Below are 72,089 nucleotides of genomic sequence, written 5' to 3'. Positions count from 1 at the left end.
TAGACTTCCTTTCCACGACTGCTTAATGAAGCATATGAAAGAGGTCACTATAAAGATACGAATAGAATCACATTAATCGTTCTTTCTGACATAAGATAAGAAAAGAAATGGAGATCACATTCAGTATTCAAGACTTCCTTTCCATAATTGCTTAATGAAGCATATGAAAGAAGTCGCTATAAAGATACGAATAGAATCACATTAGTCGTTCTTTCTGACATACCCCTTTGGAGATTGCTGGCACTGTTAAGCATAAACACCAACCCATTAAATATTAAGTAGTATGCCCTTCCCACTCTATCCTCCTCAAACCATTGTTCATTGGTTGATGATTAAACTACTCAGTAGACATCGCCTTTTACCTTTGGTGGTCGAGGGTTATGTCCGACATATCAAACCAAATAGAGTGAGGTTACTTACCGATGATTTCCAAAACAGTTTTGGGCTCGGGGCAAAGTCTTCGTTAAATACACGTGATGTTTTAACGAAACCAAGAATCACAAAGAGATGTGATTAGCAAGTTTGCTTACCTAAGATAACTAATAGCCATGATATGCATACACTGCCTTGGTTATTAGTGAAAATTTGGATCTTGGTCCTACTGCAAACGGGAATAGAACAAATTTGCAGTGGGAGTTTTATTATTGGAATAAAACATTACATGAACAAAGCAAAAATCTTTACTTTAAACGTTGTAGAAATATGGCTAAAGAAACGTCTTTCTCTTTACGCTCTCTATTCGAAAGGTAGACATACGTGAGAAAAAAGAATATATCCTAAATACACCGGTCCCTGCTGAAATAGTAGAGAGCAGCTTTGTCAGTACTCACACGCTTCGTATGACAAGCGATGATGAGAAACTGTAAAAGCTTAACTGTCTGTGGAGCCACGAGTTGGCCACATAAGTTATCCTGAACTTATTTCCTCCCAGCTATTCGGAGTTCATTGTGAACTCCCATAAGCAAGAGTTGGATAAAAGTTTGCAGGAGCCCCAAGGGATGCTGAGGATCACTGATAAAGACATCGAGAATAGCTCTCATGTCCTCATGATCCAAGAAGGTGGGAGTAAGATCAAGAAAGCAAAAGGGAAAAATGGCGATTAAGTACAAAGGCAAAGGGAAGTTGGTTCCAGGAACGAACTCTCCCAAGATAAATGTTTCTGCTAACTCTGACTGCTATTTTAGCAATAGCAAAGGTCACTGGAAGAGAAACTGCCCGGAGTATCTTGGAGATATGAAGTTTGAGAATGTCTCAAAAGTCTCAGTCTCAAGTATTTATGTTATTGAAATTAATGTTGCGACCTCTCTTAATGATTGGGTACTGGATACCGGATCATGTGCTCATATTTGCACGAATATGCACGCACTAAGAGGAAGTTACGCAATAAGGAAGTACAACTCCGAGTTGGAAACGGAGCACAAGTTGCAGCCGTTACAGTCGGTAGGATAGAATTGTACTTGCCTAGCGGGTTTATTCTGGAACTAGAAAATGTCTATTTTGTTCCTACCATTTCTAGAAATATCATATCAATCTCGTGTTTAGAGATGAATGGTTTCTCATTTGTTATAAAGGACAATAGATGTTCTATTTATAAAAATGAGACATATTATGGATCATCTTACTTGTTAAATGATCTTTATATGCTAGAAATGGAAAACCCCGTGTTTAACATCAATAACAAAAGACTCAAAACGTTTCATGAAAGTATTGACTTACATGAGACATAAGTCTGAATCCTTTGACGAGTTCAAGGAATTTAAGACTAAAGTAGAAAATCAATTGAATAAAAGTATTAAGGCATTACGGTAGGACCGTGGAGGCAAATACTTGAGTTATGGTTTTCAAAACGTACTTAAAGGAATGTGAGATAGTCTCACAACTCACACCTCTAGGAACACCGCAATGTTACAGTGTTGCCAAGAAAATGAAACAAACCGTGCTGGACATGATTCGTTCCATGATGAGTAGCGCCACCCTTCCCAAAATCATTTTGGGGACACGCACTAGATACTGCCGCACTAACGATAAATATGGTTCCATCAAAGTCAGTTGAAAAAACTTCATACGAGTTATGGTTTGGGAAATCCCAAATATGTCTTATCTTAAAAATGGGGTTGCGAAGTATTTGTCAAACGCTAGACGTCTAACAAACTTGATCCCAAATCTGACAAGTGCTTTTTCGTAGAATATCCTAAGGAAACAAAAGGATATTACTTCTATTATCAGTCCGAGAACAAATTAGTTGTTACTCGTCATGGTATACTTTTGGAGAACGAGTTTCTTGCAAAAGGAAGTAGTGGGAGTAATGTAATACTTGAAGAAATTCAAGATACATCACACAATAATACATCTGAACTAGATCAGATATACCCACCACTTGATACTTCGGCTGATGAGCATCTGGAAGAACCAAATCCACAAGTAGCTGTGGAAGAGGTTCTAGTCCCGAGCTCAAGTGCTTCAACGCAAGTTGAAGAAGAACTAAATTCGCACACTGTTGTGGATGAAGTTCGACAGCCAGAAGAACAAGTGCTACGTAGGTCAACAAGAACAGTCCATGCACCTGAGAGGTACTTGGGACTACACGAGATCTCAGTCTATGATACTGAAGATCCTTTGACCTATGCGGAAGCAATGGATAGACCCGACTCTGATAAATGGCTAAAGGCCATGAGATCCGAAATACAGTCCATGTATGACAACACGGTCTGGAACCTAGTTGTACCACTTGATGGGGTGAAGCCCATAGCTAACAAGTGGGTTTTCAAAGGAAAACAGACATGGATGACAATATGACTATTTACAAAGCACGGCTAGTAGCGAAAAGGTTTCAAACAAATTCTGGGAATTGATGAAACTTTTTCACCCGTGGCTATATTTAAGTCAATTCGGATACTCCTAGCAATTGCCGCATTTCATGATGATGAAATATGGCAAATGGATGTCAAAACCGCCTTCTTAAATGAAAATTTAAGAAGAGGATGTGTACATGACACAGCCTACGGGTTTTGAAGATCCAAAGAATGCTGGGAAGGTATGCAAGCTTCTTGAATCCATTTATGGATTGAAGCATGCATCACGGAGTTGGAATCTTCGATTTGGCAAAAAAGTCAAAAAGCTTGACTTCGTCAGATGCGAAGAAGAATCTTATGTGTACAGAAAAACTAGTGGGAGTGCCATCGTCTTTCTTAATCTTATATGTAGATAACATACTCTTAATAGGAAACGATATTCCTCTATTTGCAATTAGCCAAGTCTTCATTAAAGAAAAGTTTTCTCGATGAAAGACTTGGGCGAGGATGTCTATATACTAGGCATAAAGATCTACCGAGGTAGATCAGGTAGATCAAAGAGACTTATAGGATTAAGTCAAAGCACGTACATTGACAAAGTGCTGAATCGGTTCAGCATGCAGGATTCTAAGAGAGGATTCCTGCCAATGAATCATGGTACACAGCTTAGCAAGACTCAGTGTCTTTCGACAACTGATGAGCAAAGCACTATGAGTAGAGTACTATACGCTTCGGCTATTGGCTCTATCATATGCGCCATGTTGTGCACTCGCCCAGATGTCTCGTATGCTTTGAGTATGACGAGTAGATATTAGGCTAATCCAGGCATAAGGCACTGGAATGCTGTAAAGAATATCCTTAAGTTCTTGAGGAGAACTAAGGATATGTTTCTCGTCTACAACGTTATCACCTAATACGAGAGATCGTAAACATCATAAGATGCTTATAATTAATTATAAAAGATATAATTAATATAAAGGTGATGTAAAGATAAGTAGAGTTGACACAGTCAGCAACACAGCTGATCCACTCACAAAATCTCTTTCTCAAGCCAAGCACGAGATGCTTAATGCTTCTATGGGTCTGGAACACATAGAAGATTGGCTGTGAGATTTTCTCAGGATCTACGAGATCTTAGAGAATAAAGAGTTTTGTATATAAGTAGGGTCTACGATGATTGACTCCTAGCTTAAGTGGGAGATTGTTAGTTTGTAATAATCTAGAAGTCAATAATACGATAATTTATCATAAAGCTTTGTTCATGAATTGAATGTTTATTTATATAGCATTTTGTTGCCTTGAGTATTATTGAATTTATGGATCATTTCGAGTTCATGACTGAAATTGTGAAACTCCATAATATAGATGATATATACTCTTAAAAGGTCACTGACCAAGGTAATTAGCAGGAACACTAATTACCGCGATAAGGTTAGTATGTGGATTAAAAGATGGTTAAGTTTTACAAACCACCTGACACGAGATGTCATTTTAATCACATAGATACATGTTTTAGAAACATGGTATTTGACAGACCCCGAATGAAACATTAAATAGAATTGTGTTCGTGTCATTTATGTTTTCATTCAGTGTCACGTTCTACAGTATGAGGTATTTATCGTTCCCACTGAGAAATATGTATGTGTGATTGTTATCCACCGCTGTCCGTAAAAAGCAGTCATAACGGTAGCTTTTCCATATGTATAGCTTAGCTGAGGAAGTGATAGTTTACCAAGAATACTATTTGTCCCTCGTATCTCTATACGAGCTATAGCATCACTGGGCCCCTTGATAGAGTAAGATTATCTGCTAGCGGTATAATTACAAGAGTAATTATATTTGATAATCTGCTCAAGATCAAGAAAAGATTAAGTTAGCAAGGATGACACACATCTACCTTGAAACTAATCTGATAGCTATGAGACAGAAGAACAGACACAAGTAAATTGTTTACTGGATCGTGATATTGTACAGTACAGCATCATCTGTGTAATTGGATGGTCATGATGTGTTGCCAGATGCCACCCATGACTAACAGAAGTTAAAACAGTTTTAACTCTGTTTACCAACATAACACAGATCCTATTGGGTCACACCATATAGGAGCTACTCGGAGAATCTTACTGATTAATTATAAATTGATTATAATTAATATTAAGATGGTTATAATTAATTATACGTGTTATAATTAAATTATAAATGTTATGTAAAAATAACAAGCAAAAACATTGGTTAATTTATAAACGTGTATGACACATTGTATAAAAGTTAACCGGTTAATTTATAAATGTGCAGGACACATTGTATAAATTATCGAAACAACAAATAACCGCAAGAAAAATATATATAATTATTCAGAATAATTATACGAATATTATTTGTGTTCGGGCCGAGGGCATTCGAGTCTTTTCAGATTGGTCCTTATCCGCATGACACGTCATCGATCCTATCCAGATGACACGTCATCGATACCGAAACAAATAACCGAAAGAAAAATATATATATAATTGTTCAGAATAATTATACGAATATTATTTGTGTTCGGGCCGAGGGCATTCGGGTCTTTTCAGATTCGTGCTTATCCGCATGACACGTCATTGATCCTATCCAGATGACATGTCATCAATCCTATCCACAAGGGCAAAATGGTCATTTCACACCTATGCCACCTTGCATGTGTAGAAGCATGGAGAAGAATGTGGAAGGGTGTGGAAGGGGTATTTTGGTCATTTCACATATAAAAGGATGAGGTGTCAATGGCATATCTTGTAAATAGGCCGAACTTGGAGGGCATTTTGGTCTTTTGCAACCGAATCTAAACACTATAAATAGGGGTGGAGGGGTAGAGAGAGAAAGATATATTCACATATATACATATGCACATTCACATGTATCTTTTCGTGCAGAAACGAATCGGTATTTTCTCTCTTTCTCGGTTTCTCTCCCAAATAGTGTTTCGGTTGAGAAAAGAAAGTTATACGTAGTTGACGTATAATCTTGCGGGTTGTTGTGGAGAATATTTACGGGATCGATGAATAGTGTTTTACCGAATTTAGCGGTATGTCAGTTTTGCATATTGATGAAACTGAGCAACCGAAAATTTGTGTTTACGGGTTTTCGTCTTTTCCCCGTGAATAGTGTTTTTGCAGAATTCCGCGGTTTACGGTATTTCTGGCAGAAGAAATAAACCGCTCTCCGGTTAGTCCTGGTGGATAACCGATAGAGGTATCACACGTGTGATACTCCGAGTCGATTCCTTCCCTGGTGAGGCTCTACTCGCTCGGTCTGCATTCCAACTGTGATTTGGAAACAAGGTATAAATATGTTATATTAATCTATTTAATTTGTAAGTAGATTAAAGTTTTAGAAATCAATCATGGAGTAGATCTGTAAAAGGATTAAATTGGGTTTTGATGCCAAAGGAATACTGAAGGTGGACCGCCTTGGAAAGTTTCCTGACATACCCCGTTTAATCCTGAGCTTAAGTTGGCCGTAGAAATTTTTGTTCTACGGTCATTCCGCAACTTAAGCCTAAACGGGTTTCCGGTTAGCACACCGCGCAAAACCCAACACACGCATCTCGAGAGATGAATTCGATTCGCGAAGCAATCTCGAACGACGGATTTGAATCGGACGGTCCCAATTCAAAACTCAAAGATTAAGTTACTTTAGGGGATCCGGACCCATTTGGCAATGTCTACGTGGACAATACAAGTACGTCAACGTTAGGATTTTTTTTTTAAATAGAATTCATTTAAATTATTTCAACGGAACAAGCCTTCTTTAGTTGGATTTTCGAAAACTAGCCTCCACCGATCCCTAGGATCGGTGCAGAAAAAAAAATCCAACCTACACCGGTCCTAGGGACCGGTGGAGCCAATTTTTATTCATTTTGGCATCCAGTAGAGTATTGCCACAGAAAATCAATATTTTTTCTACACCGATCCGTAGGGTCGGTGGAGGATTCTTTGTAAAAATATGCCCAAGAACGTGGGGTTCCACGGTCTTCCCTTTTTTTTTTTTTTTTATAAAACAGAAATTTTTTAAATTTTTTTATTTTTTATATTAAAATATTAGAAATGTTGAATATATTTCTTTGAAAATAGATGAAATACAATATAATTTAATTTATTAGAAAGACTGCAACAAATAACCCGGATCAATATTTTTCAGGTCGGGTTTTTCGCGGCTGTAAGAAAAATTAATATATTTCTTTATGTGTTATTGGAAAAAAATAAAAATGCTTAGATTCTGAGTTATTGATCTCGGTTCAAAAGTCACTTCTAGGTAATCCAGAAAATATTGTGATCCTTCTGGTACATTTAATTTATGAAAAGTTGTATCTATTTTGAGAATTCTTTTTGAATAACAATCATTAAATAACTTAAAGTTTTTATTTTTTTTTCAAAAATAGATACAACTTTTCATAAATTAAATGTACTAGAAGGATCACAATATTTTCTGGATTACTTAGAAGTGACTTTTGAATCGGGATCAATAACTCAGAATCTAAGCATTTTTTATTTTTTTCCAATAACACATAAAGAAATATATTAATTTTTCTTACAGCCGCGAAAAATCCGACCTGAAAAATATTGATCCGGGTTATTTGTTGCAGTTTTTCTAATAAATCAAATTATATTGTATTTCATCTATTTTCAAAGAAATATATTCAACATTTCTAATATTTTAATACAAAAAATAAAAAAATTTAAAAAATTTCAGTTTTATAAAAAAAAAAAAAGTGAAGACGGTCTTGGGCAAAAAAAATATTGATTACAAAGAATCCTCCACCGATCCTACGGATCGGTGCAGAAAAAATATTGATTTTCTGTGGCAATACTCTACTGGATGCCAAAATGAATAAAAATTGGCTCCACCGGTCCCTAGGACCGGTGTAGGTTGAATTTTTTTTGCTGCACCGATCCTAGGGATCGGTGGAGGCTAGTTTTCGAAAATCCAACTAAAGAAGGCTTGTTCCGTTAAAATAATTTAAATGAATTCCATTTAAAAAAAAAAATCTCAACGTTATGTGTAAATACTTTTCTTTGTTAATGAAATTGTTAGTGGCATAAAATCGACTAATTTTCAAAAAAAAAAAAAAAAAATACGTCAACTTTTGTTTTTGTTTTAATTAGAAGATGGAAGTCTTGGACTCATCATTCGTGTATCCTCGGTGTGGGGCAAATTTATGATTGAATTGAGGAAGATTCTCATTCTAAAAGTCTAGTTTGTTTGCTCTATGATAAGATTCTCTCAGGGTGCGTTTGAATTTCGAGAATAACAATATTTTTTTGAGCTATTTGATATTTGAATGGAGTAAGAATAGCACTAATTAACTATTCTTTTGTTTGTCTTATATGAGTTAACTCACTATTCTACTAACTCAATCAAAAATTAAATTAGCTACTATTCTCAAAGTTGAGATTAACTCTATTCTTTGTTTCATCTATCTTTTGAAATATTATAAATTTTGACTCGGATCATCTCCAATTGAGCGGCTTTTGTTTAGAACAAATGATCCACAATAAACCATATTAGGATAGATGTTAAAGGCGGAATTATAAATTGAGAAGAGAACCACTTACAACATTTGAACTTATAACATTTGAATGTTACAACATTTTACAACAATTCGATTTAATGATTTTTAAAATTCAAACAGTCGATTCAAAATGTTCAACATGATATATATATTAAAATATGTTTGGAGATCAAATTATTATTTTTTTTAATTTTTTTCACTATTATTAAGTATTTTACAAAACTGCTGTTTTTCAGTGGTCCATAATTGTCTAAATACAGCAATTTTGTAAAATACTTAATAAATAGTAAAAATAAAAATAAAAAACATAAAATTTGATCTTCAAGCAAATTTTAATATAGAGATCATGTTTAATGGTTTAGATCGACTATTTGGACTTTGAAAATCGTAAAACTAAATTGTTGTAAGATATTGTAACTTTCAAATATTGTAAGTGGATCACTCCTTTCTAAATTTTAGATGGAATAGCACGTATATAAAATGCAAAAATATTTAATGTGTGCAGGTGGAATTTCAACTCAAGTTTTCACAACTACAATATATTTTTTTTAAATACTAGTCTACGAGCACAATTTTAATATTAATGAGAGAGATTGAACTAAATTATATTATAATTAAAAAAATTAAAACCATTAGAATGATTAAGAACCTTTTGAGTTGTATTAAGATCTTCCTATCTATAACTCTGTATTCCGATTTGAATTTATATTAACGAGACCACATGTAGATCATTAAAAATTATCAGTCGTTTATTGAATTCTTATTATAATCTGACAATATTTGAATTCATATTTTTTTTAAATTCAAATAATAATATTTAAAATAGAGGGAGTTTAAATTCATTAATATTTTTTTTGTTTCCATTATGTCTTTATCTTTAAACTTTTAATATTTAAATTTTAAAACTCAATTGTCAAAATAAAACTCTTAGATGTTATACATTTATTTTTTCTACATTACAAATCTCGATTTTATCTGACACCAAAAACTTATAAGAATATATTAATGTGAATAATTCCTTAATATTGATATTTCAACTTTTTAATTTACATAATAATAAAATAAAAAATAATAATTTCATATTCGTTTAAAAATAATATATACCATATTTGACAATTTTAGTTTAGGGGGAATTTCATATATATCCCTCAAAAGTTTCAATATTACATATTTATCCCTCTAAAATTAGTAATTACATATTTATCCTTAAAAATTGTACAAACTCACATATTTGCCCAATCTAACTGTATAACATATCAAATATCTCCAAAATTAATTAATTAATATATTTTATAACTTTAAAATTTATCTTACAATATTAATTATAATACAGTGACCATTATGTCCTTTGGTCTCTTCTATGTAAGGCATCAAACCTCCTCCGCCTCTCTCTCTCTCCAAACGCGCCAAATCACATACCACCCCCCCCCCCCCCGGCCTCCCTTCTCACAGATCTCTGCCGCCCCTCGTTGCTTTAATTTTTCAGCTTCGTTTGGACAGAGAGGCAAGAGGTTTGGCGCCTTAGAGAGAAGAGAACTTAAACGGACTAAAGAGACAAAAACGAAGAGCATAATAGTCAACGTACTATTAATTAATATTGTAAAATAAATTTTTTAAGTTTTAAAAAATAGTATTTAATTATTTTTGGGGATATTTGATATGTTATAAAGTTAGATTGGACAAATATGTGAGTTTGTATGATTTTCAAGGATAAATATGTAGTTATTTATTTTGGAGGGATAAATATGTAATTATTTATTTTGGAGGGATAAATATGTAATATTAAAACTTTTGAGGGATATACATGAAATTGCCCCTTTAGTTTACCATTTCAAAATTTAAATTTTATAATCATAAAATACAAGTAACGTTTTCCCGGACTTATCTCCATCGGAAAAAAGTGGCTAAATTCGTGCCACCCAAGTTGCCGATTTTTAATTACACCAAATTCTGGTGCTTTCTTGAATCTATTTTGTTTTTTTTCGCAGTGATTTTAACACCAGTTTTGATTATTGTTCTATGTTGTTTCTTCACCACAGATTTTTTTTTTTCCAATTCACACCTGTCACACCCTGTGGCCACAGGTCGCGACAGTGCTTCGCCGTAACTATACAACACTGTGTATGCTTACAAGACAATTAACAAATCGCTCAGAAAATAAGCCACCAAATAATAATAAAACAAGTTCTAAATATAAATCAGAGTACACAGTCTGTTCATAGTATAATACATCAAAAGTATCTCATCCGGATACCAACCATAAGGCCCAACCTAGAACTATACAACAAAATATATCTAGGGTCATATAAAGGTAAACTACCAAAGGCCTGCTACTCGCGTGCCTCTCCGGAATCGGTCGCACCAGAACCTGTAAGATAACCCGAAGAGTGAGGGTGAGAATAAATTCTCAGTGCGAATTTACCACAGTTAGATTATTGGACTTTCAATCAAGCTCCATATTCATAAATGAAATCCATACAATAGCAATTCAAACAGATACATATTCATAAATAAAAGAATGCAAATGCTCGACACAATTTAACCAACTGAATCACAATTAACGGAATTTTCAAGATGAATTTCAAACACAACACATATTGGCTTAACTCGCCTATTATTATTGGGGCTTGTAACAACTACAAATGTTCAATTGAGCTGAACCCTTTATCTGACCCTCGTCTGTAGGGTTCCTGACACCTATAGACGTTCCATCGAGCTGGACCCTTTATCTGACACCCATCTGTAATTGGTCGGCCTAACCCTTTCCTAAAGTCTGATTCAAGTCATATAAAGAAAATTCACTATGAAATCATTCCAATAATCGTAATATACAATCAACCATCTAAACGCATTAACACATAGGAGAATGCCACCAAGCCACAGACGTTACACTCGTCACCCATGATTTCAATCCACATATCATTACAATCACTCACCCCTCGTCCCAACCGGTACTGGGAAAACTGAGGGCCATTCACCTAAAGCGCTAGAAGGATTCCGGGCTCAAAGTCAGCTATACAGCTCAACCTTGCAAATTCGTCGGATCCAAGTCAGCCATACTGCTCAACTTCGTAAATCCGCTCACACACACAATTCGTCGGATCTAAGTCAGCTATACAGCTCAACTTCGTAAATCCGCTCACATACATAGTCCGTGGTGACTTTCAACCAAAATAAGATCATAATAGATTGACACAAATGACAACCATACAAGCATGCAAATCATTTCATGCAATATAATTCGAGTTTAATTTGATTGGGCTATGCAAATGATTTACTCAATTCAATGATGCAATCAATCAGACATTCAACATGACAACCGAATAAGAATTTAATTTCTAAAAATGAAATATCAAACAAGTCCAAGAATCCCGCACCTGTTTACGACGAGCGTATCGCTTAGTTATGGTATTAGACGTCTCGAAATGTCCTGCAAAGTCTTGGTCGACCGAGCCTACACCTATATTACCTGTACACTTGATTTAACTGTTGTTCAACGATCGAGATGCTTATTCGAGTTATATGAGGGCTTATACATTCCTTAACCAATTCCTATGCTTTGGTATCGATTCTTTTGATTCCTCCTTTCTTACTAAAAATCTCTAAAACCTCACACGTTTACATCTAGGTCCTATAAACTATATACAATCTCAATTTGGTAACACTTCATTTACCGGTTCACTATTTTGGTTCCCGCAACAATTTGATTTACCGATTAATTAAACCCTAATTTGGTCGAAATTCGAATTAATCGCTAGATGTCAAGGTTGAAGGAGAGGTTTACCGATTACAAGTCTAATTGAGTCAGATTAGCCTAATCAATCAACAACATTTTCCAATTTCGGATTTGGTACCAAAAACCCTAAAAATTGAAATCCAAAATTGAGATGAAATCGGGAAAAAAATCGACAAATAACAACCAAGGAAGCTCAAGGAGCTAGTTTACAAGCAATTCAAACACAAATCTCGGGTTTTAAGATGAAAATCTGAGAAATCGAGAAATCTGAGTTTTCGAGAGAGAGGGAGAGAGAAGGAGAGAAAGGAATACCGAATAGGAGGGCTCGGAGAGATCTACGGCCAATTTCTCGCTCTTTCCTTCGATTTCCCGAGCTTTGGAGCGATTTGGAGGGTTTTGGAGCTCTCTCTCTCCTTTTGGCGGAACACACACAAGCACAGGGGAAAGGGGGCGGAGGGGAAGAGAGAAGGGAAAAAAAATCTTGGATTTTGGTTAAAAAGCCCTCTAAGTGCGAACACACTTAATTTCAGTGCGGGTCGGCCACCCGCACTCAGCACTTAGCCGATTTTCAGCAACTCAACACAGAAAAGTCCAAGCGTAGTGCGTCCGCATTCAAATCCAGTGCGGGTTAGTCACCCGTACTCAGTACTTGGTGGAATTTCAAGAAAGTCGATCAACACAGAAAATTTATGAGTGCGGACGCACTGATATCCATTGCGGGTCAGCCCATCCGCACTCAATACTTAGCCAATATTCTTTGCAACTCAAAGAAAATGCAGGAAGTTCATGAGTGCGGACGCACTGATATCCAGTGCGAGTCAACTCATCCGCACTCAGTACTTAGACAGTTTTCGTGAAATTTAGATCACACAGAAGATTCATGAGTGCGGACGCACTAATATCCGGTGCGGGTCAACCCATCTGCATTCACAGAAATTCAGAAGACTTAATTAAGGGAAACAGGAGCCAGTGCGGATCGGTCATCCGCACTCACCACCAGTGCGGACGCACTGACCTTGTAGATAGTCAAAATTTTGACGCGGTTTCGATTCACACTTGACTTACTTATTTAGAGAAGCATTGTTTAAGGTTTAAATTTCTATTTCGTTAGCACGATTTTCGATTCTTACCTTTAAAACATTTAGAATCTTAATTGTTAAAATTCCGTAACGTAACACCATAGAAAACACTATTCTGAATTGTTATTTTCTTTAATGATGTTCTATGCAAGAAAACTTTGTTAAAATAATTATTGAAAAAGTAATTAATTAATGAAAAGAGATGATATGTCTATATTGTCATTATTATTACGTTATTAATTGAGAAAGTGATTACATAAATCTGATTAATAAAATACAAAAAATATAAAAATAAATTTAGTATAGATGGTGAAAACGGTATGGATAATATCTGATCCGTATTCAATTTATATTTGAAAACTTAGATGTGGATATCCGATATCCGAATATTTGTGTGGATAAGAATACTGATATGGTTTTACGTTTCAATTATCTGTATTCAAATAGTAGATATATACCATATTTAATATATATTATAAAAAAATTATATTATTCACTATTATAATTAGATAAATACTATGAAATTTAATATTTTTTATATTATTTTTATAAATATGATTTGATCCAGACCCGTATCCACATCCATCTGATATCCGCTCCGTATCTGTATTCAGAAAATAAAACAATATATGGAATTTAATAACGCACGTGTTTAACGAAACATAACACAAATCACCAATGGATGGTTAGTGGTAACACTTGGCTTTCAACTATGATATATTTTATTATTTGAGATGTTACATTAATTAGGAGGCCGGTTGATTACCCCTACAAGATTCACTAAAGAACTCTCCACTCAGACCAACATACAAAAAGGACTAGTTATTTATTTCATTTTACTATTTATATTTTGAATAATTATACTAATTCCCCCACCCCTGTCTCCCATTTATCCCCGCACTCTTTCTCTTCCTTAACTGTCATATCCCCTCACTTATTTGGCTAAAAATTTTCATTTATCCCTGCATTAAATTAGAGTCATTTAATACCAATCCCCGCATTAATTATGCTTTCCTCTAAAAACAATTCCCGGATTAATTATTCCTTTAAAAATAATTTCCGCATTAATTATACTGTTATCTAATAACAATCTCCGTTAATAAATGTTTATTTGTTATTTCTGAGAAGTATTTATCCATGTAACATAAAGTATTTATCCATATAACATAAAATATTTATCATTATGTCTGAGAGTATTTATCATTGATGTTTACTATAAGTTGCAATTATGTTTGAGAAGTTTTTATCTATGTAACATAAAGTATTTATCCATATAACATAAAATATTTATCCTTATACATGAGAGTATTTATCATTATGTCTAAGAGTATTTATCACTGATGTTTTACTGTAAGTGCAATTATGTTTGAGAAATATTTATCTATGTAACATAAAATATTTATCTTTGTAACATAGAGTATTTATCCATGAAACATAGAGTATTTATCATTATGTCTTAAAGTATTTATCATTGATGTTTTACTGAAAAATTGCAATTATGTTTGAAAAGTTTTTATCTATGTAACATAAAGTATTTATCATTATGTGTGAGAAATATTTATCATTGGGTGAGGGGATTGTTTATTTAATGGTCCCAGTTGTGCGGGGACAATTCAAAAAAAAAGGAAATTTTGTGCGGGGATAACTGACAAGTATTTATGAGGGGATTGTTTATTTAATGGCCCCTAGTTGTGCGGGGACAATTCAAAAAAAAGGAAATTTTGTGCGGGGACAATTAATGGATTGATTTATTCAGTCATAAATAGAGGTCATTGCATAGGGATTAATACTTTGCAAATCCAGGATAAATACTTTGATGCTTCAAGTTAAATACTAACATTTTCTGCGAAGTATTAATGATTGAGCGGTCCCCCCGTGACTTTTTTGGCAGTTAGTGCGGGGTTTTTTGCGGGGATAGACCTGTGGGGATTGTTATCATGGTCCTTATATTTTACATTTCATGATAGCTTAAGTTATCATTTAAATTAATTTATTTTAAAGAGTAAGATATTGAAAAATGATTATGTTTAAGACAGTGAGTTTTAATTACAGACATATTAAGTATGGAGTATGTTAATACATGAAGAAGTGGAGTAACTTGCTTCAAATTATCTCAGATTTTATTTTATTAAACTCATTTAAAAATTTACTCTATAACTTACTCCACATTTAAAACATGACCACTATGTTAAATAGATACAGGTACATCACAATACATCAATTTTCAAAAATTTAAGATATTATATGCCTATTTTTTTAGGATAAAAAGCTCCCGTTGGGAGATGTAAATAAATTTTTCTTATTCAATATATCGACAGCTGGCTACTGGCCAACTGTCCTTCAAAAAAAATATACTAGTATCGTGCCCCTGCGTTGCAACAGAGACATATTATAAGATTGAAAAGAATGTGAAAAGATTTTTTGGTTTGACATTCACATAAAATAAAAAATATATATATTTAAATGAAAATAAAAGACAAATGAAAAAAAGAAAATACAAATAATAAATAATAATAAAAGATACAACAACAAATAAAAAAAAATCAAATATAACATGAAAAAATTCTTAAAGTATCATTGCGATTTAATATCTAATTTTCTCTACAAGCAAGATAGGTCATTAAACGATTTAGAGGAGAAATGATCTGTAAAGAAACAAAATTAGAAAAAATATAATTAAATGATTCAAATAAGAATTTTCTTTACACGTATATTCTTGATGAAAATTATTTTAACAATGAAAATTCTCTACATATCATTTCTCCTCACAAAAGTTCTAGATATTCTTCATTTTTTCTTCAAATCAAAAATATATGATTGTTTCCATCAACAAAAGATCTACTATTCATCTATTCACAAAGATACATTTGTCCTAAATAAAATCCGAAAAGATATGTTTGTTTCCATTTTTGTTGAAACTATAGAGGAAGAGAAGAAATGAAACAGAAATGGAGAAATAAGGAAATAATTTAATTGCAAAAATTAAAAATTGTTGTAAGGAGCAATGTTATCAGAACCGGATCGGACTTCGACCCAGTATAGCTCCGGGTCAATGGTTCACTGGTCAAACCGGTGGGTCAACTAGTTCAACCGCTGTTTTTTTAAAACAATTATAGTTTATAATCAAAAGTCTAACTGATTATTTATTTTTCTATCTAAATCTAACAAAGGCAATATAACTGATAAGTGAAATTTTGTAACAGACTTGGGAGAAATGTAAAACAAAAAATAGTATGTAAGAAACTGAAAAACTAACTCATGTACAAGGCAGAAACACATTATTGTTCTATCTAACATACATCGACTTTCATTTGTGTAAATAATACATGCATTTTATTTACAATTTTCAATTATAATAAAAAAAGATCATGCTTATTCATGGCAAACATTATCCTAATTTGCACAAATGGTTTATTTTATTCGGTGGAATCAATCAGACCATGTACTCAATATAATCAAAAGCTTTAACTATTGTAGCTCATATGTAAGAAATTTACTAATACTTATCAATTTATTGTCGATTAGGCTAAAAGAAACTCAATTAAAGAGTTTAATGCCACTAGTACATTAAGCATGAAAGGAAAAGAAATGCAACACTTACCCTCCCTGATTCTTATTAATATTCTCTGCGTATCAGTAAAACTAATTACTAAAGTTCAATTTTTTTGGGAAGAAAAATGCTCTTTGATTCTCAAATCTCAACCCTAATTCCATCTAATCAGTCTGCCATCGCCCTTAAAATTCTCCAAACTCAGCACAGTTCTTACCTTGAAAGCACATCAAACCCTCGTCTCTTTACAAAAGGAGTACCGTATCCAATCAAACAACACCGCAATATTCTCGATCGGCCGTTTTACAACCATTGATACCTATAGTAAGGCATTGGTGATTTAGCATCCTTTGGCTAGAAAGGTTGAGGCGGGTGGTGGTAGGAGCAGTTGGAGAGGTCGAGAAAAAGAGGGCTGAGGTGGTGGTGGTGGTGGTAGCCTAGTAGGATTAATAGCAGATGTTAGGAAAGAGAGGGTTGAGGTCAGTGGTGGTCGGAGGCTAAGGGTTGTATGAGAGGTCGGGAAGGGTTCGTTCAGGTCACGCAGGGAAAGGAAAATCTTCGGGGGAATGAATATGTTTTGAACCGTTTTATTTGTTGGTCTGATCGTTGGTTTTTTGATGAAACCCGCCCTGTTTAATCGATTTTGACCGGTTTAAAAGCAGACACGGTCCTTTATGAGAATTGAACCAGACAGGTGACCGGTTCCGATTTTTTTCGGTTGAACCGACCGGTCCGATTCTGATAACACTGGTAAGGAGAGATAAGGAAACAGATCGCTAGAGATTTATTCAATTTTAATGTGATAAACTATGTAGTAGTATGTGTGGAAAATATGTTTTTAACTAAATTTAAAATTCTACACATAAGATAGATGAACTTAATCAAAAGAAGACAAATTATGTGATTGAATGGTTGATATTCAATTCAAAAATTCATCTTTCAATCTCAGCCGTTGGCGGATCAGGACAACTACATACATAATATAAGAATGGAGATATATAGAGTAAGACTATGCTACTTCGTGAATTAATGAGGGTGTTTTAATTTGCGCTCATATCTCTAGTTACGAAGTCCAAATAGCCGATCCAAACCGTTAGTTTAATCTATATTAAAATGTGCTTGGAGAACAAATTTTACATTTTTTGAAATTTTTTTACTATTTATTAAGATGATTTGAAAATCCTTGTTTTTTAATAGTGTAGAATTTTAATAAAAACAACAATTTTCAAACCATCTTAATAAATAGTAAAAAAATTCTAAAAAATGTAAAATTTGGTTTCCAAGCACATTTTAATATAGATGAAATATCTAATAGTTTGGATCGGCTATTTGAACTTCGAAACTAGAGATATGAGCAAGAATTAAAACAGTCTGTTTAATTCGCGAAGTAGCGTAGCCTTACTATATATATATATATATATATATATATATATATATATGAATATGCTAATATGCTATGCGTTACTGCGTAGCATAGAGGGCCTCCGTGCAATGGCTCAATATTCGACCTTTGAAAATCCTAACGGTCGATCCGAACCGTTCATCTTGTTCTCCATATTAATATGTGTTTGGACACCAAATTTTATATTTCTTGGAATTCTTTTACTATTTTTTTAGATTTATTGAAAATCGCTGTTTTCAGCCAATCTGGACCATAAAAAAACAGCGATTTTCAATAAATCTAAAAAAATAGTAAAAGAATTCCAAGAAATATAAAATTTGGTGTCCAAACACATATTAATATGGAGAACAAGATGAACGGTTCGGATCGACCGTTAGGATTTTCAAAGGTCGAATATTGAGCCGTTGCACGGAGGCCCTCTATGCTACGCGTAGCATGCTAGTAGGTTCATATATATATATATATATATATTATTTTACATATTGTATTTAGATAATCATAACTTAAATGAAATTTGTACAAAAAATTATAGACTTAAGTATAAATTAAATATTATAATTACTAGTATTCATCATAGATAACACTAGGGTGTAGTAGTTATGGGTGTTCATTGGGTTCGGTTTAGTCGGTTTTGAACCAAATCGAATTAGTTTGGATCAAACGGTTTGGTTTTTTTGATTTAATAGTTCGGTTCGGTTTGCTTTTTAAAATAAAATTATGACTTCAGTTCGGTTTGAAAATTTTCAAAACCGAAATAACTGAACCGACCGAACTTTGATGTATTATGAATTTGTTCCGGATTGCTCCGGTTTATTTCTTAATACCCTATTTTTTCTCTTAATCAATTGCTTTAAATACTTCGGTTTATTTTATAATATCCCAGTTTATTTCTTAATACTATGGTTTATTTCTTAATAAAATTTGGTTTATTATAAATCAATCGCTTTAAATAAAAAAAAATATTGTGGTTTGAACCGAACAAACCGAAATAAAACTTTGGTTCGGTTCGATTTGGTTGCAATGCTAAATCGGTTCGGTTCGGTTCTATTTTTGAAACCGAATTATAACTTTGGTTTGCCTAGTTTAGTCCGGTTTCAACTGTACCGAACCGAACCAATGAACGCCCCTAGTAGTGGTTAAAGATTTTGGTCCAAAACTGGGCTGGCCAAGTTCGATCCATGCAAAAAACAAAAAATCAAATCAAATTTGCGCCGGTGTATGCGCGGCTTACGGACGCGGTCCATGACCCAGACGTAGGGGTGTAAATAGTCAGATACAGATCGGATAGTGGTCAAATCGTATCCTTATTCGTTATATTTTTTTGGATACGGATATGAATATGGATTTGGATCGGATGTTAAACGGATACAGATACAAATCGAATATCAGACGAATATAAATACGCTTATAAATATAATTCAGATAATTAAACATAAATTACTAATGTAGATTATGAGAAAAAAAATAACATCCAAATATTTTTTGTATTCATAAATTTGAGATTTGTTTAAAAAAAATCAAAAGAAAAAAAGGAAGAGAATCTTAAAGCAAAAAATAATTTTAGTACATTATTGTTTTTAGTAAAACAAAAACGTGTTTAATGTAGAGCCAAAAAGAAGTGAAATACTATATGACTATATGCCAGTATAATTTTCGGACGCAAGTATTGTTTTACTTTATATTGTTTTTAGTTCATTAAATATGTTTTTTGTGTAATGTAAATTACTATATGTCAGATTAAAAAAAAAAAAAGCACGGGAATCCAGATACATATTAGTCCAACAAAGAAACCAAATATAAAGATAGAGGTATTTATGAGTAGAACTAGGGTGTTCATAAGGTCACCAAGTTTCTCAACTCTAAAATCTATCGGACTGACTTGAAACTCCTCATCTGAACCGTTGAAATCCGTCTATTTTATGAGTGATGCGTCTTCATGCAAAAAAATTTTAACTTTTGAATTACTTTAGCATAAAGTCAAGCAGTCAAAATTAGAACGTTTATAAATTAATTTTAATGCATTCATTTTTTGAATGCCTTTTGACCACTTGACTCTATACAAAATTAATTTGAAAGTTTAATTTTTTTATATGTAGACATATCACTAATAAGGTAGATGAGTTTTAATGGTTCAGATTCATTATTTGAAGTCAATCTGATAGATTTTAGAGTTGAGTTTAAAAAAAAAATTGGTGAACTTATGAACTCCCTAGTTCTACTCGTTATTTATTTAGTTGTAAGTTTTTAATTCTTCATATGTAGTGAAGCACTATTTACCGGCCCAGGCCCAGGCCCAAATATAGTTAGAAACGGTTGGTATTTTGCATCAAATTCGGATGATCGATTGGCTGATTGGCTCAAAAGTTCGGATACGGATAATTATCTGAATTGGAATCCGTATCCGTATCCGTATCAGATTTTATTTTATTTTGTTATACTCATTCTATTTTTCCTTTTATTTGACAATTTAAGTGAGAAATAAAAAATTTGCTCCATCTCTTACATGACCATGATAGGTTTCAATAAATATTTTTGATTTTATACATAGAAGTGCTTTCAAGAGCGATATTGACGGTTGATTAGTTGTCGCGTAACTAAATCAAATAAAGTATCAATTTGATAATTTTAATCAGTGTTCTAAATAGCGCGCTATAGCGGCGCTATAGCGTTTTTGGACCCAAAACGCTAAGCTATACAATTAAAACACGCTATTTGAGCTACAGACGCTATAGCGGTAATAGCGGTCCGCTATAGCGCATAGCGTGTAGCGCAAATAGCACCCGCTATGCAACATGCTGTTTTTTTTTTCTTTTCAATTTATATGGGCTTTAAATAAAGGCTCAGATTGGATTTTAACCGTGATTTTTTTTTATAATTGACATACTAATCTTTATATTAAATTATTAATTATTATTTTAATAAAAAAATTATTAATTATTAAATGAGATCAAATAAGGAAGCTACAGCGCGCTATGCAACATGAGCTGTTTTTTTTTTCTTTTTTTAATTTATATGGGCTTTAAATAAAGGCTCAAATTAAATATATTAAAATATTTCTTGAAGTAACAAAATGATACTTACTATATGGTAGTTTGAATATTTTGAATAGATTAAGATAATTAATTATGCCATGATGTCTAGGTTATTTTGAAATTTAAATAGAAAAAAGATAGATTATGTCATGATGCTAAATATATTTTGAATAGAAAAAGATCGATAGTTTATGATATTAGTAATACTATGGATATTTTGAGTCGCAATTTGGACTTTGTATTGGTTCAATATGAATACTATAATTTTTTAATCAATTTGATGTTATTTATTATTCTATGAGACTTATATAATGTTGATATTTAGTACAAATATATGATATAATTTTTATAAAAATAAAAAAACGCTATGTGGCATAGCTTTCGCTATAGCGACGCTATTCGCTATAGCTTTTTTTTTCGGCTTCCCGCTATGACGCGATAAACGCTATTTAGAACCTTGATTTTAATAATTACTTTCTAGAATATTCAATTAAAATAACCAAATACATAGATATGTTATTGAACATTTAATAGTTTAATAATTTTTTTTTTTTACAATTTAAACATTCTCTGATGATGCATGATGAATCAAAGTTGTTAATTTTAGACGGTTGAAATTTTAAATCACTTGATATACGGTGAAACATATATATTATGAGGAGGGATCCAATTACATTCTTTTTTGGTGACATCGAATTACACTCTCAATTTTCAAAGTTTTCAAATTTCAAACAGTCGATTCAAACCATTCAACATAATGAATATATTAAAATGTACTTGCAGATCAAATTTTACTTTTTTTTTGGAATTTTTTTTTACTATTTATTAAGTATTTAACAAAATCGCTATATTCAGACCGTTGAATTTTTGTACCCATCTTAATAAATAGTAAAAAAATTCAAAAAAAATGTAAAATTTGATCTGCAAGCACATTTTAACATATCCATCAAGTTGAACGGTTTGGATCGACTGTTTGGACTTTGTAAACATAGAGTGTAATTCGGTGTCACAAAAAAAGGGTGTAATTTGATCGCTCCTCTCTCTCTCTCTATATATATATATATGGAGATGGCTAAAATGAGCCATGGCCTATATCATGTCGGTGCTCCATGGCTCATTTTAGTCATTTTGAAAGTCCAAACAATCGATCCGAACCGCTCAACACGATCTCCATATTGAAATGTGATTGGAGACCAAATTTTATATTTTTTGGAATTTTTTACTATTTATTAAGCCACTTTGAAAATCACTGATCCGACGGTCCAGAAATTTTTACTATTTTTTACTGTTTACAATAAAACAGCCATTTTCAAAGTGACTTAATAAATAGTAAAAAAATTTCAAAAAATGTAAAATTTAGTCTCCAAGCACATTTCAATATGGAGATCACATCTAACGGTTCGGATCGGTCATTTGGACTTTCAAAATGAAAAACGGCCTGGAGTACAAACGCGTTTTACTCCATGGAGTAGCGTAGCTCATCTCTCTCTCTCTCTCTATATATATATATATATATAGAGAGAGAGAGAGAGAGAGAGAAAGATGGGCTATGATGCATTGCAATGCATAAGCATCCTTGTGCATTGGACCATAAATCACTGATTCAAAGTCCAAATGACCGATCCAAACCGTTCATCTTGTTCTCCATATTAATATATACTTGGAGACCAAATTTTATATTTTTTGGAATTTTTTTACTATTTATTAAGCCACTTTGAAAATCGCCGATCCGGTGGTCCAGAAATAATTGAGGACATATCTAACATGAAGAGGGTTCAAATGCACCATTATTTTGATGTTCCAATATGCTTTACATAGACTACATTCTTTATCTCCATTTTCAAAGTCCGAACAGTCAATCCGAACCGCTTAACATGATATTTATAATAAAATATGCTTGAAGATCAAATTTTATATTTTTTAGAATTTTTTTACTATTTTTTAAGATAGATACAAAATCACTTTTTTTTAAGAAGATTCTGGACTATCCGATAAAGTTATATCTATCTAAAAAAATAGTAAAAAAATTCTAAAAAATATAAAATTTGGTCTCCAAGCATATTTTATTATAAAGATTATGTTGAGCGGTTCGGATCAACTGTTCGGACTTTAAAAATAGAGATAAAAGACGTGGAGCATATTGGAGCACCAAAATAATGGTGCATTTGAACCCTTCTCATCTAACATTTCACTTTTAAATTTGAGCAACAAAATATTAAATGATGTGTGGAACGTAATGGAATAGAGGGTGGATGAGGGGGAAGGGGCGGCAGCTAGGGTTTGAATCGTCTCTTTTCTCTGTTTTTTTTTTGTTGGAGCGAAATTGTTAGATTTTCAATATAATTATTACATGAGGATTGAGGAGTGTTCAAATGCATCATCATTTTGGTGCTCCAATATGCTCCACATCTTTTATCTCTATTTTTAAAGTCCGAACAGTTGATCTGAACCGCTCAACATGATCTTCATAATAAAATATGCTTGATACCAAATTTTATATTTTTTAGAATTTTTTTACTATTTTTTTTAGATAGATACAATATGACTTTATCGGATGGTCCAGAATCTCCTTAAAAAAGTGATTTTGTATCTATCTTAAAAAATAGTAAAAAAATTCTAAAAAAATATAAAATTTGATCTCCAAGCATATTTTATTATGAAGATCATGTTTAGCGGTTTGAATTGACTGTTCGGATTTTGAAAATGGAGATAAAGAATATAGTTTATGTGGAGCATATTGGAGCATTAAAATGATAGTGAATTTTGAACCCTCCTCTTATTACATTATGAAATTTGGTGATCTGAAATCAAATTTGATGTACAATAATGAATGTTATATGTGAATATATGTGTTAGATGCTATTTTTAAAAATTAAATGTGTCTTTTCGAAGAAAGACTAAGACAGATGTCAATGCACTAAGCTATTTTTTTTTTTATACTTATTTTGATTTTAAATATTTGGAAAAAGATATTCTAAACAGGGAACGCAAACCAAGTAAAAACATTTTAGACAGGCGAGCACGACATAATTAACGATCCAGATTGAGTTGTAATCCCATGTTGTTCACATATGATTGCATATGATTGGACTGGAGCAGAGCCGAACAATTGACACCATCAAAAGAGGAAAATACACTAAGCATAGGCCGGGCATGGAATTTTAACAGGCAGGCTGAGCATGGGATTAGCAGCGAACACATTGACAAACGAAAATTTCGGATTTGATTCGGTGGATTCAAAAATTCATAATTTGAATATAATTTGAAAATAATTCGGTATACTAAGGAAGAAAAAAAATTCAAAAAAATTTTCAAATTTTTTTTGCTCTTTTTTTTATATGTTTTTTTGCGAATAAATCATGATTCGTGTTTTATACACATTTTATTTGCAAATAAAGTATATTATACGTTTTTTTTTCATTTAATTTGAAGTTCGGTTCCAAAAAATCAGAAAAATAAATTAAATGCAAATAAATTAATCGCAAATTTTATTACTATGGCGGCCAATGAGATTGCACGTTTCCGTGCGTAGATTCGCAATATTTGACTATTTAATCACATAAATAAATAATGGCTTCCGGAGCAGAAGCACAGAATCCAAACAAGGGATGCTTCCTCAAAAGCAGATTTATTTCAAGAAGCATCCCTTATTTGACATTGTCTCTTTCATCCATGACAAAGCGTTGCTACTTCCCTATGCAAATTTATTGCTCAAGCATGATCAGTACCATATCTATGCATATGCATCCATGCAAATTTATTGCTCGATCAAGTCATGATATTCTCTTTCAATTTTCCACGTACATATATATATATATATATGTATATGGATATTTGAGTACCGCCTTTCTTCCCCACACACAACGCACCCCTCCATTCCTCCTTTCTCTTTTCCAATAACTCTCTCTCTCTCTCTCAATGTCCGACCCAAATCAAGAATACCAAAACAACCCTCCAGTTTCTCCACCTGCAGAGCAACCCCCTAAGAGGAAAGGAAAAGGAAAAGGAAAAGGAAAAGGAGGTCCAGATAACAGCAAGTACAAATACCGTGGCGTTCGTCAGAGAAGCTGGGGCAAGTGGGTTGCCGAGATTCACGAACCCCGCAAACGCACACGAAAGTGGCTTGGCACCTTCACCACTGCTGAGGACGCTGCCCGTGCATACGATCGTGCGGCTATCATTCTCTACGGGTCACGGGCCCACCTCAACCTCCAACCCTCCTCCCCCTTTTCTAATTCATCTTCTAATTCCCCTTCTGCTTCTTCAAATTCTTCTTCTAATTCCACTTCAAGTTCTACCACTGCACTTCGACCATTGCTTCCGCACCCGTCGTCTTTGCACTATTCTCCTTATCCAACATTTTACTATCCTAACCCTAGACTGGTATTAACAATGAATAACAGTTCTTTCTACCCTGCTGCTGGTTCTAGCAGTTCGAGTGGTGCCATTTATGCAAGCAATCCTGCGTATAACCAGAGTCAGGTGGCAACAATGGAGCCTACAATTTCTGATGATGTTAGCATACTTTCTGGATCAGTGAGTTCTAACTTATCCATATCGTGTCCAGCTATTGAAACAGCACCAATAGGGGAGACTGTGGGTCCAGTTGCAGTGTCACAGGCTGAAACTACAGTGACGGTGGCAATGTCACCTATTTGGGGTTATGATGATTTTGCGGCGGCAGCACCGTCTATGTGGGATGATGCAGATACATTTCTATTTGATCTGTGAAATGGGATTTTTAGAAATTAGGGTTAGTGTTAGACTGTTAGGGTTTCGTCAGGTAGGCTGTGATTAAATCTCAGCACGCATGCATACAGTCTATGAACTGGAAATCTTTTTGCTCTTGAATTGGTTTATATTTTTTTTTACTATTAAATCTGTAGTTCTTTAATTGTTAGCTGTTTAATATTTACTTTTTTGTATTAGATATTAATTAAGAAGTTCATGTTAATAATTTAATCATTCTGCATTATTTAGCATAGTACAAATTAATTCTGGGTGTTCACATTATATTATACATTATAAATTATGTTCTACATTGTTTAGCATAGTACATTATTTGTCGACATTAATACTTTTGCTTGCATGCATGGTTTCATTTTAGATAAGTTTCTTTTCCAATGCTTTCTTCAATTCTTTTCGTATCTGTTTAATTAGAAAAAAACCTTTTCTATCAGAAGCTCAAACATTTGGTGTTCTTTTTACTATTTTAATTTGTGTTGACTGTTGACAGCGTTTTAGTTGTAGCTTCAGCAAAGATGAAAATAAGCTTTTTGCGCATTTCTGTAGGTGTGCCTTTTTTTTCATTTTCTAATTAGTTTAATTAATGCATTTTAGTTATCTCTTTTTTCTCATTTTCTTTGTCCTTGGACTTTTAAGAAGTATATAATAATTCCATCAGATTCATTTGGATATATTATAAGCCATGGATATATAGTTAGGGAAGTGTTTTAATTTATTTTTTTAATACTTGGAAATGTATCCTCCTATTATATCTTTTTACATTCAACATCTAATAAGTTTTCTTGATTTATCAAAAACTGCTAAATATACATTGACTGAATACTGTGTGTTGGGGCTCCATTAATCACTAGCAGATAGCATTGATTGCATGCATGGTTTCATTTAAGATAAAGTTTCTTTTCCAATGCTTTCTTCAATTCTTTTCGTATCTTTGTTTAACTAAAAGAAGAGACCGAATCGTCTGCCCGGGGGCAGGAAATTCCTGCCCCCAGAGTCACTGCGGGTGGGCCCTCATTTAAAAACAATAACAATAGTTAAACCCTTTAACAGTAACCGGTCCCACCCCGCAGTGACTCTGGGGGCAGGAAATCCGGTTCCCTAAAAGAAACCTTTTTCTATCTGAAGCTCAAACATTTGGTGTTTGACATTGTTCCACATGAAAACGAAAATAATTAGAGGGGAACATAATAGCATTTGAATAGAGGTAGTAGCTCTCAATAAAGATGTAAATACTTAAAAAAAAATCTCTCGTAGTGTCCAAAACAAAAAGTGTAGATCAGATTACCAGAGCATTTATTTAACACCATCTAAGTATCTATACTTAAAACTCAAATTACAAAATTGAAATAGAAATGAGCTGGAATGATCACAATTTTGCCAATCAACTCATTATTTACTACCGTAAAAGAATAATCTCAAAACAAATATACATGTACGTGAAAATGGACAATCACCAATATGTACCTAACTATCTCTATACGACTATACACACTACAATTATATTATGTGTTTCTGGAAGCAAATGCTCAATTTGAACATGTGTGATGTACATTTACCAAACAAGTCGATCTTTACCTCGGTCAAGTGATTGCTGGTGATTTTTACAACTAAAATCTTCATCTCCTACCATAAGAGACCTCATAAGCTGCATTTATTAAGTCAAAATCAGTGACAACTTCAGAAATTGAATGCCTTGTTTTGTAACAAAATTGAACTGTCTTAGTTGAGTCTTTGCTGTTTTAAGTAACACAAAATGGATAACAAAAGAAGAGTATATATATGATATATCAATACATTATACACTAAAAGTAATGTTCACATGAATACAAGCGCCTTACCAGAATTACTTGTTTTTACCAGTACATAGAACATAGTGGTAAGCAGGCATAAAACTATAGTATTAATGGTCGGCTAATCAGTGTTACAATTTATTTTTTTGTTTCCATTTTTTTAATTATGTCAGCACCACAAAATTACTTTACAGGTCAGATTAGCATATGTACTTGAAGCGAAATTGGAAAATTTACCATTACTGGTGTCCATGAGTGGGAGAGGCTAACTTATTATGGGAATGAAGCGATCATATTGTACCATACTAGGTATGTTTCTATCTCGTCAACACCACCAGTATCCAGACAGTCTCCTTCCATTACAATCAAAAATTCAAAATTATAGGTGGCTTTGCAGCTTTTTTCGAATTATCTAGTCTCTAGACTACCATAGTAGGAATTATCGGTATCGGGATCGGGATTGGTCCCGGCCGGTACCGATACAGGATCGGAGTATCGGCTCAGGATTGGGTTTTTTTTTTTTCTTTTTTCTTTATGATTTGCTACGTGAGGATCGGCTCAGGATCAGATCGGACTCGGCCGATACCGATATGTATCAGCCGATCCGTATCGGTATCGGCCGATATTTGACTACCTTTTGTATCCACTGTTCACAGAAACAACAATACAAAGTTTTTGATGATTAAATGGCAAATTCTCACAAAAAAAATTTAAGAAAGGTTTTTAAGAAACCAAAATGAAAGCTTTTGTTGTAGTACCTGGCACGACATCTAACCCTAGAAATTCACGCAATTACGTACAATGTCGTTCAGAGCTCATTTTTAGGAAGAATATAATACAGGGGACTACAGTTGGTTCTAATTTGTAGTTTGTACTTGAAGGTATATGCTCATTTGGTTAAAGAACAATAAGATCAATTTTCACCTGAAACATACCAAGTTTATAATTGAATATTATGACACCAGAGATTAAACTTAATTTTATCCTCTAATTTAATGCAAAACTTGTAAAGCTTGTATGATGATTGTCGAAACAATTTTTTTTGTAAAGAATTCTTATTCAAGAAAATATTTTCAGTCTATTGCATGTGATTTTCACATCAAGTAAATAATCAACCTTTTTTGTGTGATGAAATAATAATAATTGAAATAATTTTCTTCTCGTCACTTGAAAGTTCTCACCCTGACTCTCTCTACAATATTAAAAATTTAGGTGGATGGCATAATTGATGTAGTAGTAGAGAATGAGATGAGAATTAAGTAAATGCTTCATGACATCAAATTTTAAATTAAAAACCTTCAATACATTAAAAAAAAACGCATGCAAATACTGTTATTAATTTTGTGGAAAGTGCTTCAAAATTTGAGTTGAAGTTTTACAAATCATTTTTTTTTCTTTTTAGTTTTTTATTTAATTTGTATTCATTTATCATATATTTTCTTAGACATTGTTCATATAATTGTATGTAAAGTCCGATGTAAGATGTTTTTGTTGTATTTTAATTTATTTTGTTAGAATGGTTATAATGAATTAATGAATTTGTTGTTTTTAGTAATACTACATAGGATAGGACTAAGGATAAGAGTAGCCAGTTGATAATTCCAAACAATGATTAATCTTATTTTTTTGTTTGCATGCAAGAAAAAGAATCATGTGTAAGAATCCGCTTCATTATTTTTGTTCCGTTTCCAATTTTAAACGATAACTGCACGACGGAAAACAATATTTATAATCCTGCCACGGAATTTCACAAAAAAAAATTTAAGTTAAAAATAGGACAGTATTGTGAGGATAAAAAAGATACTATTGTGAGGGTAATTTAAAAAAAAAATATACTATTGTAAGGGTAATTAAAAAAATACTATTAATTTTGCTAGAAATAATAGGAAAAAAAAAAACCACAAACGGAGTTAATGGGGATGAAACTTTAATATTCGTGTGAATTCTGATTAATTATTACCTGTCAGAATTGCATCTTTAGCATCTTACGTCTTTTAAATATATTTATTTAAATTATAACTTAAGTTGTCAAGTGAATGTAAAATATAAAAAGTAAAATGAAATAAATAACTAGTCCTCTTTATATTTAAATAATAACCAAACATGCATGATCTATGTTGATTGAGCGCGCGGTTAATGATTATCATAATTTATTTGATAATCACTTGGTCTAGGTTTTGATAATATCTTGCAGAGGATAGTAAACCGACCTCCTAAACTAATGTAACATCTATAATAATTAAATAATAAAATATATCATAGTTGAAAGCCAAGTGTTCCACCAACCATCCCATTGGTGATTCGTGTCATGTTTCCTTACACACGTGCGTTATTAAGTTCCATCTTGGGTAAAAAAAAAAAAAACAGAGATCAACATTTAATTTTTTTTCTAAATATATTTTCACAAAAGAAAAATATTTTTTCTAGAGACATAAGACTCATCACCATCTATATTAAATTTATATTTTAATATTTTATTTTATTTTGTATTTTATTAATCAGATTTATTGAAATCGCTTTCTTAATTAATAATAGGGCTGGCAACGAGCTGGCTCGGTCCGAGCTAGATCAAATTTATGGCTCGCTCGTTTTAGCAACAAGTGAGTCATGAGCGAGCCAACATTCAAATCCGAGCTGAAAACATGGTTCGTGGCTCGCTTATTTTGGCAACGAGCGAGCCGAGCCAGCTCGTGGGCCAAAAACCAAAATGTATTAGATAATGTATTATGAAATCAACGACCATAAATTAAGTTTGTAACTAAATTCATACATACTAAAATACTAAATTTCAAAATTCATACAAATATAATTTACAAAGAGGAGGGTTGAAATGCACCCAAATTTTTGTGGACCCAAATGCACCCTATCTTTCAAAATTTTTTTCTCCATTTTCAAAGTCCGAATAGTTAATCCGAACCGTTAGATGCGATCTATATATTAAGATGTGCTTAGAGACCAAATTTTACATTTTTTGGAATTTTTTTACTATTTATTAAGCCACTTTGAAAATCGCTGATTTTTACATTTTCTGGACCATTGGATCAGCGATTTTCAAAGTGGCTTAATAAATAGTAAAAAAGTTCCAAAAAATGTAAAATTTAGTCTCCAAGCACATCTTAATATATAGATCGCATCTAACGGTTCAGATTGACTATTCGGACTTTGAAAACGGAGAAAAAGGATAGAGTGCATTTGGGTGCATTTGAACCCTCCTCATTTACAAAATAAATTAATGCACACTAAATTCACACAAATTCATACCAATTCACAAATTCATACTTGAACCGAACTGGCTCGCCAGCGAGCTAGGCCCTAGCTCAAACTTGTTAATTTTGGATCAAACTAATGATGAACTGGCTCGTTTATATATAGCTCGGTCCGCTAACGAACGAGTTGTTAGCGATCGAACGAGTCTGATACACGCGAGTCACGATCGATCTACGAGCTACGAGCTTTTTTGCCACCCCTAATTAATAACGTAATAATAACGACAATATAGATATATCATTTATTTTCATTAATTACTTAGTTTTTCAATAATTATTTTAACAAAGTTTTCTTGCATAGAACATCATCAAAGAAAATAACAATTCGAAATATTTGTTTACTTCTTTAGTTGGGTGGCAATAATCAAAACTAGCGTTTAAATCACTGCGGACAAAAATAAAATAGATTCAAGAAAGCACCAGAATTTGGTGTAATTAAAAATCGGCAACTTGGGTGGGCACGAATTTAGCCACTTTTTGCACGAATTTAGCCACTTTTTTTTTTCCGATGAAAAGAAGTCCAGACAAACGTACTTGTATTTTATGATAATAAAATTTAAATTTTGAAATGGTAAATTAATAAGTAAATTGTGAAGTGATCCAGCTTACAACATTTTACAATAATTTGATTTTGTAATTTTCAAAGTTCACACAATTGATCCAAACTGCTTAACATGATACCTATATTAAAATATCTATTTATTAAGTATTTTACAAAATTGTTATTTTTAGACAATTATGAACCATTAAAAACAATAATTTTGTAAAATACTGAAGTTTTAAATTCTACCTGCACACATTAAATATTTTCGTGTTTACATACGAGCTATTATTCCATCTAAAATTTATAATTCCGTCCTTCTAGATACTTAACATCTATCCTAATATGGTTTAGTGTGGATCATTTGTTCTAAAACAAAAGACGCTCAATTGGAGATGATCCGAGCCAAAATTCATAATATCTCAAAAGTCAAAAGGTCAAAAATGAGAGAATCTTACCATAGAGCAAACAAACTAGACTACTAGAATGAGAATCTTCCTCAAATTCATTCATAAATTGCCACACACCGAGGATACACGAATGATGAGCCCATGAGGCAGTTGCCAACTCACCCTCAAAAAAGAAAAGAACGAACGAAAGAACAAATATGTGCCGACACCAAGTCGGCCATTTGAGCGACAAGACAGCTACCTTTACTGTGCCTAGAAATTAACTACGGTAAGTGATAGATTGACAGATTTTTTTTTTTTTTTTTCTAATTTAGATAGTAACTAAGTTTATATTAAATAATGTTTGTTACCATCTTTAAAAAAACGATTTAACCACCTTTTTTTTTGAAAAAAACATCATTTTACCACCACCGTAGTCTAAACATGTGAAATCAGAAGGTTAGCTCAGCATGTTTAAATTGCATGATCAAATTGTAGAAGTGGTAAAAATAAAATATTTCTGAAAAAATAGTTAAATTGTTTTTTTTTTAAAGATGGTAATTATTTATTTTTGAGAAAAATAAAGTTGTGATGGATTGGCGGACAAAATAAACTTTCACTATGTGACAGGTTAAGTGATAGATTTTTAATGTTTTTTTGTTAATTAATTGTGAGAAAGGCTAAAGTGTCTCTATATTGCGTGTCTATTTTTAAATGTTAAAATAAAACTGTTAGAGATAATTTAGATCATTTTGTCTATGTACATGTGAAAAATTATGACATTTCAATTTTATTTTTATTGTAATAAAGAGCTTGTAAAAATACACTGGTGTGAATAATTTTTTTTTGTGCATGCAGAAAAGATAATATAGATCATATTTTAAGGTTTTATATATGTTAATATATAAGATTTATAATTTTTTAATAGAAAATTAAAAAAATAAAAACATAAAAAATAAAGATATTTAAATCCTACTTATAAATTGTATGGCCATAAAAAATTCACAATTTGTTGACTACGCAACGAGAATGAATCCATCTACAAATATTTTCCTTGACATCAATAATATGTTGTCCAAATTTTACAAACCGTAACAAATATTTCATCATTATATACACACTATAATGTTAGATAAGCGTTGGACATAAATATGCACCACATGTTCAAAAGTAAAAAAAAAGTTGAATAAAATATTTGTTGGTCAAATTAGCACCGAATATATACTTGCATTTAATTGGAACACACAATACAAAACATGAAGTTTCCTTTTAACCGACTCAAAAAACTAAATTTTCTATGGTGAAATTGGAGCCAGAATAATTTCTCTCAGACTTTGTTGCAATTTTCACACTCATAAGAAAATTGAGATAATAATAAGAAGAGTGTGTGAGAGGTGCACATCAAATAGGTCGCTAAAAATTTCCAAATATAGACAAAATTATCTAATACCTTTCAAATGAGACTGCCAAACACTTGGCCAATGCATGTGCGTTCAGGCCACTGTTTCTGAATTTCTGTGGCAGTGTGGCACTACACTTTCTGGTCTTTTGTGAGTTTAACAACATCCACATCTCTAGTATTTTTAGGGCGTGTTCGGACGTCAGTTTTTTTATGGGAACAAGTGGGTTTGGGGCTGAGTTGGATTATAATCCTATAACACCGTTCGGATGGCTGGAATTTTCCCAAAATATTCCCATCTGTTTTTCATTTGTTGGGAATATCTAAGCTAAAATGGTGGGAATAAATTTATCTAGTCCAACTTCATTTTTTTTTCCCCAAACACTTGAGCTGCTACTTTAATCTCTCTTTAATTGTTATTTAGTTGTAACTGAATATATATATATATATATATATCATGCTTTGAGTTTATTCATAATGAAAAATACAAAGGGAGTGCATCTTCTTATTATTAAATACTTCTCATTTAATAATAAAATATTTGTATTTATAAAATAATAATTAATAAGTAATGTTTTGTAATTATTTAATCTATTTATTTAATTTTATTATTGATAATTTTATTGATCAAGAAAATTGTATAATATCAAACATTTAAACATATATATGAGGATAGCAAGCTCATATGCGTTCAGAACCATTGTATTTGAAATGAACTATTTAAAACATATGAGTTCAAATTACCTGTACGATTATTAGGCATAATTTCTTACTTTCAAAAACATTTTTTAATTTTTTTTATAAAAGATAAGTAGAAACAGTTTTTAATTAGTGTTTGTTTGTTTTCTAATTTTTGTAATTTTATATTTTAAATGCTTGTTTGTTTGTTTATAAATGTTTATTTTTTGTAAATGTTTTTAAATGTTTATTTTTTGTAAATATTTTTAATTGTTGTTTTCTTATTTTTTTAATGTATTTATAAATATTTTCTTATTTTATTTCTACCATTCTAGTAGAAATTTTTATTAGAAATGGTTCATCTTTTTTATACTATTATTTAATCAATTTTATTTAATTTTATTAATATAATTTTAAAACAAATTATGTTTACCAAATGTTACAATTTACAACCCATTAAAATATTAAATTTACAATATATTATTGGATTATATACTATTCAAAAACAATAATTAAATAAAAAAAAATTTATAACTAAACTAAAACAATTAAATAAATATACATATTTAAAACAAATAAAGATTTCTCACAATTAATCCCATGATACAAACGATCACTCATTTTCTCATATTCCCATAATTAATCCCGTGCATTTCGTACCCGTGGGTTCCCACTTTTTCAAAAGTGAATTCCCATTCCCATTCCCATTACCATTCCCATTCCCATTCCGTAATCCCGTGACATCCGAACACGCCCTTATAGTTTCTAATCTAATATGGTAGTTTTTAATTTAGTTTCAGAGATGTGAGAGCAAATAATTAGCTCAAATTATTTATCCTTTTTAGTTTGTTGCTGATGTGGCTTAATAGAAACTCTAAAATTAATTTAAAGAATGTGAGAGTAATAAACTTTAGAGACCTTAATTTTTAAAAAATAGTTTACTATTATTTAGAAACTATTTAAGTTTTTGGAATATAGATGCTCTAAGAGGTTATGAGATAAAAAAAATATATTAAAATCATATGATCATATTTGTTGACAATTATGACAACCGATGACTCGACTATACATATTTGGGAATTTAATGCTCATTAATTAAGTGCTGATAAAGTTAAATCATATATATTTTTCAAACAATTTAATGGACAATTATTTGGTTTTCAAGATGTACCAAATTTGACATACAATCTATTTAAATTATTTGAATTACAGAGAATATATCTGTATATTTATTTACTAGTCATCAAGATTGTCAAATTAATTTATTAGTAAAATAAATTCTTGGTGTTAATTATGTACCACATTTGTTCTTCAGAATTATATATGACATTTCAACTTGAACACAAGTTTCTTTTTTTTTGAGTAAAGTTGGAGGTCAAGCCATCCAACTATTTAATATCCTTGTTATTACAACAAATATTTTTTTCCATTTGAGTTTCGAATTCATGACCTCTCATATAGAGATTATTTGTCTTTTCCACTAAATCAACTTGAACACAATTTTAAATGGTTGTTTTATCAATCTGAATACGGTACACATAATATATATGTACTAAGGTGCATTTTTTTTTTAATATAGGTTTGCCAACATATAACCTTTTAGAATCCAAAGAATCTATCATATATATATATATAGAGAGGTAGTCTACGGTGAGTTGCGAAGTAAAACGCGTTTCTACTTCACGCTGTATTTTTATTTTGAAAGTCCAAATTACCGATCCGAACCGTTAGATATTTAATCCATATTGAAATGTGCTTGGAGACCAAATTTTACATTTTTTGGAATTTTTTTACTATTTATTAAGCATTTTTAAAAATTGCTGTTTTGCTGTAAACAGTAAAAAACAGTAAAATTTTCTGGACCATCAGATCAGCGACTTTCAAAATTGCTTAATAAATAGTAAAAAAATTCCAAAAAATGTAAAATTTGGTCTCCAAGCACATTTCAATATGAAGAACAAGATTAACGGTTCAGATCGACGTTTTGAACTTTAAAATCACAAAATATGAGCGTGAAGTAAAATAGTCGCTTTACTTCGCAACTCACCGTAGCCTAGCTCTATATATATATATATATACACACTACTCAATTCAATTTTCTCCTTGTAATATGTGTTTCGAGACTAAATTTTTTAAATAGGTAGAAAATTAAATATCTGAATGGTGCAGAATTTTTTAGATCAACTGATTTTCTACCTATCTAAAAAAATAGTAATTTTTTTTCAAAAAATGTAAAATTTGGTCTCGAAACACATATTATGGAGAACAAGATGAATGGTTCGAATTGACCATTTGGATTTTAAAAACTTAAATATTGAGCCGTAACACCGTAGGTCACTATGCAACCCATAGCACCTTAGCCTTACCCATATACTTTTGACACAATTACACAAACACACTCAACCGTATAATCCACGAGCTGCTAAATATCCCATGCACAGTTCAACACAAAAAATTGACAGATGGAAAATTGATAGTACAGGAAGCAATACTTTATAGTTTATACACAATTAACACGTTTAGTATCCTTATCCACCCCCGCATTATATATTTATCATTCCATTTTTTTATATTTTCACGTTTTGACTTTAATTACCATATTTGGAGCATGTCTTAAGTCCTATCATACTTTTCAAAATTTCTTTTGTTTAATTTAAAGATTTAGGCGACGCGATCTAATTTAGTCTCCTTTTTTATATTTTTATTCTCTTAAAAGGAAGAGAGATCGATACAGTGATTTATATCGATCGAAGTATAAAAATCCGCATAAATCCTTGAGATAATTAAGCGCAAGCTTATAATAATAATATAAAAACAAAAACATAAATCTATTTGGAGTGACAAAATTTATTATTGAAAAGTGGCGAAAATTATTATTGAAATGGTAAGCCAACAAAAGTAAGTAAAATAATATATGCAACCGCATACAGGTAGGGGTGGTAAAAAAGCTCGTAGTTCGATTGTAACTTGCATATGACTCGCTCGCTAACAGCTCGCTCATTACTTAACCGAGTTATTAACGAGTCAGTTCATTAGTGATTTGGTTCAAATTAAATGAGTACAATATGGGGACTCGCTCGCTCGTCAACTTGGTTAGGTATACATTTGTGAATTTGTGTGCATTTTAGGCTGTCTAGCTTAATTCAGTCTGATCTAAAAAATTTGTATAATTTATTTTATTCTTAAAATAAGGTCCAATCAGATCCATAAAATCAGCTCACTAGTTTGATCTAGATCACGAGCTAACTCGTAACGACTATGATATAAAATTTCAGCTCGGACCTCTAAATTCAACTCGGTCCGAGCGATCGGTTGCTAAATGAGCCGATCAGCTCGTTGCTGCTACCAGCCTACCACTCCCAAAGAAGGCCTCAGAAGAGCTTCGGTGAATTTCTCCGCATCAGGCCTTATAACCTAAGTTTTGGGCCTTTTTAGGCCCATATTAGAAGTAGCCAACGTTTATGATTTACTCGCACTTTCATTGATCAATTAATCAAATCCTTGCATCCCATTTCTCTATCTCGATCCCACTCTACTATTATTCCCTGTTGGAGACTGGAGAGCAGCCTCACCTCACCTGGTAGCACCACCGTTTTCTCGATCCCTTTCTAAATTCTAAATCTCTAATACTCTCATCCCCGTGCAACAGAGATCACACCTTGTCAGAGCTTCCTCAGTTCTTCACGATCGCTGGTATCAAATCACTCTCCTTCATTGAAGCAATTAGGAAATTACATTGTTCAATTTTAAACATCTCTACTTTTTCAAAATTAGTAGTATTGTTTGAACAGACATACTATACAAAAGAAATTTATCTTGTGTCATGTGCTTTGATGCATAATCTTTCACTGGAGTGTCCTCCTGGTATTTTAATATACGACAATTTCAACATATTTTATGTATGCCATATTGACAGTATGTTGTGGAAGAGATATAACGAAATTAGTCATGCTAGTAATTGTGTTCTGTGCTATATTATTTTCCGGCAGTCACCAGTAGTGATCTAATAAATTTCTTGAGGGGTTATTTTGTTCAATTGTCCCCCTTGGATTTTGATACTGTTGTGGATAGTCCCATAATAAATGGCTAAAGTAAACATATTGGCAACTTTGTTGGACTAATCCTTGTATAAATTGGTAAAATAAAATGCATCACTTGAAGACTTAGACAGTTTAAACATCATTTTATAAGTGCTCTTTCCTTTATGCCTGACAATAATAAATTTTTAATCATCTGGTATGTACTGGAAAAATTCCTCCTATCCACTTTAGTTACTATTATCTCAACTGAAAACTGATTTTAAGGGCTAAATAACCGTGAAATTCTAACTGAAGAATGAACCAGGCAAGTTTTATCACTTCAATAAAGAGGCCACGACAGTAAGTTTTAACTCATGCAAACATGCCCAAAGTGGCTGGGTTTTATTATTGAAAATATCAAATCAAACACTCAAATCTAAACAATTTATTACATATCATGTTATGACAAATCTTTAGCTGATTATTTCCTCATTTAGTAAATTGACGATTGATTAGTTGCTATTGGAGAACTGAGCCTGGAGCCAGTCAACAGTCTTCTTATCAAGTTGGAATGCCTTGGCTAACACATCATCAGAAATAGGTAGGTTTGACCCGAAGACTGCCTTTGCAATAGTGATCAAGCCTGGATTTTGGCTACTCAGACCCGCAAATGCAACAGCAGGGACATTTCCAATGTTGAATTGGAAATGGATGAGTCCCTTGGGAAAAACAAACGCATCACCCTTGTTCAGCACCTTGGAAAAGAGCTTGAAATCGGGAGCTGACGTCACAAAACCGACATAGAGAGTGCTCCATGACAGTGAGCACTTCTGTTGCTCTGGGGTGGATGTGTGGTGGGTTGAGGCCACCGTTGGGTGCAAAGTCAAGACGAGCAATGGAAATTCCCAGGGTGTTGAGTCCCGCAATCTTTTGGACATTGAGTAGGGTGACATTTGACCCGGGAGTCTTACTTGTGTCGCCAGCCTTGTCGAGGCCTGAGAAGAAGAAGTCTTCTGGTTTCACATCAGCTGGATTTTTGCAAACTAAACCGTTCACAAATACTGTAGAGCAATTGTCAGCAACACAGAAATCTTGAAGTGGGCTAGGGTCAGAAGCGAATGCTGTAGAGCACGCCAAAGCAAGCAAAGTGAAGAGAAAAAGTGAACAGTAAGCCATTTCTTTCAAGTATCTAAACTTTTGTTAACTTGTGATGTATGTTATGTAGGCAATTTTCAAATGGCTATTTGGTTATACAATGAACAAAGCTTGTATGGATATTTATAGTAGTGAGTGCTTGAAGAGTTCCCCACGATTTGGAAATAAAATAAGTTAAGCTTTTGGCTAATTAGTCCAGCTTTGAAATGTTCTATGTGAATTGGTCAAGGGCTAAATTTTTTATCTTTTTATACTTTTTGCTCATTAAATTAATGGGAGATGATGATTGATGGGATGGGGTCAAAGATGTAGACAACTTCAATCTCAGGTATGTAATCTAAATAACAAAGTGTTTTTAATTAATGATCCTGCTCTTTCGGATGTAGCATCACATATGTTGCTTTGCTAGTCAAACACGTACCACGTAGAAAAGTTGGTGTAGTAGTAGTACGTAGAACTTGTCAATCTAGCAGCCTTAAAATATTTTGATTAGTTCTCCTTTAAGCACATCAGTTAAAATCCGATAAGGTTGCATAATATAATTAAATATATATCGCTCATAATTTTTAAAAGAAGAGAAAACTATATTTTGAATCAATGTAATTTTAAATTTAATTATGGTTATCCGCCATTGAAATATGTTTATATTTATTTTACTTAAAATGGTTTGTTTATTAATTATTTTATTATAGTGTTATTAAATAAATAATTTTTGTATTTCTAGTTAATATATATTGTGTTGGATTGTATAGAGTGCTATTGCATGAATATAAATACTTTAATATTCTAATTAAGAATTTTATGTTCGTTATTATTAATATTTTTGTTATTAGATATAATTAGCTGAACTTTTAATTTTTGACAATGAAACCTGTTAAAAGCGCAAGATCTGATCGCCTGGAAAAGAGGATTCAATGAATTTTAAGTATGGTGATAAAAATATGGATTGAAAGTATATAATCCAACTATGACTGATTGAATCAAAAACATAGAAAAAATCTGGCCAATGCAACCCATGTAGACCCCTATTGGCAACTTATTTTATTGTTTTGGTTTGTTAGACAAAATTTTTAATTATGTATTGAAAAAGGTTGCTTTTGGATTAAAAAAATAGCCATTGTTTATCTGTATTAACATAGATTTGATTAATTAAAGGAAATTTATTTGCTTCAATCAACAGTTCAACACAAACTATTGTTTTTAATCCTACTAATCTTTTCATCAAACAAACTAATTCCCTGCATCCCATTTCTCCCAATCTCTATCCCACTCTACTCATCTAATTCTTCCCGACTCATGGTGAGGCACCTCACCTGGTAGCACCATCTTCTTCCTGATCCCTTTCTAATACTCTCATTCCTGTGCAAAGAGAGATCACAGAGACGAGATCTGTTTGTTCACTTTCTTCTCGGTTCTCTTTGCTGGTATCTCTCTCTCTCTCTCTCTTCATGACAAGACTATGGCTGAGTTAACTTAACATTAGTCTTCACCTGGTTTGTTTAAATTTGGCACAGAACCTGGAATTCTTCTTGAGATTGCACTTTATTTTAGGTTCTGGAACTTGTAGAGAGCCCCAAAAAATAAAAGTAAAAGGAGCAAAATATGAGCAATATGTCCAAAAGTTTCATCATTGCGCGCCGATTTTTCTTTTTGTTGAAGCCCAGAAAACCTATCCTTGTATGATGATTTTTTTATTGATAAGAATAGGTACATCAAAATGAGGAAATCAAACCACTATCCTTGGATTTAATTTCCCTTGAAGCAATTTGGAGATCACATTATTTGTTTTAAACATCTCTACTATTTCAAAATTAGGTAGTATTGTTTGAATTGGAAGGCTCTACAAAAGCTCTTATGCAAAATCTTTTAACTGTAATGCCCTGACCTTTTATTTTACGAGAATTTGAACATATTTGTGGCATGTCATCTTACAGCACATCGTGGATGAGATATAATAAAATTAGTCCTTTTGACTTTAGGGTGGTAATTAGCATGCATGCTAAAAGTTGTTTGATGTTTGTTGCTATATCTCTGTATCATTTATATTTTGCGACACTCTTGAGGTATGATCTAATAAATTTCTTGAGGTCTTGTTTTGTACTTTTGTTCAATTGCCCCCCTTGAATTTTGATACTTATTGTTGTGGATAGTCATGTAATTAATCACAATAGGAAACATGTTGGCAAATTGGACTAATCCTTGTTGTATTAATTGGCACAGGAAAATGCATCTTTGTTGGACTAAAAGACGTAGACAGTTAAAAACTTCATTTTAGAAGTTCTCTTTCGTGTGTGCATGGCAACAATGAATTCCAAACTTTCTGGTATGTAACTGGACATATTCTCCTATCCACTTTAATTACTATTATCTCAAATGAAAACTGATTTTTTAGAGCTCGAGTAAATAACCATTATATTCTAACCAAAGAATGGCAACATAAAGATTGGTACCTTACTGGTACTGATCGGACACTGATGATAGTGTAAGTGTGTAACCAATTTTCTACTTCTCGCTAGACCCAGTATTCAGTATTCACAATGGTGATGGTAGTACACTCAGTTATCATAGACTTCTCACTCCACCTTAACAAAGAAGGCACGACCTCTTCAGCAATGCTCTTCAGTGATCAGATGTGCTGGAAGGCTTCATTTATTTTAAAGGCTTACCTCTCGAGCAAGTGCGATCACCTCAATCCAGAGGCAAAGACGATAACTATATTGTAAGATATTAGATATATATGACTTATTGAAACTTTTATCGATTAATGCAAACATGCCTAAAAGGCAGGGTTTTTATTATTAACAATAACAGATTACAAACTAAATTTGAATTGTAAACAATTTATTACATATCATGTTATAGACAAATTTGATTAGTTGCTATTGGAGAACTGAGCCTGGAGCCAATCAACAGTCTTCTTATCAAGTTGGAATGCCTTGGATAGCACATCATCTGAAATAGGTGGGTTTGACCCAAAAACTGCATTTGCGACAGTGATCAAGCCGGGATTTTGGCTACTCAGACCCGCAAATGCAACAGCAGGGACATTTCCAACGTTGAACTGGAAGTGGATGAGTCCCTCAGGAAAAACAAACACGTCACCCTTGTACAACACCTTGGAGAAGAGTTTGAAGTTTGGGGCTGATGTCACAAAACCGACGTAGAGAGTGCCCTCAATGACGGTGAGCACTTCAGTTGCTCTGGGGTGGGTGTGTGGTGGGTTGAGACCGCCGTTGGGTGCATAGTCGAGACGAGCAATGGAAATTCCCAGGGTATTGAGTCCGGCAATTTTTTGCACATTGACTAGGGTGACGTTTGACCCGAGATTCTTACTTGTGTCACCAGCCTTGTCGAGGCCTGAGAAGAAGAAGTCTTCTGGTTTCACATCATTTGGGTTCTTGCAAACTAAACCGTTCACAAATACTGTAGAGCTATTGTCAGCAACACAGAAATCTTGAAGTGGGCTGGGGTCAGAAGCAAATGCTTGAGAGGAGACCAAGGCAAGCAAAGTGAAGAGAAAAAATGTACTGGAAGCCATTTCTGTCAAGTAACTAAACTTGTGTTAGCTTGTGATTTATGTAGGCAAATTGCAAATTGGTATTTGGTTATACAATGATCAATGCTTGTATAGTTATTTATAGTAGTGGGTGGTTGAAGAGTTCCTCACAATTTGGAAATAAAATAATTGAAGTTTTTGGCTAATTTGTCAAAGTTTGAAATGTTCTCTGTGAATTGGTCAAGGGCTAAAGTTTCATCTCAGTATACATGGTAACATGGGCCTATTAAAAAGGTAGACAGATAATAGGATGGGGTCAAACATGCTGACAACTTCGATCTGAGATATGTAATCTAATTAACAAATTGTTTTCAAATTAATGGTTTTCTTATATTTCGAAATTTTATAGATTCGTACCCTTTTGTTGATATATATATATATATAGGTGGGCTACGGTGAGTTGCGAATTAAAACGCATTTCTACTTCACGCCGTATTTTTATTTTGAAAGTCCAAACGACCGATCCGAACCGTTAGATGTTTAATCCATATTGAAATGTGTTTGGAGACCAAATTTTACATTTTTTGGAATTATTTTACTATTTATTAAGCATTTTTGAAAATTGCTGTTTTGCTGTGAACAGTAAAATTTTCTGGACCATCAGATCAGCGACTTTCAAAATTGCTTAATAAATAGTAAAAAAATTCCAAAAAATGTAAAATTTGGTCTCAAGCACATTTCAATATGAAGAATAAGATGAACGGTTCGGATCGACGTTTTGAACTTTAAAATCGCAAAATATGAGTGTGAAGTAAAATAGTTGCTTTATTTCGCAACTCACCGTAGCCTAGCTATATATATATATTTTCTATTAATAAAAAAATCGGGTCCTTTCCCTGGTTCTTTGGCGGAATGGTGGGATTGACTCTTATTAATTTCAGTTTCAGCATTAGAGTATAAGAATGATATCACATTTAAGTTTGAGAATGGTTCAAAAGCTTTTTTTTTGTTTTCGTTATTTTTTGTGTTTAAAATTTTAATAATAAAATATTTAAAACTTAAATGTCAAAGTAATGTTCTTAGGTATAATGTATACCATTCCCTATACATGTGTAAAATATTATAACCTTTAGCTATGCATGATATTTAAAACTTAAATATTAAAATAAAATCATTAAATATGATGTATATTATTTTCTCAATATGTAAAATATTATAATATTTTGATTGTCATCTAGAGTTTGTAAAAATACATTGAAAGGAAAATTTTTTAGACTATTTTTTTTAACTTAATTCTTATAAAACAAAAGTGAAATGTGATAAATTTATATATATATGTAGAAAAAAATGATATAAATTATATCTAACGGTTTTGTTTTGATATTTAAATGTTACAAATTTTTGTTGCTAAAATTTAGAAAGTGAAAAGAGATCACAAACACCAGATCTGCTTATCACGTTCCGGGTCAGGATCGAACCGTTCTGGCTTCCCTTTTGACTTCTTTGAAACACAGAGTAGAGGGGGCGAAGTGAGAGTGCGTATCCTCTGAGATATCTCAACTTTTGCGTGACCGACGTGTCCGGTGCTTATTCGGGGGCGATGTAGGGGTCCATATTATGTGTGCTTTGAGATATCTCAGAGGATACGAATTGGTGGTCTGTGCGGTCAGGCAGAATGGAGCACGGTCAGAAATTTAATTAAAATTAGTTCCGCTGACAGAAGGGTCCGCAAATCAAACAAATTTTGTGACCGTTACGCGACTGAATCGCTGGAAAAGGGACCCACCAACTCAGTCATCTTCGATGATCTGTTCGCTTAGTCAGCGCCACATGGCATCACACCGTGCGTTTGGAAGATCCGCTTCACCATTTCTTTTGATTCTCGTTTCTTTCTAATCGTCTATCAATACTCGATGATTGTATCCACCAAGATTAGATTATTATTGTGAAAATTGAGTGTTCTAGCTACATTTCGGCCAAAGGCCGTTGTATCCCAATTTCTTTGGCCTTCAAACTTATCCTTATATGATGTTTCTTCTCATCGATAAGACTAAATACATCAAAACAAGGAAATCAAATTACTCTCCTTGGATTTAATTTTCCTGGAAGCAATTAGGAGATGACATTATTTAATTCTAAACATCTCTTCTATTTCAAAATTAGGTAGTGTTGTTTGAACTGGCAGACTCTACAAAATGAATGTAATATGATATTATTTGTTCTCATGCAAAACCTGTAACTGTAATGTCCCGCAATTTTAATTTAAGAGAATTTTTAACATATTTGTAGCATGTCATCTTACATTACATTGTGAAAGAGATACAATGAAACTAGTCCTTATGACTTTTAGTTAGTGTGCATTCTAAAAATTGTTTCATGTTCCTTGCTATGTGATTAATGTATTTCTTGAGGTCTTGTTTTGCTCAATTGGCGCCTTTGGATAATCTACTGTTGTGGATAATGATCTAATAAAGTTTGCTACTGTCCAGTAATGACAACAGTGAAAACTAGTTCGAGTATTGCTTCTATAAATTGGCTAAAGAAAATGCATCACTGGAAGACTAAGACAGCTAAAACTTCATTTTAGAAGTGCTCTTTCCTTTCTACATGACATAAGTTCATAATTATCTGGTATGTAACTGGACAAATATCTCCTATGCACTTTAATTACTATTATCTCAACTGAAAATTGATTTTATGGCTTGAGTAAATAACCTTGTAATACTAACCAAAGAATGAACAAGCAAGTGTGATCGCCTCAATCCAGAGGTGAAGACAGTAAGAATTAATTGAAAGATATTTCTGGCTTATTGAAACTTTTATCTACTCATGTAAACATGCCCAAGAGGCAGGGTTTTATTATTGACAATAAGACTACAAACTGAATTTGAATTATTCTAAACAATTTATTACATATCATGTGAGTGACAAATCTTCAGCTGAATAATATTTCCTAATTTACCAAAAAAATTTAAAGATTGATTAGTTGCTATTTTCAGAATTTAGACTGGATCCAGTCAACAGTCTTCTTATCAAGTTGGAATGCCTTGGCTAACACATCATCAGAAATAGGTAGGTTTGACCCGAAAACTGCCTTTGCGATAGTGATCAAGCCTGGGTTTTGGCTACTCAGACCCGCAAATGCAATAGCAGGGACAGCTCCAATGTTGAACTGGAAGTGGATGAGTCCCTCAGGAAAAACAAACACATCACCTTTATTCAACACCTTGGAAAAGAGCTTGAACTCTGGTGCTGATGTCACAAAACCGACATAAAGGGTGCCCTCGATGACGGTGAGCACTTCAGTTGCTCTGGGATGGGTGTGTGGTGGGTTGAGGCCGCCGTTGGGTGCAAAGTCGAGACGAGCAATTGAAATTCCCAGGGTATTGAGTCCGGCAATTTTTTGGACATTTACTAGGGTGACGTTTGACCTAGGATACTTGCTTGTGTCGCCAGCGTTGTCGAGGCCTGAGAAGAAGAAATCGTCTGGTTTTGCATCTTTTGGATTCTTGCAAACTAAACCATTCACAATTACTGAGCTGTTGTCAGCAACACAAAAATCTTGAAGTGGGCTAGGGTCAGAAGCGAATGCTTGAGAGCAGACCAAGGCAAGCAAAGTGAAGAGAAAAAATGAATAGTAAGCCATTTTTTTTCAAGTATCTTTATCTTGTGTTTTGTGCAGGCAAATTGCAAATTGGTATTTGGTTATACAATGACCAATGCTTGTATGGTTATTTATAGTAGTGGGTGGTGGAAGAGTTTCTCACGATTCAGAAATAAAATAAGTGAAGCTAGCTTTTGGCTAATTAGTCCAGATTTGAAATGTTCTCTGTGAATTGGTCAAAGCTAGGGCTAAAGTTTTAACTTAGTATACTTTAGCCATTAAATTAATGGGAGATCGATGATGGGATGGGGTCAAAGATGTAGACAATTTCATTCTCAGGTATGTACTCTAATTAACAAAGTGTTTTCAAATAGATGGTCCTGCTCTTTCCAATGAAGCAATCCCCAATTTAGGTTTGTTGAGACCTTACGTTGAACAAGTCAAACATGTAGTAGAAAAGTTGGTGCTGTAAGTAGCAGAACTTGTCAATCTGTTAGCAGCTCTACTACTCTTGTTTGATTGGTTCCAATTAAGCACTTGCAGTCTTCGAACATTACTAATTATATGGTGCAGGGTTTGCTTGTTTTTTTCTTTTTCATTTTGAAGGTTTGCTTGGTTTGCTGGTTGTTATGTTGCTAAATTTATATAGAGATGGATTGCTTCATACAATGATTTTTTGTTTCGATTGTAACTCGATTTTAGATTTCTGCTGTATAGATGCTCTAAGCCTCTAACACCACTTAAAGAAAGATTATTGGTTGAATTAGTTAGAAGAACAGTCCTCTGAGACATTTGGCTTGAAAAGAATAATATTGGTTTCCGAAATGCTTCAATAAAGTCCCTTAAATCAATTGGTTCTAAAATTATTATTTAGCTTATTTCTGGTGTATTCACTTTAGATATCTTAATTTGCTATTCTTGATGTTTTGTTTTTCTCTATATGACATGTTAAAATTATAAATTATTTTTAAATATTATGGCGTTTATCAACTTAATCTATTATTATTAAATTCCAGCCTAAAAAAAGGATGGGGCGTTTGAGACTTTTGATTGAATTGAGCTCCCTTGAACCTATTTTGTTCTGCTTCAATGAAGCCCAAACTACTATTTGATCCTAACCTTTTCATAAAAAATGTAGTACTTGATTGGCATAAACCAACTTGTTTTTTTTTGCTTCAATCAATAGTTCAACACAAACTTTGTATTTAGCCCTCGTCTACTCTATTCTTCCCTGTTGGAGAAGCAACCCATGGCGAGGCACCTCAGCTGGTAGATCTGTTTCTCGTTCCCTTTCTTCTCTATTCTCTCACTCCCAAGAGGCAGTCCTTGTCAGAGCCTCTTTATGACTATTTTTCAACTAATTTGTTTAAATTTGGCACATAATCTGGAATTCTGCTTGATTTGTTATGGATTGAAAGTACTATACCCAATTAGTAGCTATTGGATTAAAAATATAGACAAAGTCCGGCCAATGCAACCCATGTACACCCTTATTTGCAAATGAATTTGTTGTTTTGTTTTTTTTAACAAAATCTTTAATTATGTATTGAACAAAGTTGTTTTTGGATTAAAATAATAGCCATTGTTTCTCCAGGTTTACATAGATTTGATTAATCAAAAGAAATTTATTTACAATGCATCATCTGGTAGCACATCTTGTCAACATAAAATAATTGATTAATCAAGGTTATTTCTTTTCTTTTCTTAAGTCTAGCAAAAATAATTAAAATAAATTATATGCAACCGCATGCAGCTGATATGCCTAGTCACTAGTTAGTAGTTATTAATTACCAAAAAAGAAAGCCTCTGAAAAGCTTTGGAGAATATCTCTGTATCAGGCCTTAAAATTTTGTATTAAGAGTACTCAGTAATAGTTAGGATAGCTTTAGAGTTAACAGCACTCAGCTTATTTGATTACAGTTTTGTATTAATGTATTCAGTAATGAAAGGGGCCATTTCGGCCTTTCTCTTAAAAAAAGAACGAGGAAATCAAATCACTGTCCCGGGATTTGACTTTCTGGTATGTAACTAGACAAATTATCCTATTCACTTTAATTACTATATTAACTCAACTAAAAACTGAGATTTAGTGCTCGAGTAAATAGCCATGAAATTCTAACCAAAGAATGACAACATAAAGATTGGTACCTTACTGGTACAGATTCGATACTGATGAGAGTGTTACCCCTTAACCATTTTTCTACCTCTCGCTGGACCCAGTTTTCCCAATTGTGATGGTAGTATGCTCAGTGATCATATACTTACCACTCCACCTTCATAAAGAAGTCTTCTTCAATCTTCACCAATGCTTTTTAGTGATCAGAAATGATGGAAGGCCCCATTTTTTTATAAAGGCTCTCTCATAAACGGAGCAAGTGTGATCGCCTCAATCCAGAGGAAAAGACAGTAAGTATTAATTGTAATATATTTATGGCTTACTGAAACTTTTATCCACTCCTGTAAACATGCCCAACAGGCAGGGTTTTATTATTGATAATAATAGATTACACAATAAATTTGAATGGTAAACAATTTATTACATATCTTCTTCTACTTTTTTTGAACTTGGTAGATGCTACCAAGGGTTTGTATTAAATGTAAAGTGTTCTTATAACATTTATTACATATCATGTTAGTAACAATTCTATACCAGATAATTTTTTTCCTAATTTATAATTTTCAAGATCGATTAGTTGCTACTGGCGAACTGAGCCTGGAGCCAGTCCACAGTCTTCTTATCAAGTTGAAATGCCTTAGTTAGCACATCATCTGAAATAGGTAGGTTGGACCCGAAAACTGCCTTTGCGACGGTGATCAAGCCTGGGTTTTGGCTACTCAGACCTGCAAATGCAACGGCAGGAACAGCTCCAATGTTGAACTGGAAGTGGATGAGGCCCTTGGGAAAAACAAATGCATCACCCTTGTTCAACACCTTGGAAAAGAGCTTGAAATTCGGAGCTGACGTCACAAAACCGACATAGAGAGTGCCCTCGATGACAGTGAGCACTTCAGTTGCTCTAGGGTGGGTGTGTGGTGGGTTGAGGCCGCCGTTGGGTGCAAAGTCAAGACGGGCAATGGAAATTCCGAGGGTATTTAGCCCGGCAATCTTTTGGACATTGACTAGGGTGACGTTTGACCCGGGATTCTTACTTGTGTCGCCAGCCTTGTCGAGGCCCGAGAAGAAGAAGTCTTCTGGTTTCACATCAGCTGGGTTCTTGCAAACTAAGCCATTCACAAATACTGTAGAGCAATTGTCAGCAACACAGAAATCTTGAAGTGGGCTTGGGTCAGAAGCGAATGCTTTAGAGCATGTCAAAGCAAGCAAAGTGAAGAGGAAAAATGAACAGTAAGCCATTTCTTTTAAGTATATAAACTTTTGTGAACTTGTGATGTATGTAGACAATTTGCAAATGGTTATTTGGTTATACAATGAATAGAGCTTGTATGGTTATTTATAGTAGTGGGTGCTTGAAGAGTTCCCCTCGATTTGGAAATAAAATAAGTCAAGCTTTTGGCTAATTAGTCCAGCTTTGATAATTGAAATGTTCTCTGTGAATTGGTCAAGGGATAAAGTTTTATCTTAGTATACTTTGGCCATTAAATTAATGGGAGATGATTGGATGGGGTCAAAGATGTAGACAACTTCAATCTCAGGTATGTAATCTAATTTACAAAGTGCTTTCAAATTATTGGTCCCGCTCTTTCAAATCTGTGTACAAGTCAAACATGTGCAATGTGAAAAATGTTGGTGCAGTACAATAGAACTTGTCAATCTGTGTTAGCAGAACTACTATTCTGTTTTGGTTGCATGGTTCCAATTAAGCACAGGCAGTACATAACATTTTTAAGAAATTGACAAACTTCAGTTTAATATTTCTCAATTTCATTTTATATATAGAAACAAAACAGGGTCAATTTTTGCGTTTAATCAAATCATCAGATTGAATAGGAATGCTTTACAATCCGCTTGCACAAATCTAGACGCATATCAGATGGCTTAGACGCACAAATCTAGACGCATATAAGAAAGCTGATAATCTAAAGTGCTTGTTTGACTAAATGTATAGTTTGATTTAGAATATTTTGTTTTTATGTACAAAAACAGTCTCCGCTCAGAGAAATTAAATAAGTTGCATTTTTTGTATTAAAATAAAGATCAATTGCTAAAAGCACAGTATAGAGATGTCATCTGCAAGATGTTTCTTAAAGGCACATTATTTATAATAAGTGTAAATACTTTTCTACTCCAGGTCTAGATGGCAATAATCTCATAAAAATGAAGCTCTCTTTGCATGATCACAATTAATAGCAAATTGTTCTTACCAACAAAATAAAATTCACTTCCATTTCCAAGTCACAAGTTCACAACCACCATGCACAGCCACCATCCCTGGCCGAAGCTCCACCCGTCCATCTTAACGGAGGTAAAATACTCCGTAACAGTTGGATTTGTACTCACAGCATGCACATGTTATGTCCGTTTCACCTCGTTCCGCATCCCTCCTGGCTTTCACCGTTTTACAGCCCTTATACCGGTTATTTTTCTCTTACCTATTCTTCCGGCCGCCTTCTCCTTCATCCATCACCGTACCATTGCTGCCATCTTCTTCTCTTGGCTCGCATTGTTCAAACTTCTCCTTCTATCTTTTGGCCGGGGCCCACTTAACCCATCACAACCCTTCCTTGAATTCCTCTTCACAGCCACACTACCTGTCAAACTCCGATCTGGCCACCGCAAAACCAGCATAGTTTCAATCACTGACATCCTTAATCTATTATGCAAAACCCTAATTTTAATCTGCAATGCCTATCTGTACCGGTACCATCCTCTCTATGACATATACACACTCCTCTCTCTATACACATGCCATCTCTACCTAGGTCTTGAACTTGTCATGACCGTGACTGGCATCACCGTATCAATTATCCTAAACATGCCGGTTGAGCCTCAATTTAACGATCCATTTCTTTCGACATCATTGCGAGATTTCTGGAGCCGGCGATGGAACATTATGCTCTCTCAGACTCTCCGTCAAGCAATCTACGAACCGGTTACCTCTCGCTTGGGCCCTGTTGTCGGACTGATCACATCGTTTCTTATCTCGGGTCTTATGCATGAAGTCATCTTTTACTACCTCGCATCATCGAGACCGACCGGAGAGGTGATGACATTCTTTTTGCTTCAAGGAATGGGTATCATTGTAGAACAGGCTGCAAAAAAGGCTACAATTTGGCGGCCACATAAGATCGTTGCTTGTCCATTAACAATTAGTTTTATCATGATCTCTGCATTTTGGTTAGTCTTTAATCCACTACTGAGAAGTGGGGCCGACGAGCGTGTGCTGGAGGAATGCATGGCAGTGGTCACATATTTGGAGGATGTGGTTCATGCAGTGCTTAGCAAGGTTAGAGTATTAGTTTAATTAGTAATTTAATTACAATGTGAAACAAACATTATGAGCAAGTACCAAATTAGAAAATTCACGGCATTTTAATGAAATAAATAAGAGTAATTTGTGTGATTTGATCATAACAATATGTAGTGGCCGAGCCACGTTATATCCTTTTTATATAAAATAGGATCCACCTGCCGTGAAATTAGGTGACATTAATTGATGCTATATAATGGTGATGTTGCCGGTCAGATATAGATGCATATTATTGTTATGCAAACGTTAAAATTTAATTTTATATTATTAATTGTTGTTGTTTGAAGTTAACATCATGTTAAATATTATTGTTGATTTAATATATTTGTTCTCAAGTTTGGATTTTGATTTGTGTTTGAAATTAATACTGTAAAAATAACTTGTGTTTCTTTCAATAAAATAAACAGACGGCGTTTTTATTGTCAAACAAAAAAAAAATCCACCTGCCGTTTGTCCATTGATAGTCTCGCTTAGGGCTGTAAATGAGTTGAATTCGAGCAAGTTACCTCTAACTCGTGCTCAGCTCATTTAGTAAATGAGCGAGTCAACTCGAGTTGAGATATCAATAATGAGTTGTAAAGCTAACTTTAGTTCAACTCATTACCAACTCGAGTTGGCTCACAATTTGTTTAAAACTCGTTTGACCAATTAATTATCTTAGTTATAGTTATATACTAGTAAAAATTTATCTAAACACAAACAATTTAAATAATTTAATAAGAGTTTATCTAAACACAAACAATTCAAATATAAATAATAAGACAACTAACAAAATAAAAAAAATCAAACAACAACTTAGGAGTCATTTAGAATGGCATAAGATTTATTGTGATGAATTTAGTGTAACTCAGAGTTTTTAATGAGCTAGTTGGGATATGCTCAAACTCAGTTATTAAACGAGTCATCCAACTTGAGTTGAAACTGACTCAAGTTGTAAATGAGCGAGTTTATAAAGCGAGCCATTAGCGAGCTAGTTACGAGTTTGAATGATTTTGTACAGCCCTAGTCTTGCTGGATTCTTACCTCATCATGAGCGAATTCAAGTTCGTGCTAACTCCATCGGTTTATTTCTCATCTAGTTACAAAAATTGGATAATACTCTTTTCCAAATTAAAAAAAATTAGTAGTTTTAATGTTTAATTACTAACAATTTAATTGATAAAAAAACATATTTACAATGAGTCAAGTGATTCTAATTTTAGATCTACTCTTTTATTCTCAATCACAAAATTATCTAAATTACTCAAAATTACTCTAATCATCCTTAATTACCCTCTAAATTTCTTGATTTACTCACTCATGTAATATTTTTTTTTCTAAATCTACTTTTCGAATCATATTTATATACATACACTCATAATCATCCTAATACCTTAATTCCCATCTCGCTCCATGACCGGATCCGCTCTTTTGACTGCCATCGCACTTCAATTACCAAATCTACTAACTGTCATGCTTCGATCAAGATGAGAACTTTATGTTCCGAGCTCTACGGTACTGTGCTCTTGGCTCTGATCGGTTCCGCTTGGCTCTCTCCCCTCTCCCTCATTTTTCTCTCATAATTAACGAAAAGGTAGAACTGAGAGAGGGGATATATTATTGTATCGAGAGTGAGACTTAAACCACTATTAAGAGTAGTACACCAAAAAATAGTTAATGAGATAATCTTAGATCCAACAGACTTCAAAGAAGGTATAGATGTATTTTGAAAACAAAGTTTATTTCTTTCCAACCACAATGTCCATAGAACAACACCTCTACTAAAAGAGGTTCCTTTAGAGGAATAAGAGCTAATATATGTCAAATATCTGACATGGTACAACCATTGAATTGAAAATTATTATGAGATGCAATCTAAGACCAAATTTTAAAAGCAAATGTGCATGAAACAAAAAGATGATCTATAGTTTCAAAAGCACCACAAAAAGGACATGGATGATCTCCTGTCCAACCCCTTATGCAAAGATTTTCTTTTGTGAGAATATTATTTCTTTTTAATAGCCACAAAATACCTTTATCTTAAGGGATAATTTTGAATTCCAAATGGAAGTAAATTATGTATTAATAATGCTTCCATATTCAAGCCACTTGTAAAAAGAGTGCACAAAAAAAATTCCCCCGGGGGGACCATCTCCACAACAAAGAATAATTTGTACCTAGATCTGGTGTATAGTATTGAAGTTGAGTATGAAGGTCATTCAACTCAATCAACAATACAACTGTTAATTGCCTTGTGAACTGAATATTAAGAATGTTATGGTTAGAAAATGCCTCAATTACCAAAAGATTAGGATCCCTTGCTATAGAGATTAAATAAGGATAAGAAAGAGAAAGATGGAAGTCTAATATTCATCTATCTTTCCAAAAAAAAAATATTCTTGATCCATTGCATAATTGCTTAATAAAGCATAAATCCACAATATGAGCACATTTAATAATATCCTTCCAGAATGGGGAACAAAGGGAAGAATAACCAGTATGTCTATACTTGGATAGAATCAGTGTTGCAAAATGCGGTATGCGGAAGGTATGCGGAAGGGCACCGCATACCGCATACCGCATATACGGTATGCGGCCGCATATGCGGATTTTTATGCGGACTAATATATGCGGATTTTAAAATAAGAATTCATTTATAATTTGTATCAAAGAACATAAAATAAACATAAATTTAAACATATCACAGCATACAAAAAACATAATACAAATATATCACAACATACAAACAATGACAGAATTAATTAAGCATACATACAAAAAAATAACAATGTGCATATCAGAATTAATTAAGCATACAACAACAGTGGCTGTTATATTACACAATGGCTGTTAATTTGAATCAGAATAATATTACACAGTGGTCCTAGGATCTCTTTATTCAGAATTCAGAATAGTACCTCCTTATTTGAATAATTGAATCAATGATAAATAACTGGACATGATCTTAGTATCTCCTTATTTCAATCAATGGTAAATAATAGTACCTAATTTGAATGAATGATCGTCCATGTGCTAGAAAAATAGGCCGTAACTAATTGATGGAAAAATAGGCACCTAGGCAATAACTAAATCCATTGATCCTCCATATCTTTTATTTCTTACCAATTATATTACACAGTGGCTGTTAACAGCAAAATAGGCTACATTCCTGTGCCAGTATATCAAAAAAAAAAAAAAGTAAGCAATGCACTAACAATCTATCAAAAAAATTCAGCAACCTAGATGGATTGGCAGTAATAAGTGACTTACCTTCGGCTTCCTATCACTGATCAGCAGTGCCGATTGGTGAAGAGGCCGAGGACGGAAGGAGAGATGAACGGCGGAGTGAAGGACGCGCTGGTCGCGCTGGTCAGTGGCCGCCGGCGGAGGATATGTGGAGGAGACGCGAAGGAGAGAGGCAATCAGTGGCCGACGGAGAAGAGGCGCCGTTGGGTTAGGTTTGCGCTGGACGACTGGAGAGAACGGCTTAGGTTTTGCTTTGGAGAGACTAAAGAGGCGGAAATGAATTGGGCTGGACTGGAGAGACAGAAATTATATGCGGATTGCGGATTTTATGCAGCCGATTAAATTATATGCGGCCAAAACTATGCGGTCGAATATGCGGCCGCATATGCGGCCGCATAGAACCGCATTTTGCAACACTGGATAGAATGATAGATTTTCAAAGACCCTTGATTTGAGGATCTTGAAATCAAACCCACCACTTAGCTAATAGGGACTGATTCATTCTTGAAAGATTTAGTACCTCCAATCCCCCTTGATTTTTACTCCTACAAACAGCGTCCCATGAAACCAAACAATATTTTTTCTGTACAACATCCTCCCCCCATACCATAGGAATCTCTTCCGCAATTTGTCAATTCTCATTTTAACTTTAGAGGAAATTTTAAACATTGATAGCCAATAAATAGGAATTGATGACAAAACAGAATTCAAAAGAGTAACTCTCCCACCGATAGAGAGAAGTTTCCCTTTCCATTCCTAAATCTGAGATTTTATTTTGTCAATAATAATCTGTCATTCACTAATTGATGGTTTCTTATAATGCAAAGGGATACCAAAGTACTTAAGTGGAACTCTTTTATTATTCTTCTTCATGTCAATTATGGGAGAATAAAATTCATTACAAATTTTTTTTTCTCAACTCATAGTCTATATATATGCGACTCACAATACCAATTTGATAGAAATCTTCAATCTTTGTACGACTCACAACATGAACTTGTTACCCAACTTCGTTTTGACACAGAACATCAAAATTGGTAACGTAAAATTTCAAGATTGAAAGACCGTTAAAAAATTTCAACGGTAAATAGTCGCCGAAAAATGTACAGGAGCGTTTGCCTCCGCTCCTTGCTGCTCCGGTGTGAAAAATGCAGAGCGCTTCAAAGAAAAATTAACCACTCCAGCACGTGCAAGCGCGTTCTACAGTTCACACTTATTAGAACATTCACCTAATCCCAATTCTATAAGGTGATCTCCTTGTAGCTCAACATGTAACGAGTCACTGATCGGTAATTTTCATCCAATTGAACTTGAGCTAATTATATCTTGACCTATATGGTCAAAGTTTGCTCTTTAACTTATTTGAGATTAAATTGATCTTGTCAATTGAGTAATAAGGATATATTTGATCACTTAAAATTCTACTGAAATACATAACGAGTTTCATTGGAAATTATTGGCAAATAGAAAAAAATTCCTATTGTTTATTCGGTAGTTCCAAAAAATATTTCCATGAGATTTCATTGTATAAAATAAAAAAAAATTCTACTATGTTTAATATTTTTTCTTAACAATCTTTCTTTTTTCATGTTCAGTAGTACATGTCAATTATATACTAGAACATCACATTTATAAGATAATCATAATATTTAATGCTACTAAACATGATAGAGCTATAAATTATCACAAGGGAGCCAAAATTATGAAGACAAGTTAAAAGAAAAAAAAAAAGTGCATATTAGATATGATACTTAAAAAAAATGATCACATTTGTTGTTTGAATTAAACTAATTTTTATCTTATAGAGAAATCAAGTATGGAACACTTTTAAAATCGAAGATATATCACATGACAATAGTAAGTAACTTCTTTTTCTACCTTAGATTTGTCATAGTCATTGAATAAAAGTATTATAAAAAATAATTCTTAATTAAAAAGATTAATAACCCATGTTAATTAGCGTGCTATATAATACACTGTGTGGCTCTTATATGAAGCAAAACAAGTAATACATGTGCTCTCTAGGTATGGTGTGATTTTTATATGAAGCAAAATAATGCACAAAGCAAAACAAGTAATACATATATTCTCTGAATATAATGTGATTTTTATATGAGGCAACAAACAGTACATGTACTCTATGCATCAAATATAACAATAATAGTTAAAATAAATAATACTATTAAAAAGTATAGGAATGAATATAAATAATTAGTAAAAGCTAGTTCATGTAATCTAGTCTAGACATAGCCCAGATCATTTTGAGTAAGATATACTTCAAAACATTTTGATATAAATTAAAAATTAGTGTCGGGCTGTCACAACTCACAAACAGGGTAGGCACAAAATTCTCAACAGAGAATCAGCCGCATAAAACCTGGAAGTTACGAACGACCAGCGTCAACACAGAGAGACACAGTCACACAGTCCCCACAGTCACTGAATTCATATCACCTGTAGTAACTCAAATTTTGAGTTTAGATCTCTACTGTCCGATTAGACGGAACAATCTGATCGGACGGTTCATATTTATATTCAAAATTTGATCTACTTGAGGGGATCCGTACTTGCAGTCACTTACCTCTACCAGTGACCACTAACAAAGAAAGAAGAAACGAAGGCATCAAAAAACCTCTCCTGTCGCCATCCCCATTCCCTTCCCAAAGAGCACACAACAAATCGAAAGCTCGAAATCTCACCTCCCCAAATCCCAATCCCTCCTCTCATCAAAAAACCTCTTTATCTAATGCAATCTAATCTAATGGGACCTCATCAGTCCCAACCTCAATCGCAATACATCCAACAAAACCCACATTACCAGCACCGCCACGGCCGATCCAACCTCGCCTCCTGCGCCGTCGCCACCACCTTCCTTCTCGTCCTTGTAGGTGCTGGTGTCATCGCTCTATTTGTCGTCTTCCGCCCTCACGACCCAACTATCTCCATCTCTGCCGTACAGTTGCCTGGTTTCGCCTCTGCCAATGGCACTGCTACCTTCACCTATGCTCAACTTGCGGCTGTCAGAAACCCCAATCGCAACATGCTGTCGCATTATGACAGTTCTCTTGTTGTTCTTTCCAGGCCTCAGAACCAGGTTGGCAGATTGAAGTTTCTAGTTTTTCTAATTTCTGTAAATTTTAAACTATTTGCGAATGGTGTTAAATAAAATCTAATTCAGTAACACAAAGTGTTAAATTCGAGGTTGATTCATGCCAAAAGAAGGCTCAATTCGGTTCCAACTCCTTTTCTAAGTCATGTAAATATTCGTATGAAGGTATTATACGAATTCTGGATCAAATTTCCGTTGTTCAGATTTAGTTCAATTCAGGGCTTATCAAAGATAGTAATCTGCATTGAAGAATTTAAGGTAGGGGCAAAATTGACCACATTTGATGCAATTGCAACTTTCCCTAAACAGATCTGACTGTGACCGTTGGGAGCAGCAAATATCTCAAAAATGCAGGGTGTCTGATGCACAATGGGAAATGTAATAAAATGGGTACTTTGTAAATTTAAAATAAGTTTAATTGAAAAAGGTAATATTAATAAAAAAATAGAAAAAATTAATAAAATGGATAAATTTGTGAGTTTTTTTAAATTTAGAATGGTATGTATGATATTATGAATTTTAGAGGAGAAAATTCATTATTTCGATGTTTTTGAGGGTTATACATGAAATTTCTCCTTATTTTGCTATGTAAATATTAGAACTCTCCCATGTTTTATTTCATGCCTGAGTTCTGACTGATCTGATTTGGAAGATAGGTTGCTGGATTCATGTTCATACCAGCTGGGCAGATCGGAGGGGGGCGAACACAGTACATGTCGGCTAGTTTTAATGTAGCTGGGTTTCCCGTAAATGGAAATCCGGAGGTGGTGGAAGTGGAGTCTAGGATGAAGGTGAAGGGGAGGGTTGAGGTTTTGAAATTCTTCACGCACCATGTAGAGACCACCAAACTGTGCACGATTGCCGTGTCATCTAGGGATGGCGCGGTGTTAACATTTCGGTGCTGAGTTGTGATTTCGGATAAAAGAGTAGATAAATTAGGCTGAAAGAAGGTAAATTGTACAAATCTGATCAATTCAATATTTGTATTTTAATTCAATTGACTTCAATTTGAGTAATAGTTTGGTCTTATAGACTTGAGTCTGTGTACTTCATTTTGATAGATTACCACAGTACCTTAATTAAAAGCTGATATTGTGGGGTTTTGGTTCCTCAGTACCAGTTTATCATTTTTTTTTTCAAGTGCCAGATGCAATATAATTGTAATTGTAATTGTAAACAGTTTGGAAAGTTCTTTACATTATCAGAAATCATATGAACAAAATAAAAAAATTCTCTCTATTCTAAAATATAAAATATAAAATAGTTGGGTGACTTGACCCCCTCCAACTTTACTAAAAAAAAAAAAAAAAAAAAAAAAAAAAAAAAATTGAAAAGCTGCAACTCTATTTGAATGATTGAACTTTAAGGCAATGTGATACATGATTGTAATACTTGTAGTTAGCTTTTAGGCAATATTATACATGGTTGTTATATTTCTAGTTAGCTTTTAGGTAATATTATACTTGGTTGTTATATTTCTAGTTAGTTAGCTTTTAGGCAATATTATATTCCTATCAACATATATACTTAAAGAAAAAAATAATGTAAAGTCAATGATACAAATTTAAAAATATTTAAAATTGAATAAGTAAACTAACAAAACAAAAATAAAGAGGAAAAAATAACACAAGTAGCTAGCAATTCTGTGTCTATTCTTCATTTTTTTTGCTTCATTGTTGGTGTTAACTTTTGAAAAAAACAAAACTCTTAGGTTCATTTAAACTTCATTTAAACAATATATAACTACACTACGAGTTTATTGATTACTGAGGAAGCAGCAGTGCATTAGCAAAATAACACACCATTTGAGGGAACGTGATCTGTTGCTCTTCGAATCTATGTTATTCCATGCTCTTCTCTTCATCTCTCTTCTCTTCTTTGAAGTGAGAGATAAATATCAAAAGGTATAAGAGGGTCTTGCTTTTCTCTTGAGAAAAATAGCAGATGTTGATCCCCATTTAAGTGCAGAAATATTTAATAAACAATTTTCGACAACGTGGTTCTTTATTCCCATAAACAATTTCCCATAAAATGGCTATTTGAAAAATTGAATTTAGTATATTGGATAATTTCTTCATAAATTTTAGGACCTTAGTTTTCTCTAATATCAAATATTATGCAAAGCAATATTTGATATTTGTGCTTAATGCAATATTGACAGTAGTTATGTCTACAAATTTTAGTGAATAATGCTTTGTTTTATTTACTTCTTATAAGGGGACCTAACTTTTATAACCGTTAAATCATGCAATATATGACCCTTGTTGTACATAACTAATGATTAACTGTAACAATAAACAATACATGCATTCGGAATTGGTTTCACCAAGTAATTTACTTATGATAAGATCAGTTGTGATGATTATGGTGCTTTTCCGCATCTTATCGAAAAAAATTATGCCCACCTTTTGCTTTTTATTTATTAGTAAGATTTAGAAGCCCAATCAGTGAAAACAGAGCGGATAGGGAGCAGATAGTGGTAAAACTATATCTATATTTGTTTTTTCATATTTTTTAGATACTGATACAGAGCGGATATTATACAAATACAGATACGGATTCAGATCATATTGGATATTTATTGAAAGAATATTAATAATATTAAAGTACGTAATATTTATCTAATTATAATGGTGAATAACATAAATTTTTTAAATATATATATTAAAATGAGGAGGGTTCAAATGCCTCCATTTTTTGTGCCTCCATTTTTAAAAACTTAAATAACTCAAAGTTTAAAACTTAAACGTCAAAATAAAACCGTTAAATGTGATCTATGTTATTTTCTCTATGTATCCATAAAAAAATATCACATTTTGATTTTGCTTTTATATGAATCAAGAAGGTGAAAAATCAACGTCTAGAAAGTATCCACATTAGTATACATTTTTACAAGTTCAAGATGACAATCAAAACGAAGTTGAAATGTCATAATTTTTTACACGTGCATAGATAAAATGATGTAGTTCATATCCAATGGTTTTATTTTGAATTTTAAGATTTAAATTTTGAGTTATTAAAGTTTTTAAAAATAGAGGCATGATGGAAGCACACAAAATGGAGGCATTTGAACCCTCCTCTATTAAAATATATGATATATATCTACTATTTGAATACGGACAATTGAAACGTAAAACCATATTAGTATTATTATTCACACGGATATTCGGATATTGGATATCCACATCTAAGTTTTCGAATACGGATCGGATATTATCCATACTTTTTTCATCTCTTAGCCCAACGGCAAAAAAATGTTACAAAATAAGATTACAATATAATTTTTACAATATAATTTTATTAAACGTTTAACATGATCAGTAAAAGACCGGACTTTGAAAGTGCGGTCTTTTACAATGAAATTTCTTAAAATTTTGCTTTACAAAATCTAATTTTTTGACGTAAAATTTTCCTCATGCATGTATTCTCCTCTTTTGTTGCTAGTAGTGTCGGTAAACATGGCAGACAATTATAAACATGTCATAACCAAATATGATTACAACCGAGCAACAAATTAAAGTAGGTGCGCAGTCGGTAATTAAGTGTGCAAAATTTCAAGGTGATGTTTAATTTTATAATAATTTTGAATAACAGCAATGATTAATTAAGTTTAAGAATAACATCTAGGGTAGGGATGACGCAGCTTTAAGATTTTCAATGCTAAATTATATGTTTTGAGAGAAAAAAAATAAAATAGGCTGAAAGAGAAACTTGTATAGATGTGATCGAACAGTTAAATTTTTTTTTTTCTTGAATTCAATTTATTTTAAATTTGTGTTATAGTATTGATCGTTGTCTTCATAGACTTGAGGTTGTGTAGTAGTTTTGGCTATTGTTGTATATGACATTAAATATTGATATTTTTTGCAGTTTGTTTTCTTCTAGTTTTGTGACTGTTTCTGTTTACGCACAATTATTAAAATTTTAAACAAATAATTGCAAATATGTTCGTAAATTATCGTAAATAATAATAAAAAAAATAAATCAAAAGAGCCTCTCCAATAAAAAAAAAATACATAAAAACTTGAGACTATGTAATTAGCACCTTTTAATATTGTTTTTTTTTTATGAAAAATTGAGACTATAACAAATATTTATACCTTCCCTCCAAAGTTCAAAATATTTTACATTTATTTAAAATTCAAAAGCGAATTTTAAAAACAATATATTTTCTATCTTTCTTGAGAAATGTTCATTTAACAAGCTAATTCGGTAAGTGAAGTCTTATTGTTGACCTTAAGAAAAAAAAAAAATTATTAATCACAGGTTTAGTTTTTTTTTCCCATTTCAACACTTAATGCATATTTAGAAAATCTCCTAAAACAAAGAGGCAGTATATATTACAAGAATTTAAACATATAATTGAACAATGAGGAGGGTTCAAATGCACCCAAATGCACCCTATCTTTCAAATTCTTTTTCTCCGTTTTCAAAGTCCTAATAGTCAATCTGAACCGTTAGATGCGATCTATATATTAAGATGTACTTGGAGACCAAATTTTACATTTTTTGGAATTTTTTTACTATTTATTAAGCCACTTTGAAAATCGCTGATCCAATGGTCCAGAAAATGTAAAATCAGCGATTTTCAAAGTGGCTTAATAAATAGTAAAAAAATTCCAAAAAATGTAAAATTTGATCTCCAAGCACATCTTAATATATAGATCTCATCTAACGGTTCGGATTGACTATTTGGACTTTAAAAACGGAGAAAAAGGATAGAATCCATTTGAGTGCATTTGAACCCTCCTCTTGAACAATATACCGTGATTGAAAAACTGCGGCGCATCAATATCGAAGGAAAATTTAATAGCCTGATTTGGAAGAATATTCAAAGCATTCAAAATATTGATTGGATGGCCAAATTGGTACTGAGTGTATAATGATAGCTCATGCCACTTTTGGCATGTTTTCTCTCTTTTTTTGTGTGATTGTTAAAAGCGCTCATACAGCGTAGTTTATAAGTAACTATGATTACTCAATGCAAATGCAAAAGAAGAAAAAAAAACAACAACAACTAGGATTACAGCTTAGAATCATGCAATTTGGGACAACAAATTCACTATGGATATAAAAAGACATGGCATAATGTGACTCCGTCACGACACGACATACGTATCAATTATGTGTTGTGCGTATATCTCGTACCGTGACCATATAGCACGATAACGCATGTTAATAAAACTTCGGTTCGGTTTGATTCTATTTTTAAAACCGAATTATAACTTTGGTTTGCCAAGTTCGATTCGGTTTTAACTGAACCAAACCAATGAACAACCCTAGGTATAGTGTAATCATAGCACGTGATTACGTGTAATTATATTTAATATTATACAATTTACAAATATCCACATTTTACTTTTTTATTTTTATGTTTTATTTTAAACAAACTTAAATTAAAAAAATAGTTAAATGTCCTTAAATATGACTAATTTGATCAATACGTGTCGTTACTATTTTCATGTGGTAATTATTTTCAAAAATTCTGATTACGACACAACACATGAAATCTTTTACGACACGGCACAATACGACACATAACTAACATACCGTATACATTTGCGTAACAAATTTGGTATTATCCGTTTGAATCTGCTCCAAATTCGCTCCAGAATCATATATACGGATAATTTCACAGCTAGGAACCGAATATTTGTTAAATACATACAAAAAAGAACCGAATACGGATTCGAATAAATTTTATAATCTGCAAACAGACCAAATATTCGGAGCTAAACCTGAATACAGAAGCTAGCCAAATCCGAAAGCCTTATCAAATTATAAGGCGCCTTTTCCTTTTCAGGAAAGAAAAGGACGGCTACTCACCCGACCTCAAATAGCTAAAGAATAAATAGATATATAATTTACTAGCTAAAATTGCTTGTCAACTTGATAAGGTTATGTATAAGAGCCTCATAAAAGTATTCTGAGAAGCCCGCTTAGCAAGGTCCACAACAAGAATGAGATTTTTTCGCGAGGATAAAAAAGTGACTTTTTGCGATGGACGACCGTTATAAATGCGTTTTTTCTCTCACAAAAAGTGTCTACTTTGTTGTAGTGGTCCGGAAACAACCCACCCGGCCTGCCAACTAAAAAGAGAAAAAACCTAAACCCGGAACCGACTAATAACTAGCCTGGCCTGCTAACCGGAACTTATAAAAGGCCTGAAACCAGGGAACTGACAGAAAAGCCCTATAAATACCCTCAAGGCTCCTTGAGATCCGGGATCGAAAAACACAGAAAAAACACGTACGTAAAGGATAGAGTAAACGTATCCACGAAATCCAGACTTGTTCTAAGGAAGACATACCATAATCATTGACTTGACACGTGAGGACAAAGCGCCCCCGCTTAGGACTCACTAACCGCACTTGCGCACTAACTTCGTTGGAAGTTAGGAAGTATAACAACTAAACCCAGTTCCCACATGAAATTATATAAACTTTTTTTTTGTATTACTAAAAATGAATGTATGTTTTTATTATAGTTTTCTCCAATATCTAATATTCTTATGTTTATCCAATGTTTACTGAGTTTGTAAATCTCATTAATGAACTTTATAATAATTATTTAAATCACATGTTGGATCCACCAGCTTTTACAACCGTTGGTATGAGCTATAGTCTCTCTTCTAAGAAAACACATGTTCAATTTTCGGAAATAACATCTAAAATATGTTGGATTATACCGGGACCCTTTAATAAAAGAAAAAAAAACTTAAAAATTTAAATTAAGCCACACTCTTTGCTACAAACAACCTCAATTTGCAATCATGTCTCGTGTCTCATGAAGCAACAATCCCCCCTAATCTATTCCTGGATTTGGTCCGAATCTAGCTTTAATATGCTCTTCAGGGATGCACTTCAACAAATTGAAACAAAGATAGAATATATGGGGTTATAACTTTGGGGCTTTTGTGCGTGTTCTTAGGAATATTCCATTTTTTTGCTACCAGTTACTGCCTTACTGGTGTGTGTGAGTAGTTTTAATAAGATCCGTAATTTTGCTCGTTGGTCGGAGTTGTTTTAATAAAAATAAATAAACATATTTAAATATACTTAATTATCTAACCAATATAAGACAGTATGTTTTTTTTTATTGTAAATTTCTTCATTAAAAATTTCATGCACCTTAGTTTGCTTTGCACAAAACAAATCTTCAAACCTTACAATCTAACAAATATCTTCAAAATGCCCAATAAATTATGGGGAGGAACTTTTTTTGGAGCGGATCAGCCTTGCCGATCGACCCGTCTCGGCCCATTAAATGCCCAATAAAATGAGAAGACTAGTTGTTGGGCTGGGGGATCTGAGCAGCCTGTGCTCAGGTACTGGGGGACTCTTCAACTTGAAGCATTCTACTACCAAGCTAACAACTTCAGCTTGGGTCCGATGATCATTGGATCCAAAGTGGTTTAAATGAATTCGCTCATCATCGGATCTGTTTTAGAATTCGTACGCACGAATTTTAAAGCACATGTAAAAGTACGGGCGCGAATTCTAAAGCAGATCTGATGATGAGCGAACCAATTGGAATCACTTTGGGTCCAATGACCATCCGACCCAAACTGTTCTCCAAGCTAATAGCTAAACGGACGCAGACGCAGCTGCTTGTTTTGTTTACGAAATTCTTACTAGTCTTCCCAAATAGAAATAGCACTCGGTTGATTGATTAATTTAATTCATTTATTTTCCTCTTTGTTTTCAACAAATGCCTTTTTAAGCATTAACAATTCTTTTGAGTTCACGCGTTGCAGATATTTTTTGTTGTTGTTCAAACCAGTGTTGTAAACAATGGTATGCTGTTATCGGACGGACATGATACCGTCAAATAATTAATTGAGAATAATCGAGCCGATTAATCAAAAAAATTCGTAACGATTTGATTACCGCCAACGACTAATTAGTGCAACACTTGAAACATCTATCTTTGTCAAATCCCGATCAGACAGCAAAATGATTTTTATCATAGCCGTAGAAGTTCTATCCGCGCTGTAAACATAGAACAACGCAGTTGTAGCCATTAGATTTGTAGGAAAGTATTTGACGGCACAATCGTGATATATACAACAAACGGTCCGATCCGCGCTGCAGAGGATCGGAAGCACAGAGGATGCTAATACTAAACCTAAGGTACCTTAAATTTTGAGTTTGATCTGGAACGTGCAATATGTTTTGACACGAATATTAAAGCCAATCCGTACGCTCCACCTCGTGCCGGATTTTGTCCGAATTCTGATCGGACGGTCTATATAAAAATTCAAAATTTGAGTTACTTCAGGGAGAAAATTTCAGACAAGAGTTCTCGCTGTCTTTAAGCATTCGACAAAAGCAATGCTTTAATCACTGCATCTTCTCTCTCTGTGTGTCTCTCCAATGGCGGGCGTCTACGCGCCTCTCCGGCAAGGCGCCGCCGCATCTACTTCCTCCACCACCGCTTTCGCCATCCGCGTTCTCCTCCTCCTCACCCTCCTGCCTCTCCTCCTCGCCGCATTCGCCTTTGTTCTCCAGTGGCGCGGTGGCCTCAACGACCCCACCTCCGCCTGGCCTACCGATCGACAGAGCTTCCCTGGCATGGATAACAGCCCTCTTGGATCCTCCCGTTCGTTCTTCGAGACTGTATCTACTCACACCGGCTCCAGTTCTGATTGCTCTGAGATCCTAAGCCGAGGCTCTTCGTCTTCTTTCCCCTTCTTTCGTGGCTGGAATTTCGATCTCGAGTCCGACATTTCACCTAAGGTCAGGATAAATTGGTTGATTTCGGTTTTTGTTCAGTGATCTGGGATTTGCTAGATTGCTAGATCCGGATTCGGTTGGTAGGTCACTCAAGTTAGGTAAAGGAAGTGACTTGGGACTTTTGGACCTAATGTTTCAGTAAATAGTTCTCCTCCAAGTGTAGAATTTCTCGTTATTTAAATGTGCATTGCTTTCTAGCATTCAAATTGGTATTTCCTTTGGATCACCAGATTTCTTTCGTTTTAATTTATGTTGTTATGGAGTCAATTGTATAGGAAGATCTAGTCCCATTTGGAGATGCAGTGTTTATCATAGGCAGGTCACTTTTGTTATGATTCATTAATTGTGATAATCAACCAAAAGGGTAATTTAAAATAAAAAAGAATCAAGTATAAGCTCTGTTAAAGTTAATTGTTTTGACCTCTCCTGTACATAATTCTCGAGTGTTTACCAATGAGCAGAACATGAACTGTAATGCTTTGTCGACTTGTGAACAGCTTCTGAATTTTTTCTCGTGCACGATTTTGGTTTAACTTCAGATATGTATAACAACCAGCACATCTGCTGGCCTACAACAAATTCTTCCATGGTTGTACTACCACAAGGTGATTGGTGTTTCTAGATTCTTCCTTTTTGTGGAGGGAGAGGCTGCAAAGCCCAGTGTTACTTCAGTTCTAGAATCCATTCGTGTAAGCGCAGTTCTTCACAGTTTTATATCACAGTATTTATTTATAATTCTCCTTATATGACTTGTTAGATTATGACAAATTGATTTCTGGACAGGGTGTCAAAGTTATTTATAGAACTAAAGAGCTTGAAGAGAAACAAACAAGAAGGTGAGTCTCTCTCCATCCTAGGAAAGAAATTATTTGGATTAATTTTTATGATTTTCACATTTTTACACTTCAAAACAAGTTTGTCTTTCTAACATTTCATATTGTTCATGCACAGTCGCATTTGGAATGAGACATGGTTAGCAGGATTCTTTTACAAGCCCTGCAACTATGAACTATTTGTTAAGCAATCACTTAACATGGAGATGGCTATTGTTATGGCAAGGGTATGCTCTATTCTTAATTGATAACTTCAATTATTACAAAAGTTAGATTGTGTATCCGTAGATAACAAAATTTTAATTCTTATTTTGATTTTTCTTTGCATCTGTTACAAATGGCACTCCTCTTGACACCATCAGATTATAACTTTCAACCATTCTTATGCACATATCAGTGCCTAGAAATTTTTACTTGATTTATTAATGTTTCTTCTATTAATTTCATTTTCAAAATTGCATTTCATTGAAAAAAGAGTGATGGCATGGAATGGATCATACATCTTGACACTGATGAGCTAATACACCCAGCCGGAGCCCAGGAGTACTCCTTGAGGCGGTTGCTTTCTGACACGCCTGAAAATGTTGACATGGTTATTTTTCCGAACTATGTAAGTGTTTTACTTTTTGTTATACTCGTTACATCAAAGTTTAGCATGGGGATATCTTATCTGATGTTTTTTTGTTTTGATTCAGGAAAGTAGTGTTGAACGAGATAATATTAAAGATCCTTTCACTGAGGTAAGTATAGTATTAACTTGGATACTTCAATTTAATGCTTCTGGTTTAAATTTTTTCTGGGGCTATATTTGGAATTTTGGGATCAAATTGTGTATCACTTTGGGTAACACCGTCCAATTTAAGTAAAAACATTTTTGTGTTATTCTTTCTAACATGTATGTGCCATGCTTGTATCATTTTAGGTGTCAATGTTTAAGAAAAATTATGATCACCTCCCAAAAGAGACGTACTTTGGTTTGTACAAGGAAGCAACACGTAACAATCCAAATTATTTTCTAACTTACGGAAATGGCAAATCTGCTGCTCGGGTTCAAGATCACCTCAGACCCAACGGGGCCCACAGATGGCATAATTACATGAAGACACCAAAGTAAGATGCTCTAACTTCATTATCTTTCTCTGTTCAATTATACAGTTAAGATACCTAATTGTATTGCTTTGGTGTCACGTGGGACACTGAAACAGACATCAGTTTTCTCCAGTTAGCATCATTTCTTGTTTCTTCTGGCAGTTTATTAAAACGTTGAATCTGTCCCTTATTTTTTTTTTTTGTTTAGTGAGATTAAATTGGAAGAGGCGGCAATATTGCATTATACATATACAAAGTTCTCAGATTTAACATCAAGGCGAGATAGATGTGGTTGCAAGCCGACAAAAGATGATGTCAAGAGATGCTTTATCTTAGAATTTGACAGATTAGTAAGTGTTTTTTTTAGTTGTTTGTCCTCCTTGCAAGTTACAGGTATCTTCTATGTAGTGAGAGCAATAATTTGGCACTGTGCAATTATTAACATTTTTTTAATAATTAACTTCGAATTTGAGTTAAATAAAGTTCTTCAGAGATTTAAAATGCACTTCCATAAAATTAATTAAAAATAATAGATAACATTGAGTTTCATTTTACTTTAATTTTCTAACTTGTTGATTTAAAATATTACCATTTACCAATTGTTTTATATGACAGGCTTTTATTGTTGCTTCAACTGCCACTGACGAGGAAATGCACAACTGGTAATTGTTGCAACTTTTCATACATCATTTAGCCACTTCTTTTCTACTTAATTATTAAAATATTTTGAGATTTCCTCTACACATCTAGACATTAGCACTTCTATCTGTCAGGTACAACGAGCATGTTGTATGGACTGACAAGCAAACCAATCTCAAACTCCTACGGAAGGGCATTTTAACCCGCATTTATGCACCAATGGTAAATTGTTGCCTTCTACTAATTGAAGTATTTCCTTTATCCTTTATCCTATACTACTCATAATCCTTTTTTCTTTTTCTTTTCCTGTAGTCTATTATTCGGGGTTTAAGAGAATCAGGTGTTTTCACATCAGCAATTACAAATGCTAAACAACTTTCGAAAGAGAAGTCTGTGGCAGGGAATCTCAGTAACAGTACAATAACTAATACTGGAGATGATGTAACTAAACCTTCAGTAAAAGGAAGCGAATCTCAAGCAACTAGAAGAAAGATACTGGAGGAGTCCAGTATTGTACATGAGGAAGCGATTCCACCAGTATCGCCACCTAAATTGTTTAAAGATATGCTAATGAGAACATAACATGTGAAATTTTACCATGATCTGTTGTATTAAATTCATTTGTGAACTTAGGTGTAGAGTTTGAAGTAGTTCACATTATCCACACGTAGTTTTGGTTTAGTGTATAATCTATTTGTATATGAATTGTTTTGTTCTCAACAAAACATCATTTGAATATTCCCACTTTGGCATGGTGCTTTGATTTGAAAATTATTAGGGATATTAGGGGGGAACAGGAGGGTGGGGAGGTTGCCCGTACTCTCTGAGGTAACTGAAGATTTCAGTTTATCTAAAGTCGGATCATATTTAATCTGGTGCTTATTATTGTTGCTTTGAGATTCGTGCATAATGATTTGACAGTCTGGATTTTCCACATATCAACTCAAAATGTGAGATACAACAGAGGATACAAATTCGGGTTTGGGGGGAGTCCATACCCTCTAGGGTACTGAACCCACTACAATCTCTTACTCTCTTAGTCAGGTCGAAGTCACATCGCTGCCTATATTTCAAAGTGTGCTAATTTAACTACGACCGCGATAGCTGTAATAGCGGACTACTTATTCATGCAACATAATTATATTTAAATGTTGCAAATAATTAAACCTCATCTTGCCTTAATTTACCCAGCTTGTTTGTGCAACATAATTTTAATTTGACAGTTTATTTAGGCATAAACAACATAATCTTCATATAACTCAATTATCTAATAGTTATTCATTTTGTATCTGTATTCGTAGGTTATTCGCTTCGTATCCGTATCCATTTAAGGTGAATTTAGTTTCACATTTTAACATCTGTTTACTATCCGTATCTATATTCGTATTCGCTCATTGAAATGTAGATATAGATATGATTTTACCACTATTCGCTCAGTATCCACTCCGTTTTCACCCCTACTTTGAGGTCATTGTCAAAGTTAATTAGTTGAAAATTCTCTGTTGTAGATGTATCGAATGTTGGAGAGATAAAAATGTATTTGTTTTTAATCGGAATTAAAAAAGACTACCAATATTATTTGGACAGAGAATCTGACAAAGGGAGCAGATAGGTATTTCTCACGGCTTCATAGCTTGGTACTTATGATATTTCGTTATCTCATCTGATTAAATTAGGCTTGAGGTATCTGTTATATATATATATATAGCGGACAGCACTGTAGCTGAGGGTTTGGCAAATTGTTTAGCTGTTTCAGCTCTTGCAAATGTCTTCAGAGATTCATTTGTAAATTGTAATAGAACTGCCAATTGGTAGGATTTATGCTTGTTTGATTGGAAAGGTTTTAATTCCAATGTTAGGTTCCCATTCCGACCAATACAGCGGTCCTGTTACGGTACATCTCATAAGAGAGATGACAGAATAATTTCACTACTCACACATAAGTGTGCGTGGCTCCTACAGAACCAAGGTTGAAAGGATTGAAAGGATCAGTCATTCACAACCACTTATAAAGGATTTCTCAAAAAGTTCAGGATTAGGAATCCTTTTTAGAAATTGAATGCATTCGGTCTTATACATACTCGAGGAAGGCAATAAAAAAATTTAGATTCCTGTATAGATTAAAGTACTGGTAATAAGTTATTATCTACCGTTATTTTGATTGAATTTCCTCATTCGTGTTGAATATAAGTTTCTAAATATTAATTTTCATAACCAATTCCAGCTTTATTGATTTCTTTTACTGTTGTGGTTTTACACAATTCTGCAGCTTGGTAATTTCTAACAATACTGAACCTGACAGGTACAAGTTCATAACAAGTACCTAAACCTGTCATATTAAAGTAAATGTATATTTAACTTAAGAATTGTTTAAAACTAGATAGTTAACTATTTAATAATTCCATTTATAAAAAAAATATAATGCTAAAAGAAAAAATCAAAATAATTGTAAGATAAATATCTTTTTTGTTCATGGTTCATAGAAAATGCACTAATCACCTTGAGGTCATTGTTAAAGATAATTCAAATGTTTGCATTATCAAAATCTCAAATTAGTTGGCATTTGCGCTCTACCACTGTAAAGTAATTAATGCCTCTGAAAGCGTACTGAAACAAACATATATGTACAAGTTCTCATTAATATTGAAAGTCATGAAACAGTAGCACTTATAATGCCCAAATACAACTGTCACCTTAATTTAGAGCAAAAACACACGCACAAATGTGAAAGGAACAACTAAACCACCCTTACTTACAATTGTTCACTTTCGCCATCCTTTGCTCTCTCGAGGGACAATTTCTTCGCAAATT

The 72,089-nt window shown here is 33.3% G+C and overlaps 4 protein-coding genes, 1 long non-coding RNA gene and 4 pseudogenes across 9 annotated transcripts; 5 read left to right on the top strand and 4 right to left on the bottom strand.

Moving 5' to 3' along the window:
* Positions 1 to 25,054: 25,054 nt before the first annotated feature.
* LOC144568693 (uncharacterized) lies at positions 25,055 to 25,867 on the top strand. Its single transcript, XM_078319063.1, has one exon. It carries the CDS (start codon positions 25,055 to 25,057, stop codon positions 25,865 to 25,867), a length of 813 nt encoding a protein of 270 aa, XP_078175189.1.
* Positions 25,868 to 38,342: 12,475 nt separating this feature from the next.
* LOC144568210 (putative germin-like protein 2-1 pseudogene) lies at positions 38,343 to 39,440 on the bottom strand (annotated as a pseudogene). Its single transcript, XR_013515609.1, has one exon. The product of XR_013515609.1 is annotated as a putative germin-like protein 2-1 pseudogene (transcript).
* A 2,431-nt stretch (positions 39,441 to 41,871) lies between these two features.
* LOC144568208 (putative germin-like protein 2-1 pseudogene) lies at positions 41,872 to 42,903 on the bottom strand (annotated as a pseudogene). Its single transcript, XR_013515608.1, has one exon. The product of XR_013515608.1 is annotated as a putative germin-like protein 2-1 pseudogene (transcript).
* A 2,505-nt stretch (positions 42,904 to 45,408) lies between these two features.
* Positions 45,409 to 49,574, bottom strand: LOC144568207 (putative germin-like protein 2-1 pseudogene; annotated as a pseudogene). 2 transcript variants are annotated; one of them, XR_013515607.1, is made up of 2 exons: positions 48,870 to 49,574; positions 45,409 to 45,554 (listed from the first exon to the last, which is right to left on the bottom strand). The product of XR_013515607.1 is annotated as a putative germin-like protein 2-1 pseudogene, transcript variant X2 (transcript). The 2 variants fall into 2 exon arrangements; XR_013515606.1 differs by lacking the exon at positions 45,409 to 45,554 and adding an exon at positions 48,675 to 48,783 and having other exon boundaries at positions 48,860 to 49,574.
* LOC144568213 (putative germin-like protein 2-1 pseudogene) lies at positions 45,586 to 46,400 on the bottom strand (annotated as a pseudogene).
* Positions 48,113 to 49,738, top strand: LOC144568214 (uncharacterized). The gene is made up of 2 exons (XR_013515612.1): positions 48,113 to 48,625; positions 48,904 to 49,738. It is a non-coding gene; the product is annotated as an uncharacterized LOC144568214 (long non-coding RNA).
* Positions 49,739 to 50,418: 680 nt separating this feature from the next.
* On the top strand, positions 50,419 to 51,826 carry LOC144568579 (putative long-chain-alcohol O-fatty-acyltransferase 5). The gene has a single exon (XM_078318949.1). It carries the CDS (start codon positions 50,593 to 50,595, stop codon positions 51,640 to 51,642), a length of 1,050 nt encoding a protein of 349 aa, XP_078175075.1. The 5' UTR covers positions 50,419 to 50,592; the 3' UTR covers positions 51,643 to 51,826.
* Positions 51,827 to 57,481: 5,655 nt separating this feature from the next.
* LOC144568289 (uncharacterized) lies at positions 57,482 to 59,109 on the top strand. Its single transcript, XM_078318586.1, has 2 exons — positions 57,482 to 57,967; positions 58,639 to 59,109. The coding sequence occupies exons 1-2, from the start codon at positions 57,620 to 57,622 to the stop codon at positions 58,885 to 58,887; spliced, it is 597 nt and encodes a 198-aa protein (XP_078174712.1). The 5' UTR covers positions 57,482 to 57,619; the 3' UTR covers positions 58,888 to 59,109.
* A 7,152-nt stretch (positions 59,110 to 66,261) lies between these two features.
* LOC144568203 (glycosyltransferase-like At2g41451) lies at positions 66,262 to 70,049 on the top strand. The gene is made up of 11 exons (XM_078318476.1): positions 66,262 to 66,720; positions 67,257 to 67,406; positions 67,501 to 67,553; positions 67,669 to 67,777; positions 68,026 to 68,160; positions 68,246 to 68,290; positions 68,473 to 68,660; positions 68,848 to 68,989; positions 69,255 to 69,301; positions 69,413 to 69,500; positions 69,591 to 70,049. Exons 1-11 carry the CDS (start codon positions 66,358 to 66,360, stop codon positions 69,858 to 69,860), a joined length of 1,590 nt encoding a protein of 529 aa, XP_078174602.1. The 5' UTR covers positions 66,262 to 66,357; the 3' UTR covers positions 69,861 to 70,049.
* The last annotated feature ends 2,040 nt before the right edge of the window (positions 70,050 to 72,089 follow it).

The sequence above is a fragment of the Carex rostrata genome, chromosome 17, assembly GCF_964058835.1.
Source record: "Carex rostrata chromosome 17, lpCarRost1.2, whole genome shotgun sequence".
Classification (NCBI taxonomy): Eukaryota; Viridiplantae; Streptophyta; class Magnoliopsida; order Poales; family Cyperaceae; genus Carex; species Carex rostrata.
Note: the sequence above shows the minus strand (reverse complement) of the source record. Positions and strands in the feature narration are given on the sequence as shown.

Coding starts and splice junctions, on each gene's coding strand:
- LOC144568203 (XM_078318476.1), top strand. CDS start 66,358: ATGGCGGGCGTCTACGCGCCTCTCCGGCAAGGCGCCGCCGCATCTACT. Junction 67,554..67,668: donor GAAGAGAAACAAACAAGAAG/GTGAGTCTCTCT, acceptor GTTCATGCACAG/TCGCATTTGGAATGAGACAT. Junction 67,778..68,025: donor TGGCTATTGTTATGGCAAGG/GTATGCTCTATT, acceptor CATTGAAAAAAG/AGTGATGGCATGGAATGGAT.
- LOC144568579 (XM_078318949.1), top strand. CDS start 50,593: ATGCACAGCCACCATCCCTGGCCGAAGCTCCACCCGTCCATCTTAACG.
- LOC144568289 (XM_078318586.1), top strand. CDS start 57,620: ATGCAATCTAATCTAATGGGACCTCATCAGTCCCAACCTCAATCGCAA. Junction 57,968..58,638: donor TTTCCAGGCCTCAGAACCAG/GTTGGCAGATTG, acceptor TTTGGAAGATAG/GTTGCTGGATTCATGTTCAT.
- LOC144568693 (XM_078319063.1), top strand. CDS start 25,055: ATGTCCGACCCAAATCAAGAATACCAAAACAACCCTCCAGTTTCTCCA.